Here is a 71,842-nt window from a genome sequence, read left to right as displayed (position 1 = left end):
CAAATAGAGAGAGTGAGAGAAAGAGAGAGAGAACGAGAGAGAGATGAGATCGACCTGGAAACGATTCTTCGCCTGCTACTTCTCTTCCCTTCTCTTTCCCAGATATGTCGCAAGTTTGCCTTCTAACCGCAGTGCTCACAAGTTTTGATTGTGAATCGCGATAAATTTAGTTCTTTACATCAAATATTCCTTTGGTTCGTTCTAAAATAATAGAAAAACGAACCGTCAAATCAAACAGAAATTCACGTGTTTTTGTTCTTAAAGAATGGAAAAATAGTTCTAAATGTTGTTCAGATATTTACCAAACGTAGCCTTAAAAGAAAAACAGAAGAAGAAAAGGAGAGCATTCTACGTGGTATGAAATTGACACCAATATCAATAAGGATCTTGGCAGACGGTTTATCTTCATTTTTCTTAAAATGAAAATCATTTTTTGTACAATTTTACCTTTACTATGAACCATTATACCAATGCGGTATCAGCCAAGGATCAAGAGGGGAGCAGTAACGGAATGCCAGAATCGCCATCGAATCCGTTTAGAGTATCATTCGCCAGGAATATCCGCTCGATCACATCGATCCGTATCGCCGCACACATCCTTAGGCATGCACAATTTACCTTTACTATGATGTGCGGCAGCCAAGGATCAAGAGGGGAGCAGGAATGCAACGCACCTGCCATCCTTAGGATATCCATCAGTGTAGCACCAACCACTGATATCCGCGCGCATGCCTCCCTGGAGACGAGCTAAATTCATCAGCTGACTAATATGACCGATATGATACCGATATTTGAAACATGCTTCTCCTATTACTCTCATAACAGAACCTCACATAAATCATTAATTCATTACTTACTGCAAATGTACGTAATTTTAAGTAATAAAAAAATATATATATTTTTTTCAGTTTGAAAAAGTGGCTAGAAAAAAGAGTTAAAATCCAAATGGTGTAGTTCGGGGTGGAGAGATCGACGCTGGCACGTGCGACATCCAATGGTCTGAGCTCATTGACCTAGATACTACAAAAGCATTTTTGTATAAATGGGGATAAAGTGGTACCCTAATTTTCCAAATTTTAGTGCAACTCAAGCAAACTGGAAGATTCAGGCTAGTTCCACACAGAGTGTAAGATAAAATCCCCATTGATAAATAAAAGGAATCCCTAAATAAAAATCAAAATATCCCAAGGGAATAAAGAAATCATAATACAAATAAGAAATATTTCTTTAGAATAACTAATACCAATACGAAGAGATCTCTACATAAACCTCTAATTAAGTACCATCAAAATCAAACAACACCAACCCTTTTAAAACCAAACCATAGAACCAACATCCAACCCAGAAATTTAAATCTAAGATAGCATTACCCAACCCATATAGAATCTCCCTTAGCCCCTCATTTTAGATTCACTTAACAATAATCTAATAAAATAACCTGTGCAGCTGCCAAACAAACCCCAACATCTCTCTACTCAGCAGCAACAACAACCTTCTCTTCTTCAACCTTGGTCTCTTCTTCTTCAGCTTTGGTCTCTGTCACGGTGGCTTCGGCTTCTGGTTCTTCAGCAGAGGTAGCCGTAGGCTCCTCTACTGTGTCCTCAGCTGGGGCAGCAGGTGCGGCTTTTGCTTCTTCAACTGCTGCTGCCGGTTCTACTGCGGCAGGCTTCTCTGCTTTTATCTCCTCGGGTGCTGCGGTTTCTGGGGTTTCAACATCCTTTGTCTCGACTGACACTTCCTCTGCGGGTTTCTCCTCTGCTGCTGCCTCTACCTTCTCTACGACGACCTCTTCTTCTTTCGGTGTTTCCTCTACGGTTGGTGCGGGTGTCTCGACCTCTGCGGGAGCGGCAGCAACGGGTTCTTCTACCTCTGCTGGTGCAGCTGCAGTTTCCTCAACAACTGGATCGACCTTAACCTCAGCTGGGGTTGTCAAATCTGCAGCGGGAGAAGCGTGAACCTGGGAAACACGGAGAAACATTGAAAAGTCAAGATTTATGTAGTCAATCACGGCCTTCTGATGTGTGGCTATTCAAACGTTACCATAGTCCCTGAAGCATAGCAACAAGCTAAAGGCATTTTAGCTAAACTCACTGAAATGACAGAAATGCCCTTTAGGTAAAAAGAAAACTATGTAAATGATGATGGGCCTACCAAAAAAGAGTGTTTTGGGCCACTAAACAAAAGCTGAAGGCAGATAAAGTTCAAAAGCATCAAAATGATCCAAGCAAGACCTTACAATTTAAAAAAGGAAGAGGTGGAAATGCGGAATAGGGAAAGAACCCAAAGACAACAGGATGGCCCACGAATTAATCGTCCAGAGTCCATAAGTGATGTGGCCCACCTTACATGATTCTGGGCCTAGTATTCAGGTGGGATCAAACAGATCCATCCCAAGCCTGAACTACGATCGGGATTTGGTTCTCCAAAATTAAGAAGAACAAATTAAGAAGATTCCAATCCAAGAGTACAAAAGTCTCAAGATCCGCATCACTAAGAGCCTTCACCACGGCGGGGTTTGGGGAACATTATCATGCAGTCAGTCTTCCCCTTGCTTTCGCAGAAAGGCTGTTTCCTGACTCGATCTTATAAAGCAACCTTTCCTCCTGTTGCACCAAGACCCGCCCTCTTTTCTATTACAATGCAATGCCGAACAATAAATCAAGTCCGAAGAATCAACTAGCTCTGTATTCAGGTGGGATCAAATAGATCCATCCCAAGCCTGAACTACAATCGGAATTTGGTTCTCCAAAATTAGGAACAAATTAAGAAGAATTCCAATACAAGAATAGAAAAGTCTCAAGATCCGCATCACTATAGAGCCTTCGCCACAAAAGAGTCTGGGGAGGGTTATTATGTAGTCAGTCTTACCCTGCTTTCACAGAGAGACTGTTTCTAACTCGAATTTATGACCAAGCTTATCACAATGAAGCAACCTTTCCCGTTGCACCGCCGGACAGAATCAAATAGCCCTCAAGAATGATAAAAAAATCCCCAAACTAGAATTATTTATTAATTTACATGCATAACCAGTCCTAGTGTCCGCCACATGCACTAAAATTTTTAAACATCTTATGCTGTTTTCTCACAAAACAGAGAATATGGATCTGATCAGTCTTGTCGTTGATACGCTTCAACTCTTTTGAGTTGACATCAACGAGTGATCGATCCTTTGAAGGTTTCTCTGTTTTGGTAGAAAACCTCCATGCTCTGACATCTTTACATGGATCGCCGATCATAAATTGTTTTGCACACAGGGGGATCGATTTAAGTGTTTTCATTGATCGATTTCAACCCTTACGAGTCGTCGAGATCAACGAATCATGCATCTAGTTTTGGAGCACTATTTTGATTTCAGATCAAAATCGAAGAACACATCTAGAGAGAGAGAGAGAGATGAGTGGCTCACCTCGACGGAAGCCATGAGGATGATCGGAACAGAAACAAATTAAAAGACGAGATTGGCGGAGATTGGCGGAGAGAGAGAGAGACTGAGCAATCGAGTGACCTAAAAGCAATGGAAGAAATGGTGGAGAGGTAACGGCTATTTATACAGCCTCTCTAACGCTACTCACAGTCTTTACAGTGTGACCCAGTGACAAGCGGTAAAGAATCTGACGACCGACTAGGCCCCACCACCACCACCACCACCACCACTATCACCTCCTTCTTGTATAATTGCGCTCAGAATATGGCCTAATAATAGTAAAATGAAAAATTTGAATCTCAATATTCTTGAAAGAATGGAATTAAGCAAACCGTGGGCCCTCACTGACATTATGAAAGATCAACGGCTGCTGGTCCATCATCATCACAGGTTGCTTTCGCGACTCCCAATTCAATGTGATGCCACGTGTCATCCATTCAGTGGATGGACTGACCAAGGAAGGTGCTGGCAAAGGTCTCTGCTCAAGTTTTTCTAACCTGGAAAGCTATAACGTTTAATTAAGGAGAGGGGGAGTTACGGACGGTGGTCCCTTCTACCCCACGCCAAGGGCAAGGGCGGTGACGTGGGGGCCCACATTGTGTGGGAACACTGACGTGGCGCCTTCACAATTTCCCCATTTTGGAGAGGGACGCTTTTTAGGAAGAGAGCTTTATGCCTGGATTTGATACCTGGTGGTGTGCAAAATTTCCAAAATTTGGCGTACAGCGAGGCAAGTGGGGCCCAGAGGCCACGAGGTTAGGCTGGAAAGCCACGTCAAGTCGGTGAAACCACGATGACCTGCCTGCTTTGAATCGTATCCCTCAATTATTTTAATGGGATAGCGTCGAGTTTCTGAGCCGTTGTCTTCTCATACATTGATTCCGTTCATGACTAGTCACTAGTGCGAGTTTTTTAAGGTTCTGATCTGGTTTGGCTCATTATCCTGTAATTTCATTTTAGTAATTATTTATTGGAAGAAAGTTTGGCTCGCATAGAATCTCTTCAATCAAGGTGCTCGACCTTTATGCGAAACAGGGGTGAGACTGTGTACATTATGATTCTTCCTAGATTTCGTTGTGATGGGAGCCTTGTGCATTGGGTATGCTCTTTTTTTATTTTATTCTTAAAATCTTGAATATTTGAGTGAGCATTTTTTACAAGGGAACATGATCCTTGGGCATGTGGAGACTAACGAGAGGGTGCACAAAAGCATCATGGCAGCAAGATTTCCACCTTTCATAGGGTACAAGGTGGTTATTTCAGCCCCATTTTGTCTGGGCATGGGTAAGAGTAAGACACTCCTCCACAAAAAAAAATTTCCTATAAGTTTTTAGGGCAAGAGAGTGCTCACTATTCGTGAAGCCCCTATACAAGTGCGGTAGTCAATGCACACAAAGGCATTGGTTTGGATGCGATTTTTGATTTCGTTGAGGGTTGAACAGTCTTTTTGCCCATAAAAATATTGATTTGTGTCTAGGCATAGCAACCACATGACTGGTTACCATGTTTTTATTAATTTCCACCCTTATTAGGAAGAATTGAAAAATCATTTCGCCCGATCTTGTGGACTAAGAGGTTCTCTCTTCACCACGGGTAATAAAAAACTATATCCTTAAAATTTCAAGTTTTCACTATTTTTATTGTTGACCACTTCAATGTTTAAGGGGAAAATTATTCCAACACTCCTTCATTCGAAAGTAGATCGACATGCCCTGTGTCTTCTTACCACGTCGAAGGGTGATCTAGAAATCAAATTATTGAATTTTCAAAAAATGATGTCTAATTAACCATATGTCAAATTTTAAACTGAGATTTAATATATCTTCTCATATGTAGACATTAACCTCTTGGCAGTTCCTCATTTTTTCGGTACCTTATTTTATCACTTAATTTGGATTAAGCTAAAACTTGATAGGTAAATACAAAACCTTAGTATTATCAAAAATAAAAAAGAATTGAAAACCTTGGGATCTAATTATAATATTTTCATTTTTCATCGAAAAAAAAATTATAATATTTTCAAATCCACCTAAATTACCACAAGACAGGCTGGACCACAGTTACTTATATTGCTAGATAGGAAACTTTATTATATATATATATTTTTTGTATTGTAATAAGGGAGTACACAAGTGTCCACTTGATTCTTGTGCTAGGAGGGAGAGTTGGAGCCGTGGTGGGAGCTGTACAGGTGCAGCATGAAAACAGATCTTTATCCGCTACTGTAACTGGAGCGCTACTATACGTATCGTGCGGTGCAGCAACGGTCATGTGTATACAGTGGGGTCCATTGTGCCACATGGCTGCTGTTGCGTTGCACAATGTGCATAACAACACTCTAGTTACAGCAGCAGATAAAAATTCCACAAAAACCACCTCAAATATAGGGGAGGTGGTCATTTCACATGTGAGGCCCAGATGGGACCCACCTATAAAATGACTATCTTACCCCTATTTTTGCTGTCGTTTAGCGATACTGCACCTGTACAGCTCCCGCCATGGCTGCACAAAATCTTTTTCCGACAATGTGAATCCCCACAAGAGGCAAAAACAATAGGCATGGAATCAAATAAAAGGAGGCTACTGATCATAGAGTTTATATTTGATTTTGTCGCTTTACAAAGACCAGTAGTGGACCAAATCATGAATAAAGATTCAAAAAGTGAATGTAGATTGTACGTAGTTGGTGAGATTTTTGAGATTATTATTGTGACTCCTATTCATTCCCTCATTAATCCAACCTGAAATAGGGTTTCAAAAAAAAATTATTTTGAGTAGCAAAGGGCTTGAGTGGTGGGCATGTAAGGGGAGAGAAGATTTTATTCAGCTATTGATGGGCAATGTTGCTTTAGTCTCTAGCTTTTTATTTATTTATGTGTTTAATAATTAATATTGTCAGAAATCATAAACCTAAAAATAATAACAGAACTAAGGAGTTAATTACTTGTACCTAAAGTTAAAAAGACACTAGGGATTTTTCATCTAGCATAACAATTGTTGTACAGCTAGATAATTTTGAACTATTTCAACCACCCCGCCTAAACATTAAAGTTATGGATCAAGTCTCATAGGGGTATAGGATATAACAAAAAAAAAATTCATCTCATGGAAGAGGGAGAACAATTACCTTGAATATCACAAGCGTAGTGCTTTCTAAAAAACTTGGCCCTTCCTCAATCTAGCAGCGCAAGGGATTCCTCGTCATGAACACTACAACAATAGGCTTCTTAGCTGCCTCTACTACCGTGTGTCCCAGACACAACAAGGTAGTCCCAGACACAACAAGGTGGTAAAGACCGCCTTACCTCCGCTCGAGCAGGGGTAGGGCGGTCTTTTCACCATCTTGCTGTGACTGGGGCCCGCATGGCAGTAGGAGCAGCTCGGCAGTAGAGGACCCCGACACCTACAACAACACTTGTACAAGCAAAGAAGAAGACTTCCTCAAGCCAATCACTCTCACAGTTCAAAACCTTGATCTCACTACTTAGAGAGAGGTCAAAATATTACTGCAACTAGGGATTTAAAATCCCTAAAATAGTGAAGAGATCGAATGAGAGAGATAATATAAGAAAGGGAGGTCGATGGAGATGCTGGGGGTAAAATGTCTTGTATTCCATCGCTTGGTTTGTAGGTTGATTCCAAAGGGCCATTAAGAGGCCGCAGAATGCCTGGATTCCCTATAAATAGAGGACACCCTCATTTTGGAGAGAGCCTCTCCACCTTGGGAAGTGTGCCTTTGAAAGTTTTCCTCCCCATTTGTGCGTCCAAAAGCCCTTTTTGAGTTCACTTAGAAGCTCTGCCTGATTCTCTCCTCAAAACACGTGACACCACTACTCTGCCCGTAGTGAGTAGCAAAATTCATCCCTTTACAACCGTTGCTCTGCCTGGAGTCTAAGTAACCCGAATCCCTTTGATATACTCGTCACTCTGTCTGATAAGCAGGAGGCAAGCCGATTGTTCATCTCCACCCAAGCTGGGAGGCATCTCGCATTCCGTATTTTAACTCATAAAATAGTATGTTTATTCTCCTTTCCTTAAGTTTGATGCATCATAATTTAGCCTTACATGTTGGTAAAGGACATGTTATTGAGGGAGAATGTTCGAAATCTAGCATATAGTAGAAAGACTGATTTACCCGGACGAGATGAGATGCTAAAACCTTCCCATTCTAAGACCAGAATTTTCCAAACATGCTCCGTCGACATTAGCTTTGACAAAACCATTGCATGGATGGAACCAAACAATGTATTAAACATTCCTTTGAGAAACTGAGTTAAAAGTAGTTGAGATGAACTCTAATGCAAAAACCTTTGAGAGATGTAAGATAGAATAAACATATCTTCTTTAATGTCTAATAATCAATCCAATTTTGCCAAAAAATGTTGGACATCAAAGCCAATCTCAGGTTTTTAACAGAAGCTTGCATGGGATGAAGCAAAATGGAGACAATTCAATTTGTAAAATTTCCTGTACCAACTGACGGATAGAATCTAGCTCTATTCTAGATATCCTGTGCCGATTGACAATTCTAAAAAAGTTTATTCAAATTTTGGAAGGGATAATCATAATGCGGACATTGGCTTTGAATATTGAATAGATACTGCATCTTTTGACCTTATTCATGTTGATATTTGGGGAGGTTATTTCACCACTTCCAACTCAGATGCCCATTTTTCTAACCATTGTTGATGACCACACACGCTGCACATGGATATTCTTAATGAAATATAAGTCTGAAACATACCATTTCTTGACATATTTTTGTCGTTCCCTTGTCAAAACCCATTTCAATTGTTAGGTTTGTCAAATTCAGAATCCATTGTCTTTCTCACAAAATGCAACAATACTTCCATGATAATGACATCTTTCACCAACGAACATGTATTGGCTCACCCCCAATAGAATGGCATTACTGAACGGAAACATCGTCACCTCTTTAAGGTGGCACACGCTATTTGTTTTCAATCCAATTTACCCATTTCTTTTTTCTTTTTTTTGGGAGGGGGGTGGGGATGCATACTCACTCTGCCTACCTTATAAATAGGATATTGTTGGTCAAAACAACGGTCCAGGGATCAAACCATAGCTCCCTAGGGAGACCAAGATATTTATCTTTAGGGTTTTCCACGCCCTGGGTTAGCCCATGGTGTCCTATGGGTGCCCCATTTTAATTTTAGGGTTTCCCATGGTCGCCCATGGGAACCCTGGTGCATCCCTATTAGAGTTTCTCCTTCTCTATTGCATTTCATAAAATTAATTATCACAATAGGGACGGAGAAATTCGTCTCTAGTCCATCACATGGCAAGAGGGATCCATCCCATACTCGAATGCGCAGCGGAAATTAATCGATTCGAGTTTCTTTTGCATCCCATAAATATTAATAATCAATGAACAGAATGAATTAATAAAGAACTGCTAACCTGGTGAGCCTCAAGTGTTGCTCCTCCAATAGACAGTGGTTCTTCCTCCAATGAGCGCTCCAAGCAAACAGATCTGAACCTCCAATGGTGCTACCAAGGTTCTACACGTCAATCCCAAATGCCCTCAAACTCCTCAGCACAGATCTAGGGTTTTACAAACCCTAACTCTCAAACACAGGTGAGAGAAGCAAGAAGAAGAAGAGAGATCACAAGAGGGAGAGAGAGAAACCAAAAACATAGGAGAGAGAGTGTCTGCTCCAAAAACGTGGAGAGCTCCTTTCTTCTGCGTTTTATGGCCCCCTATTTATAATAATAGGGTTTAATTAAATCCTAGATAGATTTAATAGAGCCCTAGTGAGAGTCGACTCTCTCTCTCTCGATCAGCGATTCTGTTTAAACTCAAAGTGCTACACAGGTGAAGAAGCAGAATCTAATAAGGAAAGTATTAATTAGATTCTTTATTTAATTATTAATGAATAATTACAATTAGCACCAAATCCATTAATTAAATAAAGTGCCAATTAAATTAGCAAATTCTAAATAACTCCCTATATAATAACAATTTATCATATACAACCCCCCCCCCCCACTAATCAACACCATCATTATAGAATCTAGGGCATGTACACATGTACTTCCAAACCCCAATCCATAGTACATGTCCATATAAGAGCGTCTGTGCATCCGATCGGGTCCCGCAAAACTCGATAAAACACTTTATTTGAAATAACTATAAATAATGTATCATTATATGTAAAATAAATTTTGCAAAACCATTTCCAAAACGGTACTGGATCCAGATTCTGATCCGACCATGCACAGACAGTCTCTATCTTGGTGTTCCCCAATCGGGCAGTGGTGACCGTGTTGGATAACTTCTTCACTCACAAAGTGTTCACGCATTCCCAGGACACCGGCTTTGACTCGCTTGAGTCTCAGTCATTGATGAACCAAAGAATACGATCACACTTTGCAGTGACAGGGTTCCCTCAGGTACAGGGTGTCGGTGACACATGTCTATCCCTTCCTACATCCTGGGCAGTAATACATGAGGGAATCGACAAAGTAGATTCTTCGCCAATGCACACATCAAACATGTGAGCACTCGCATTCGTACCCTGACATCACATGTCTAGGCATATCCAATGCAACGACCATATGATAAGGGTGCCCAGCCCAAACCCTAGTCGTGACTACCATTTTAAGTATAACTTACGGACATATAATGCTCAAAAAGTTTATATCGCATGTGACAATATTAAACTAAAATGTATAAATGTTCAATACAAAGGTGAACCGGATTGAACCGGACCGAACCGGGTTTGATGGACACACACTTGTCCAGCAGATATCCCTACACATGTTCTCAATGGTGAATCTCCTCATGAAAATAATGAAATGCTTTTTTCGGCTCTACCTTCCTTCAAGCATTTACATACCTTTGGTTGTTTATGTTTTGCCCATAATCATGACCCCGTGACAAATTTGCTCCATGTGCTCATTGTTGCATTTTCGTTGGGTATCCTTACAAGGAATATGGATATATATATCGCATTTTATTAGGAGCTGAGGGATGTATCTTTTTATCAAGATTCTTTTCCCTACAAATCCATGCCTCATTCCAATTCCCCTACCCCATCCTCACCTCATTCAGTGATGCACCTCCCAATTCATGATCTTTCTTCGAACAACTATTCTTTTTCTCCCACCCTTCCCTGTAACCCTTTAGCCCACACTCCTTCACCAGAACCGTTACCACTTTCTTCCTCCAACTCCCCTCCCACTACAAAATTTCCCTCTCCCCTCCCTCTCATTCCTCCTTCCTACCCTCTACCACGTCGTTTTGATCAACGTCGGTCAAAACCTACTCATTTGAATAACTATGTTTGCTCCACCATGACTAATAATTCTCTTGCAGCTTTACCATCCTAATCAGCACTCTTCAGGTAACCCTTGTCACATTTATGATTTTCTTTCCTATATAGTTTTTCTATTAAACATTTTGCTTTCCTTTCGGTCATCTCATGCCATGATGAGCCATCTACCTATACTGAGGTAGCAAAGCACAATCATTGGCGGGAAGCTGTGGTAGCAGAACTCCTTGCATTAGAACAAAACAATATTGGACTCTTCAACCGCTTTTTTCTGTAAACAACCAATTGGTTGTAAATGGGTATTCAAAGTCAAACACAAGGCTGGTGGCACAATTGAAAGTTTCAAAACTTGACTTGTTGTCAAAGGTTACACTCAGATGGAAGGTCTGAATTATATTGATACCCACGCTCTGGTTGCCAAGTTGGTTACAGTTCCATGTCTTCTTGTTGTTGCCTCCATATACGGTTGGTCTCTTTATCTCATGGATTTTAATAATGCCATATCCCGGTGACTTCCATGAAGAATTTACATGAACTTACCTCCATGATATGTAGGTAAAGGGGAGAATATTATGTGTCGTCGTCTGCACAAATCCTTATATGACCTTAAGCAGGCCTCGCACGTACAACTCGTTTCACACTTCATCTACTACTCTTAAATATGCTGGCTATCGACAATCTTATGCTGACCATTTGCTATTTACATGATGATTTGATGCTGATTTCATTGTTGTTTTAGTATATGTGGAATTAATGATGCACTCATCACAACTCTCAATAGTTTCTTAGGAACACAGTTTTACACCAAGGATCTGGGCCCTCTTAAATATTTTCTTGGCATTGAAGTTTCTCTTTCTCCAAAGGGTACCTTCCTTAGTCAACGAACATACACCCTTGATATCCTAGGTGACTCTCTAAACTCGCTCTATTTCCAATGGAGCAGAACCTCCGCCTCAATATTGAAGATGGTGCACTACTTTGTAATCCTTCTTCATATCGGTGCTTAATTGGCAAACTCCTATATTTAACATTTTCTCAGTCATATATTTCTTATGTCATTCATACTTTAAGGCGGTTCATGCAACATCCTGGAGAACATCACCATCAAGTTGCAATGCAAGTTCTTCGCTACTTCAAGTCCTCTCTGGAAAAAGGAATACTCTTATCTACTCTAAGTGATCTTCAACTTACCGCCTACTCAAATTTTGATTAGGCTACTTTCCCAATGACCCGACGGTCTATCACTGGATATTTCACCATGTTAGGTACTTCTCCAATATCTTGGAAATCAAAGAAGTAGTCAATTGTTTCCCGATCTTCTATATAAGTTGAATATCGATCTATGTCCTCTGCTACATGTGAACTCATTTGGTTGAAAGCCCTTCTATTGGACCTTGGTGTTTTTTTCATCCACAACCAATGAAATGTTTCTGTGATAACCAAGCCTCTAATCTGGTATTTCATGAGCATACAAAGCACATTGAACTCGACTGTCACCTTATTCGTGAACGGATTCAATCTGGCACTCTTCAGACATATTATGTTGCTACTATTGAACAACTGACAAACATTTTTAACAAACAACTTGTTGAGATGAGTTTCAATATTTATCATCCAAGCTGGGCATTTCGGATCTCCATGCTCCAACTTGAGAGGGAATATTATGAGATATACACAATATATCCTAGATTGGCCGCATCATGCATCAACTATATATGGAATTACCCAATTGGGCCATCTCATGCCAACTCTACAATCATCCTCTCTAGTAGCTCAAATTTATCAATGTTAAAATTTTGTCAATATCTCCTGAAGGCTTTGCTTCAATCAATGAATTACCGATATATGTTTTGTACATATATACGTTATATTATTGAATGAATATACAAAAGAAAAAGGTAATTTTTCAATATTAGGTGGCCACCAGTGACATATCAAATCAGAAATCCATGCAAATTCAACTACCTAGTGCTCAAAAATTTATAAAGCAAGAAAAATAATCCACTTATTACCAAAAAAAAAAAAAAAGGAAAAAGAATCCACATGAAGATTCACATTGCTCTTCAACTAAAGGCTATAGATTAAAATAATAATAATAATAATACTAATAAATAAAGGCTATAGGAATTTATTTGTTTTAATGATTTGAAAAGGACTTCAATTGTTAATTATAGGACAACGCCAAAAGAAGCTTCTTTCTTTCAAAACAATTTCAAACGAAAAAAACAAGCTATTTATCTTCTTTTTTTTCCTTTTGTAATTTAACCAAATTAATTGATGGTTGAATGCTTCTCATCACATCGACAATGGTATTTTATAAAGATTCACTTCCCCCCACCCCCCAAAAAAACATATGGATAAGAGAAAAGTATTCCGACATTTTATCTCATCATCTTTTCCTTTTCCATCTTTTAGATTTCCATTAAACTTCTAAAATTAGGATGGGCCTTTCTTCATATCCTTTAGTACCAAAGTAAAGAGGTGGGGTTGTACTTTTCTTCTTTCTTTTAACGAAATTATTGAATAGTCTCATCCCTTCAGATGAAATGGACAAAACACACACACACACACACACACATATATGTTGTTATAGTGGTTTTAAAATTGTTTGAAGAAATCAAATCTTTGTGGGATTATTTGAATGATAAAAAATGTTCCACTTGATAGATTATTTGATTGAGATTATCCACTTGATTTAAAGACTCGACAAGTTTGAGGCTCTTGGTTGCATAATATAGCATAAAATATTGGATTTTGAGTAATAGGCTTTGAATTTAATTTTCTTGCGGCATGTGTGCGATACAGCCTAAACATTGATTATCTCATTTGACACTCATTTGGCGATGTCTTCCAAAAAAAAGGACCCTAAGTAATAGCGAATGCCACGCTATAACTTAATCCTCAACCCTTAAAGCTGAAGCACAAAGTAAGAAAAGAAGGAGCAAGATTGTACTCGTCTAAAACTTGTGGGTACCCATTTAAATTCTAAGAAGGATAATATATATATATATATATATATATATATGTATATGTGGATTTATGACTTTAGTCTTGCAAAAGCAGCTTTGATGTCTGACCAACCCTTGGTAAGAAACCGCCCTTCTCTTTGAACCCGATTAAATGTATAGCTTTTTTGCCTAGGTTGTTGGCTTTGGTGGATTTCAAAGACCCCACACCTTAATTATCTTTTAGAATATTTCAACTTTCAGGGCCAAATCTTCCATTATTTAAAAAAAAAAAAAGAGTTACGGGTCAAATCGTTCGCCTCATATCGTACCAGTCTCTTTCTTTTCTTTTCATTTTTTGGGGTATGATGCGATCGTGGTTGTCCCTTTCGACCCATTTGTGTTGTTTGGTCTTGAGTCAAGTGGTTTAAGTGGGTCATCTCTCATCTCATCTGGCTGAACTCATTTGAACTCACTTGTGCCTTTTCCTCACTAGTGTATTGCTATTGCATTCGAAGTGTTGAGATCGGACCAGCTGTGTCTGCTTATCTGGTTTAAGACACACTCAATGATCTTTCAGTGGATTCAATACCTATACAAATATAATCTTTTTATCAACAAAAATTTCTTGCTATGGCTAAGTTTATAGCAGGATCTGGTCATATCCTATAATCAAGAGGTGATTTAGGCTTCATTTTCAGAGATCATTTGAGAGGACAGGTTAAGGTCATCTCGGTTCCTCACTGTCTAAACTCAGCAACTCAATGAGAGGCGATGATCATCTGATTTGCTCTATCTTAGGCGTTGGCTTTATTAGGTTTTCTACATTTTTCAAGTAGAGTCTACTAGCAAGGAGGTTATTGCTTTACATCAAGATTATGATCGGATACCACCTTTGGAGATAGCCGCAATGGTAAACGACATTAGGTTTTAGTGGGATTCGTTTTTTTACATTTCATTTTCTTGTATTCGAAGGATTCTGAATAGTATTGTAGATGCCTTGGTAAGGAAGAACCTCTCTATCATGTGTTTGACAAATTGATCACATTCCATTTCTTGGTTTATCCTTTGCGAGTTTGAGGCTAATGGTTGTACACATACTTATCACCATCAATAAATTTGTTTTTCACAATTAAAAAAAAAAATATAGATACAAATCATGTCTAAAAAATAAACTGGAGAGTCCAGTTAATTTTGTAGTCCATGCAAACTCGAAATGGGGTTTTAGGTAGGGTGAGTCCAAGCTTCAATTTCCTGGTGAAAATCCAAGCGGCACATTCAACCCAGTTAGGGATTTTTTTTTATTTTTTTATTTAAGCCTCCTTGATATTGGTTGTTATTGGTGGCATCTATAATGAAGAACACCTGATCGAATGCAGCACTCATAGGTTAGACTAGGGGAGGGGGAGGGGGAGGTGGCTCATGGCTGCCTAACGGCATGTGTGGTAGGAGGCTCGAACTCTAGACCTTGTTGGGACCTATTTTTTCTTCTTTGACCATTTATTGGTAACAATGTCAAATAAAAGTGTCACTTTAGAATTGGAACAGAAAATTGGAATCGAAACCTGCCGTTTAAAATCGAATGGAATTGAATAGAAACTATTTGGTTCGATTTTGGTTTAAGAGATTGAATTTTATTCAATTTGGTTTGGTTTCGATTTTAGGCTTAAAACCATCAGTTTGATACTGAATAAAGTGCAATTTATAAACACTGAACCCACATCAAACCTAAACTATACTAAACTTTAGAACCTAAAATACGAATTCAATAATCTAAGTTTTCACTTTGACTATCGACTTTCCTCACTTCTCTTCAGCAGTTTTTGCACTTCTTGAGGAAGACTTAAATCTTTTAGTACTTGTTAATCATATTTAGAAATTTTTTAAAGATAGAACCGAATTTTCCTTAAGCCATGGTGAATGGGAATCCATTCATCTTAATTGGAACTTCAGATGAGTACAGGAGGGTATTTTGGAAAACATACTAAAATCCTATAAGAGTTTGTGAGTCTAGAAATGATGTGGTGAGTCTTGATTGCATGGTGAAGCAAATCTTTCCCCTTGGAGATATTTGATATTTAGAATATCTAATGATGGATTTGCAAGGTTTTGTAATTGTGTAACGGACTTAATTGGTCTATACGTAGAAATGGGTTGAAAGGTAGTTGATTTGATACTATAAGACTGTATCTTCATGAGCTTATAATTTTTTTTATTATTGCAATAGGTGGTTCCTCTTAAACTGAATTTGAACCAAGTACTGAAAACTGAATGAAAACCAAATACATAAAATAGAATATGAACCAAACCGAATTGGTTCTATTTCAATTTGTACATATTGTATCCTTAATTGAATCATAACATAGTGAAGAACTGGAATCGAACTGATTGACACCCTTAAACTATCAAGAAAAAATGTCAAAGTGGAGGATGATAAAACATTAAATGTGATTTTTTTTTTCTTGGGAATTTGGTACACACTACCGGTACAGTACATGCCTTCTCACACTTTCCCTACTCCGTGACCATGTGGGTTTCACTATCTACCAGTCGAGAGGCACTCCCTCTTGTGCACCCATACCAATACATGCAGGAAGCGCATAGATCTCCCCCCCCCTCCCCACCTTTTCTTTTGTAATATTAATAAGGGAGAAAGTTCTCTGTCTGAGAGTGTGGCCTATGCCAGCACTCCCATGAGTCTATCTCTCTCCTCCCCATTTGAAAAGACACCTCTGCCCACTTATTTTGAGGAGGAGAGAGATAGACACATGGGAGTGTTGGCATAGGCTACGTACACTCCCAGATAGAAAACTTCTTCCCTATTAATAATTATATTTTCATATGTAGTAATTTCCTCAACATAAATACGGTTGACCTAATTTAACCTTGATGTTAGGATGGTGCAATAGAGAAATATCAAGGGTATGATTTGATTGCAGTCTATTTTGAAAGATGGTACGTTTAACCAATTTGCTAAGTTGGTTAAGTATAGTTTAAATTTTAAAAAAAAGAAATTTGTTAAAGACAACTTCAGTCTCCACCTAATTTCAAGGAGTACCAAATGTTTTTTAAAAAATTTGAGTTGTCATTTATAAAACAAAAAAATGAGAAAGTTTTTCTTCACTCCATGGTGAAGGTTCACAAATCCCTATAAGGTCCTATAATATAAATCCCAAAATACCCTTGTAATAGCCTCTCACGCCCATCCTTCAGAACGCAGCAAATGGACTCCCATCCATCATGACTAAAAGAAAATGCGATACATTTTTTTTTAATTTTTTTTTTGAGTTATCATTTATGAACTAGATTAATTATAACTTAATTCAACTCAACTAAATTTTTTTTTCCAACTGTACTTAACTCTACTTTGCCAACCAACTCTCTTTAAGGCCAGCCACATAACACATTCATTATCAATTCAAAGCCATCGGTATCCTTTTTCATCAATTTTTTTTGCAAGTCAATTTTGGCTTGCGCATCCTTTGTTAGCAGTTCCTTCTCAATTCAATTCAAAGGCCTCGTAGGAATTGTCCATACCACCTTTAAATAAATGCATGAAACACATTAGTCGCACTCAGACTCTAAACACTAAAAACTTCCAAACCACCCCCCCCCCAAAAAAAAAAAAAAAAAAACACTAAAAGCAGAGCTGCCAATGACACTCCATCAGAGAAGCCCTCGTTATTTTCACTCAAACTCAACTGTACTATTTTTTTTTAAAGGGGCAATGTTCATTCCCAGGGTCGGGGCGGTTATTTCGATCATTCAAGGGGTTGGATAGGTCATTTGGTCCACCCCATGTGTCTGGGTGCATCCTGCGCCCCAGTGGAGAAAGCATTCTCCCTTCTTTTAATTTATTCCGTATGGTTCAGAGAACCCATCAATAATTTATGTGATCCGTCCACGACTCAACTCAATTAATCAATTCTATAATTACTGGGCCAATTTCAATTCTTATCCCTCTAATTTAATTAGTAGTAAGCCCAATATATATGTCTAGAAATATACTTGGGCCACGCTTTCACAAGCCCAATGGACCATGGAACGAATCACCTACTCACCCCCCATATATTCTACTATGGATCTAATGGTTGGACCTTTGTTTTCATGTCACCATTTTCTTTTCCTTCTATTGCAACTAAGGTTCATTTATTTCCATGCAAAATTTTCCTTGTTTATTTCAGGATTTTTCGTGTAAATAATATTTTACATATTTTTTTATTTTATATTAAAATAAACTGTAAAAAACTTATTTTACAAGTACATTTTCTTTTCCGCTTTGTTACATTGAAACAAATATTCCAATGTTTGTTTGTAGGAGGTAATAATGTAAAATATTCCTTTGCAAAAAAAATTTCCAATGTTTATTTGTAAAAGGTAAAACATAATGTAAAATAATATTGTAAGATTTTTCAATGCTTGTTCACCATTTATTTGATATAATAAATTTATTTAAATAAATACATAAAATGTCTTTATAACTAAATTTGAATTATGTAGTCTTTACCATATGGTCATAAGAACCATGAATGGAAATGGTTTGGACCTACAAATACATTTGTCATCTGTGATCCATTTAAGGCAACAAAGGGTGCCCTTAAGAATTTTGAGTTGTACTTCATCAGTGCAACCCTAGACAGGAGTGTTGTATTGTTGTCAAGAAAATCCTCAAGTATTTGAGGAGAACTAATTAAGGATTACTTTCTGATATATATGGTTCTGATCAGTCGGTCGTGGGTTACACAGACTTGAACTTTCAAACTGACAAAGATGATAGAAAATACACGTCAGGTATGACATTTAATATAGGTGGTGGGATCATCATATGGAAGAGTGCCAAACAAAAAATCAACAGCTGACTCAACAAGTGAGGCTGAATATCTAGCAACCGGTGAAGTAGACAAAGAAGGAATTTTGTTGAGAAAGTTCTTGATCAAACTAGGAGTAGTCCTTGAGGTCATCAAGCACCCCGTTAAGTTTTACTGTGATAACATGGGAGCTATAGTGCAAGTGAAGGGACCCATAACACATCAAAAAAACAAGCCTATGGAGAATAAACATCGTCTCATTAAAGGGATTATAAAGCGTTCTAATGTATAAGTTGTATTATACATCTCATAGTGAAAGTAGTGTTCTTCATAATTTTCATCTTGAGTCTTTGTTGAATTGAATTTTAAGTTGTACTTCACCTCTTTGGTTGTGCTTCAATTGAGCTGGTGAATTTAGATAATCTTGGATGTATATGTTTATTTTCTAGCAAATGGGGTAAATTTTTGTTGTTTAAAAGAAGCTTCTTTTGAATTGAAACATGAATCCTTGTATGGATTGTTGGGCCTATATTACTGATATATGACTTCTTGCTAGAATCCCTTCGAATTGATATGAATCTTCATGTTTAACACTAATATTCATCTTAGAGTTTGTTTTAGTAAAGTTACTTATGCTGGTTGTGGTAGGTTAGTAGTGGTATTTAGCTTTCTTTGTTCTTCAAAGATCGCTTAATGCTCAATTGCCTAATTATTGTTTGTGTTTGTTGACAGTGATGAATATTAAGAGCATTACTTTAACTATTTAATATCGAAGTCCATTCACTCTTTAAATTTGTAAATTTCTATCTAGGAGAAAGTTTTCCTCCACGGCCATACACCCACGGTGAATGGAAAATCCCTTTTAAGGTTTGGTTGTCTTGAGATAGGTATTCTTGGGTATGGTGGGTAAGGCATTATCGACCAAGTCTGGATCCTCTCCCCTTGTGGGTAGAGGAGTTACCATCCTCCTTGCCTCTTCATGTCTCCAATGATTAACTGTTGCGTGTGGAAATCTCCGACTCTTGGTTCGCCCACGGATGAACCTGCAAGGACCAAGTGATGAGCACAAGAGGGCCGGTGTGGCTTCGGCCTAGGACTCTCCGATGCTCAAGTTAGATCACCAGTGCAACAGCGTAACAGCTAGTAAAAAGCGAGATGAGGAATGGTGCTCCATACCTGGGTATTTATAGAGTGATGATGAGATGAGGCGGTTGGGAGAGTCTTAGAATGGTAGGAGTCCTTCTTTCGGAAGGTTCTCTCGCGTAGAGCAGAGTGGAGAGCTATTTTTGGGGTCGGGCTCTTATTAAGGTAAGAGTCCGTGTAGAGTGTGATTTCGTATTACGCGGGGATCGTGGCTCGATCCTTATCCCGTGATTCTCGGGATGAGCTGACGTGGCCAGGAGATCCCCGGTGGGGTGCTATGGCAGCTTCAGTGGAGGAGGGCTCGGTCTCGGAGGTCGGCCCAGGGGGTCAGCAAGGGAGGTCGGCCCGAGAGGTTGGTCTCGGTCGTAAGCTCGGCCAGAAGTCTATGGCTGACCTGTATGAGCTCGGCCTCAGCCACCGGTGAGCTCACGCGAGTCTGGCTCTGTCAGGTGACTTATCGAAAATGGGGTCGACCTGGTTTCCTGCTCGGCCCAACTCGGTTCTCGGATTGAGGTCGGGTCGGCCATGTGGCAGCCTCTGATAGGTGGGGTGTTTTATGCCTCATCACAGGCCCCCCACTCATCAGGGGTCGGCTCGACACTGATGAGTGAAGTTTCCTGGTCTGCTTGTCTGGAAAATTTTTGCTGTCAAGCCGAGCTTATTTTTTATCGCTGATTTGACGTTGCCCGGTCTGACGGTTGGGTGTCAGTGCCACGTCAGTAGAGTCATTATGGTAGGCTCGAGAATTTGAAATGTCCTTTAATCTGGGTCGTCGAATTATGCTGAGCTCTGCTCGGCCGTTGGATTAGTTCAACCCAAGAATTATAAATAGGCGACTCCTAACTATTCATTCTTCACTGCTCTAAGTTATTGACTCCTCGGCAAGCTCGGATTGTTCAGCTCTGTAGCGCTAGGTGTTTATCGGTTCGTGATCAGCTCGGCCTTTGCTTCATCCGCGCTCAGCTCACCCTCAGCTCTTCTTCAACCAGTAAGTCTTCTCCGCCCAGTATGGCAGTTGGTAGTAGTCTCATGGGCGAGCTATTTGCCGGGGCGACAGAGGGCGCTAGTCCAAGCCGAGAGCTCCCCGCTCGTTCTCCCACCATAGACTTGTTGGGCTCGACTTCGGATGAGCCCGATGTAGTAGAGCCTCGTCAGACCGAGGTGGCCGAACCTCCGTTGCTCCTGGAGTTCTACCACGCGGCCCAGCCAATTGCCACGGACCGAGCCGAGAACTCTGGGTCATCCTCATCCGATGAGGAGTCAAGTGAGGGAGATTCATCCGAAGTGGGGGTTGGCTCGGTCAGCTCGTCCGCTGACGCCCCTGAGCTTGAAGAAGGGAGTGTCGGCACCATTTCGAGCATGATCACTGATGCTGACCTCGACTATCTAAGGACGACCTATGCCATCCCCGAGGACATCCAGCTTCGAGGTCCTAACCCAGGGGAGATGGCCTGCTACATCAGGCCCGGCGAGGTGGCTTTGTACGAGCTTCCCTTCAAGTATGCGTTCAGGCTCCCCGTCCTTGGCCTGGTGGACCAGATCTTGGACCACTTCCATCTGTCCCCGGGTCAGCTGGTGTCGAACTCCTGGCTGGCCGTGTACGGCTTCTACGCCCTATTTTGTGAGATGGGCCGAGGTGCAAGCGTGGCGCTCTTTTCTCGGCTCTTCTTCTTGAAGAAGTCTCCAGAAAAGGGGTGGTATTATTTCAACTGCCGATTTGGGAAGAGTGCGTCCCTGGGCGGCCACAAGTTTTTGGTCGGCACGCCGAGCTTCAATAAGCAGTGGAAGCCCCGCTTCTTCTTTGCTTCGATCCCAAACAGCCCTCTCCGAGCCGAGTGGAAGGAGATCCATTTGAATTATGTCAACAGGGTACTACCCCTGACCGAGAACGAGACGACCTCGCTTGACTTGATCCTCCAGCATCCACCCCTCGATGTCCTCTAGCTTCAGGACGAGGGGTTTCTTCAGAGGTGGCAAATGACCCCTGGTAGGAGCCCAAGTCGAGCCCGTCTCTGTTGTCCGAGCTGACCCCTTTACTTAGTCTTCTTTTCTTTTTCGACTTATTTTTTATGTTCTCGGTTTCTCTTGCAGTGGTTGGCCACATTCCCCCTATGGATATAGCCCGGCTAAGGGCCGAGACCCTTACGGACCGAAGGAAGAAAAATGTAAAGAAGAAGTCCCGGGGCGAGTCCTCCAAGGCCCCCAAGGGCAAGGCCATGATGCCGGGCCCACTAGATGCTGTGGTCGGCCTTGAGGTCGACAAGAGTACGGGCCCAACGGGGTCTCCGAGGAAAGGGAAAGGCCGAAAAGGCGAGAGGAGCCCGCCGAAAGACACCAAGCGTCAGAAGCTCTCGGTCAATCTGACGAGTGGTGGCCTTCCGCCCGTGGCTTCACCCCCCAACATCTCCCGATATGTCTTGGGGAGGGCCTCGCCAGCAATGTTCCTGTGAGGCCGACTTGGCGCCTCTTCCCCTGGGACTCGGCATTGATGTCAACCGCACATGCCAAGGAATGGCTGGACGTAGCTCGGCTGCCGGCTGACAGGGAGAAGCTTAAGGCGCTGTCTGACCCTGAGCTCCTCTCCACACTGTTTCAAGATTTCAACATGGTGAGTTTCCTGGTCGGCTCTTGTGATTAGGTCCGACTTGTGTAGTCTGTCCTGACTTTTGTTCTCATGCTTTTTTGCAGGGCTTCGCCAAGGCAGTGGAGACCATGCTTCTCTTGAGCGGCTCCGCGAGAACCACTCTTGGGCGTCCAAGAAGGCCTACCAGATGCCTTGGGGGGGGGGGGGGGGGGGGGGGGGGGAGGGGGGGGGGGGGGGGGGATGGGGGGGGGGGGGGGGGGGGGGGGGGGGGAGAGCTCTTAGGCCGAGGTGGTCAGGCAGAAAGAGAAGGTCCGGGCTCTACAGGCTCAGCTTGCCGAGGTGAGGGAGAAGGCCAAGGAGGACCTTGCCACGGCTCGGGACGAGGCGATCAGCAACTATCTCCAATCGAAGGAGTACGCTAATGTGTGCCACGAGATCAGGAAGCCTCCCTTCGCCGAAGGCTTTGAGGCAGGCCGAGCTGATCTCTTGGCCGAGATCAAGGCGGTTTATCCCGAGCTCAATCTCTCACGTTTTGATGATGATGCGACTACCTTTGCCGGGGAGTTGGGAGATGAGGAGGGAGCCGAGGTCACCCAGGCTCTGCCCCTCGAGGAACCTCCACAGGCCGACGTCTTCCCTCTTGACGCTGAACCCCAAGACCCACTTGCCGAGCCTACCACCGTGGATACCGCCGAGGTCGCCTCCAAGTCCAACGACGAGGAGATTGAGATGTAAATTTTTGTTGTTTTTTTTTTTGTTGCCGAACTACCCCTCTTGTAACCATGCCGAGCAGTCAGCTTATAATGAATGAAAAAATCTATTTTTGTCAGAATTTGTCCAAGTGTTTTAGCTCAGCACTCTTATCCTTCTCTTCTTTGCGTACGTTGTTCCATTTGTGGTTGTGGCCGAACTGCCGAGTTGTTCCGCTAGCCGAGCTTAGGGACTTGTCTATATTGTACCCATGCTTCGCGTGGTCGACGGCTTGGCCATGCCATGTCCGAGGTCAATGTGATTTTCGCTTTGGTTAGTTAATTCGCCACTCCTATCGGTCCGGTTGGACCGGCTATCATATAAGCTGACGCGTGGCCGAGCAGCCTTCCCAACCGAGCGTAATGCCTTAGCTTAGTTTCAATCTTTGTTAGGGTCAGCCAAAGGGGGAGTTTGCTCTTGAGAGGTCGGTCAGGTCTATGAGGACCGGTCTTACGACCTTGCTGTCGACCTATGAGGGTCGGTCAGGTCTATGAGGACCGATCTTACGACCTTGCTGTCGACCTATGAGGGTCGGTCTTTGAGGTCGGCCAGGTCTATGAGGACCGGTCTTACGACTTGGTTGCCGACCTATGAGGGTCGGTCTTCGAGGTTGGCCAGGTCTATGAGGACCGATCTTACGACTTGGTTACCGACCTATGAAGGTCGGTCTTCGAGGTCAGCCAGGTCTATGAGGACCGGTCTTACGACTTGGTTGCCGACCTATGAGGATCGGTCTTCGAGGTCGGCCAGGTCTATGAGGACCGATTTTACGACTTGGTTGTCGACCTATGATGGTCGGTCTTCGAGGTCAGCCAGGTCTATGAGGACCGGTCTTATGACTTTGATTTAGGAGCTTGCAAATACGTTAAGTGGTGGAGAAAGACTTTATTTAATTGAATCAAACGTCGGGGCTGAAGCCGAATACAAGCATGCTCAGTTATTGAAAAAACTTCTTCAAATTTTCCGAGTTCCAAGGTCTCGGTACGTTCTTGCCCCCAGAGTCTGCAAGCGATATGTCCCGGGGCGAATTTGCTTAGAGACTATGTACGGGCCTTCCCAGTTTGGTGTTAACTTTCCTTGCTGCCTTGGCTGGGACGCACTGAGCTTTCTGAGGATAAGGTCCCCTTGACGGAAGTGCCGCTCTTTTACTCTTGAGTCATAGTACTTTGTCGTCCTCTGTTGGTACGTCGTGTTCCGGAGTAGGGCATTTTCTCGAACCTCGTCGAGGAAGTCAAGGTTAGCTCTCAGTCCATCTTCATAGGTCTTTTCATCGAAGTTGAGCACTCAGTACGACGATGCCAGAATTTTGACTGGGGCAAGGGCTTCGGTCCCATAAGCGAGGCGAAAAGAACTCTCCCCGGTTGGTGTTCTTACTGTCGTCCTATATGCCCATAGGACACTTGGGAGCTCTTCCACCCATCTTCCTTTGGCCTCATCTAACCTTCTCTTAATGCCGGCGAGCAATGTTCGGTTGGACACTTCTACTTGTCCATTTGCTTGCGGATGAGCTACTGAGACGGGTCGGAAGTCAATGTAGAAGTATTCGTAGAACTCTCGGAAGGCCAGGTTGTTGAATTACGTGTCATTAATCTGGGATGAGCACTTTCGGTAGCCCGAACTGATAGATGACCTTATCTCGGAAGAATTTCTCCATGTTCTTCTCGGTGATGGTTGCAAGGGGCTCGGCCTCGACCCACTTGGTGAAGTAATCGATTGCCACTACCACGTACTTCTTGTTTCCCGATGTCGGGGTGAAATCTCCGAGGATATCCATTCCCCACATAATGAAAGGGATTGGGCTTAGCATTAAGGTCAGCTTTGTTGCTGGTTGGCTTGGGTTGGTGCAAACAGTTGACACTTCTCGCACGTCTTCACATACCTCATAGCCTCTTCTTGCATTCTTGGCCAATAGAATCCTTGCCGAAGTATCTTGTATGTAAGAGCTCGGCCACCCATGTGACTCCCGCATATTCCCTCATGCACCTCGGCCAAGGCATACTCAGCTCCCTTCGGTCCAAGTCATCGGAGAAGAGGGGCCGAGATTGCCCTTTTGTGGAGCACTCCGTCGATCATGGTGTACTTGGTAGCTCGGATCTTGACCTTTCTTGCTTCGTCTCGGTTCTCCGGGAGCAGGTCATTCTCCAAGTAGTTGACAATGGGGTCCAACCAGGTCGGCCTGTCCTCTTCAATGTGCTTTACGCTTTCTTCTTGTAAGGAGGGCTTCTCCAAGATTCTATGTATACTGATCGGCTCAGGTATTGGAGGTCGGTCTCGGCCAACCTTGACAAGGAGTCAGTCGCGGTATTCTCTTTTCTCGATATTTATGTCATCTCAAAATGCTCGAGTTCGGAAGTCAGATCTCGTGCTTGGCTCAGGTAAGCTATCATCCTTTCGCTTTTTGCCTCATAGTCTCCATTGACCTGGTTGACCACGAGTTGGGAGTCTCCTCGCACCTTCAATCGCTTTACGCCCATTGCTTTGCTGACTCAAAGTCCAGCTAGGAGGGCTTCATACTCGGCCTCGTTGTTCGAGGCGGGAAACTTGAACCTCAGGGCATATTGGATCAGAAACCCTTCGGGGCTTACCAGTATCAGGCCGGCCCCGCTTCCTCCGGAGTTGCTTGAGCCGTCAACATTCATGGTCCAAGTCGGGTCGGTCGTAGCCCCGACCTCTTCTACTGTCTTTTCTTCCCCGACTTCAAGGTCGGGCCCTGTGCATTCGGCGATGAAGTCGACAAGGGCTTGTCCTTTTATCACCATCCTCGGATGATAGCTTACATCGTATTCACTCAGCTCAACCGCCCAGGTGATCAGTCATCCCAAAATGTCGGGTTTGTGTAGTATCTTCTTGAGTGGCTGGTCGATCAGTACCACGACCGGATGAGCTTGGAAGTACGGCCTTAGTTTCCTTGCGGTCGTAACAAGAGCGAATGCTACTTTCTCAAACCCAGAGTACCTTGTCTCGGCGTCGATAAGAACGTGGCTGATGTAGTATATGGGTCTTTGAGTTTGACTTTCTTCCCTAATCAACACCGCGCTGACCGCTACAGGGGTAGCGGCTAAGTAAACTTGAAGCTCCTCTTTTGGCTCGGGTCGGCTAAGAAGAGGCAGGTTCTCCAAATATTTCTTCAGCTCTTTGAAAGCTTCCTGGCATTCGTCCGACCAGATAAAGTCCTTTGGGTTTCGGATATTCTTGAGGGCCTTAAAGATTGGTAGGCACTTGTCGCCCGATCTCGACATGAATCGTGCCAACGCCGCCACTCGTCCGTTTAGCCTCTGTACTTCTCGGATCGTCCTTGGAGGGCTCATCTCTTGGATGGCCCTGATTTTTGCCGGATTGGCTTCGATGCCTCTGACAGAGACCATGAAGCTGAGGAACTTTCCCGAGGTCACGCCGAATGCACACTTGGCGGGGTTCAGCTTCATTTGGTTCTTCCTCAATACGCCAAAGGCTTCTTCCAGGTCGGCCAAGTGGTGTTCAGCCTTCAAACTTTTCACCAACATGTCGTCCACGTAGACTTCCATGTTTCTTCCGATCTACCCGTGGAATATATAGTTCACGAGGCGCTGGTATGTCGCTCCGACGTTTTTCAATCCGAACGGCATGACCTTGTAGCAAAAATTTTCTTGGTCAGTTCGGAATGCCGTGTATGACTCGTCCTCCTCATGCATCATGATTTGGTTGTAGTCAGAATACGCGTCCATGAAACTCAGCATCTCGTGACCTGCCGTGGCGTCGATCAAGAGGTCGATTCGAGGTAGCGGGTACTCATCTTTTGGACAAGCCTTGTTGAGGTCGGTGTAGTCGACACACATTCTCCACTTCCCGTTCGGTTTAGGGACCATAACGACGTTAGCCAACCAGGTCGGGAATTTTTCTTCTCGGATGAACCCTGATTGGCGAAGCTTCTCCACCTCTTCTTTGATCGCAGTTTGTCGATCAAGTGCGTAGTTCCTTCTCTTCTGCCGAATTGGTTTTCGACCTGGATCTACGTGGAGCCGGTGTTCAGTTATATGCCTGGGTATGCCCGTCATGTCGACAGCCGACCAGGCAAAGACATCGGCGTTCGCCTTTAAGAAAGCTCCGAGCTGATTCCTTTGATCTTCACTCAGTAATGATCCGAGCTGGACCACCTTTGCTGGGTCATCTTCCCTGAGATGAAATGGGGTCAGGTCTTTCACGGGTCGTCCTCTCCTCTCGATAAGCTCATCTCGCTGATCCTTGGGTAGGTGTTCGACGCACATTGCCATTCCTCGGACATTACCTTTGTTTTACTTGACAAAAGTAGCATAGCACTCCTGCGCCTTCTTCTGGTCGCCTCGGACCTCGCCGACATCGTTCTCGGTGGGGAACTTCATCTTCAAGTGTGTCGGGGAGATGATGGCTTGGAGAGCGGTCAATGAAGGACGGCCGAGTATGGCGTTGAAAGCCACTATCGACCGTACTACTATGAATTTAACTTGGATAGTCGCCTGGCATGGAGCTTGTCCAATCGTGACCAGCAGGTCGATTGAGCCCTTGATGGTCGCGGCAGCTCCCGAGAACCCGTGAAGTGAGGTACCTTTCGGCTTGAGCGCTTCGTCGCCGAAGCTAAATTGTCGGTACGCTTCTAGTGACATAAGGTCCACGGATGCGCCGGTATCAACCAATACACGGTGGACGGGTCTCTTCGCAATTTCTACCTATACCACTAAAGCATCATCATGAGGTAAACTTATACCTTCGAGGTCGGCTTCGGTGAAGGAGATCGTCGCCGCTGGCTTGAGCTTGTTGGTGGGCATCTCGGCAACTTCGATGAACCGTGCGTTTGCCTTAGCCTTTCGAGTAGTCTCTTGTCCGGACCCTCCGAGGATAGTGTATATGGGGGCTCCCTTGTCACCGCTCAGCCCGGACCCGTCCTCTTCTTCTCTGCTCGAACTTTATCTTCATCTCGTTCAACTCGCCTATTTTTGGGCCTTGGCTCGGCTCTTCTTTGATCCCGCTCTTCAGGCCACTGACCCCCACGCTCTTCTCGGCCTCCTTTGACATATCGCTTCAAATGGCCCGCTTTTATCAGCTCTTCGATTTCTTTTTTCAGCTGATAACAATCCTCGGTGTCATGACCGGTGTCCTTGTGGAATTGACAATATTTGTTGGGATTCCGAGATGACCCCGTGCATTGGTCGGGGTCGACGGTTGGGGTCGACGGATGTACCCCCCATCCTGTATTTGCATCAAAATCTCCTTGCGCAAGGTATTCAGTGGGGTGTAATCGGGGCTCCGAGCTCGATCCGACCTATCGGCTCAGCGATCCGTCCTGGGCCGTTTGTCTTCCCTACCTTCGTCTGTTGTCGGTCTTTTCTTGTCAAGTCGGCCTTCGTTTCCCTTCCAGGCCTGGAGGACCTCGGCCATATTTACAAATTCATTGCATCTCTCCAAGAGCTCAGCCAGGTTTCTGGTCGGCTTCCAGGCCAAGTCCTTGATGAGGTCCATGTCGGCCAGTCCGTTGCTTATAGCCGTATGGGCCGTGGCCTCATCTAAATCCTTGATGTCTAATGACTCCTTGTTGAAGCGGGAGACGAAAGCTCGGATCGATTCGTTGGGCCTTTGCTTCACGCTGAGGAGGTTGATCGTTGTCTTCTTGTGTTTCATACTACTCTGAAAGCGCATGACGAAGGCTCAACAGAGTTGAGCGAAGCTTGTTATAGAGTTCGGCGGCAACCAGGAGAACCATGAGGTCGCCGCGCCCTTCAGGGATGCAGGGAAGGCTCGACAAGAAACGATCTCGGTTCCTCCGTACATGGTCATCATCGCATTAAAGTAGTTGATGTGATCCATCGGGTCGGTCGTCCCGTCATATCAGTCGAACGGGGGAGGTTTGAACCCCGTCGGTAGCTGCGCGGTCATGATCTCAGGAGGATATGGGTGACACCCGACCAACGAATAGGCGTCTGGGGTTGCTTGTTTGTTCAACCCCTCCACTTGCTCCGCCAAGTCTCGTAGCCGCCTCTCCAGCTCGGTTTCAGGTGCTCGGCCAACCTACTCCTCGGCACGAAGTCGGTAGGGTCGGTCGTCCCGTTGTGGTCAGCCATTTTGGTTAGCTCGGTCCGCACCATCCTTCCTTGTTCTTCTTTCCTCCTGGAAGTTGGACCCACGGGGGCTCCCCTGTTGTTCTTCTCGGGGAGGCGAGCTTTGACGTCGGGGGGTACGACGAGATCCTTCTCCCTGTCTCGCAGCGCACCTTTCATTCGGCTCTTTCCCTTGTTCTCGGACTCTCCTCGGCTATTTGTCCTCTCCGAGCCGTCCAGAAAATACCGACCTCCTCGCTACCGAGCCTGTTGGTTCGATTTCTTGCCCAGTTCTCGGGCTTCGGCGATGCTCTTGCTCATCCCGCCGAGAGCCTCTACTAGGGCGCGGAGGTGGAGTCTTCTGACAAGACGGGTATGAGGACGAGGCTCGGCTAGGCTCGGCCCTACGTCGGCCACCATTTTGCTGTAAGTTTCTCTCTGCACGGACCGGGGCTGGAGGGGGCGCGACCAGTGGTTGGCCCATCAGCCTGCCTCGGGCCATCTGGTTCATGAAGGTGCGCAGCATCTCGTTGGTATGGAGCATCTGCAACTGCAAGTCCATAACTTGTCGATTATTTACCGGGGCTTCGGGGTCCAAACTCTCCGACAAGGGCGGCGGCGCTGGTAGGCCCATCCCGTCCAAGCTTGGTTCGGCCTGTACCCGGCCAGCCGTGGCCCTGGTTAGCACATCTCCCCCATTCCCACCCTCCAGTGGGGGAATGGGACTGATCATGGTGCCCGTGATGGGCTGCGCACCCCCTGCCCGAGGGGGTCTTCTGTTTATCCCCTGCCGAGAGGCTTCGGGGGGCGGTGATTGCCTTGTCTGCCCAACGGGTTGTGGCTCATCCGTGCGGGAAGTCGAGCCATGCTGCCCTGATCTCGTGTGCACCATTATTGTTGCTCTTGAAGTTGGTAGAAACGACGATGCTTGTTGATGTCGTTCCCACAGACGGCGCCAAATCTGTTACGTGTGGAAATTTCTGACTCTTGGTTCGTCCACGGGTGAACTTGCAAGGACCAAGTGATGAGCACAATAGGGCCGGTGTGGCTCCGGCCTAGGACCCTCCGATGCTCAAGTTAGATCACTAGTGCAACAACGTAACAGCTAGTAAAAAGCGAGATGAGGAATGGTGCTCCATACCTGGGTATTTATAGAGTGAGGATGAGATGAGGCGGTTGGGAGAGTCCTAGAATGGTAGGAGTCCTTCTTTCGGAAGGTTCTCTCGCGTAGAGCGGAGTGGAGAGCTATTTTCGGGGTCGGGCTCTTATTAAGGTAAGAGTCCGTGTAGAGTGTGATCCCGTATTACGCGGGGATCGTGGCTCGATCCTTATCCCGTGATTCTCGGGATGCCCTGACGTGGCCCGGAGATCCCCGGTGGGGTGCTATTGCAGCTTCAGTGGAGGAGGGCTCGGCCTCGGAGGTCGGCCCAGGGGGTCGGCAAGGGAGGTCGGCCCGAGAGGTTGGTCTCTGTCGTAAGCTCTGCCAGGAGTCTATGGCTGACCTGTATGAGTTCGGCCTCAGCCACCGGCTAGCTCGCGCGAGTCTGGCTCTGTCAGGTGACTTATCGGAGATGGAGTCGGCCCAATTTCCTGCTCGGCCCAACTCGATTCTTGGACTGAGGTCAGGTCGGCCATGTGACAGCCTCTGATAGGTGGGGTGTTTTATGCCTCATCATTAACTAAAGGAAACAAAGAAGATAATTGGACATGTTTAGTGCTTACGAAAATAAAAAAATTTGATTTGAAAAAAATACCCAATGGTTTTTTTCTTCTCCATTTCGTGTGGTTAGCCATTGGACACATGTCACCTAAAGAGGTAAGGAGATAAATCCTCCATTCACATCCCCATGTGGGGGAAGGAGTTGCCCTCCCCCTTACCTCTTTAGGCGACACATGCCCAATGGCTAACTGAAGGAAACAAAGTTAGGTATTTTTTTCAATCAATTTCTTTTTAATTTCTTCCCGCGAACACCAAACGTATCCAACCATCTTCTCTGTTTCCTTCAATTAGCCATTGGGCATGTGTCGATGCATTCTAGTTTAAATAATGAAAATTAAACAGTCCAATCTCCATAATCTAAACCTCTCAACTCATGACTATAGCATTCTTTAAGGTTGTGTTTGGTATGCATTTTTTAAACATATTCCAGGTTGATTATGCAGTCTCGGACAATAAAATCAACTATTTTTATCATTCAATAATGCAAAATTGACCTAAAATGCATTCCAAGAATTAATACCAAACAGAGCTTAAAAGTCTCAATCTTTCAAAACCTTCCAGCCTTGCTCTCTTGAACATCTATAATGCCCAACGCTAAAGTCTTTTGTTTTGTCTCACACTATCTTTTTATTTTTTTGGTAAACGTCTCACACTATCTCACATTAACAATACTTACATACAACCGTCAATTAACAGAATAGAGAACAACTTAATGCCTTTTTTTTTATAGACATCCCAAGTTCACAACTGAAACTTAACGAAATGGACGTTTTGACATGATAATTAAGTGGCATTTACCTGGTTTTCAAGGAGTTAAACGGTTCAAGAGCTATTGAATGAACACACTGAGCATAAATGCAAAACAGGGAATTTAAATGAAAATATCATAAATTAAATTGCAAAACAGAGAGACCTAAGGGAAATACATATTGGTTCCGTTTGTTTCGGCATAAAAATTTTCTTCAAAAAATTTGACATGTTGAAAAGTGTTCCCATGTTTGTTTTTTTTTTTTTTTGTATGGAAAAAAATATTGAAAAATTTCTCAACATATAAAATCTACCAAGAAAAATTTTCAAATAAAATTTTATGCCGAAACAAACAGAACTATGGGGAGAAGTTTTTCTAGTTTGGCAAGCTTTAGAGATCTTTAGACCGGCATCTATCATGTGGTAAATTGGATAAAATTGAATAATTTTATCTACATGGGGTCTACATGGGGCCCACATGAATAAGATTATAGGAGAGCATCAGTGTAAGACTCACTTATTATTTTATGAGAAAAATGACTCTGTCCGGGAGTGTAGCTTCTGTGTTTAGACACATGATGATGTAAAATGATTTTTCTCCCCTCATGAAAGACACAAATCTCATCCTGTTGATGCTTTCTCTTACATTTCTATTGGCCCTGCGCAAGCACTAGTGCTGGGGCCACACTCTCGGACAGAAAACTCTTCCTCAGCTCCTCTTATTTTATTATGTAATAGAGGTATATCAGAATTTATACTGGGGCGGTGCATGCTTCCTTTCCCCAAATTAAAATACGATACCTGGGGAGCGCACAAGAAAAATACATGACGCAGTGGTATGAACGCAAATATCTGACTTGAAGATTCGGGCAAAACCGCTAAAACTGAAGAAGACGAAAACGGAAGGAAAGGGGGAACAAGCGTCATGCAAAAGCAATGGGCGTTGAAAGTGGTTTCGCTCGAAATATAAATTCCTTTGACGCACGGGTTCTCAGAGTCTCCTGTTTCTACCTGACATTTCCACTCGGCTGTCTTCTTTTCTTCTGAAACATAGAATCTCTCCCTCTTCTGGGCTATGGCTGGAATGAAAATCGTCTTCGGGCTTCTAACCTTCGTCACTGTCGGAATGATAATCGGTAAAATTTTATCTATCATTTCCTGAATTTTCGGCCCAATTAGCGTTATTGTCCGTGGTTGTTTAATCCTGTATTGTTCCTCCAAAACCCCCTCTCCTCTTTCCCCGGTATGGGCTGATTGAAGATCTCTGTTTGTAGTTATTATTCGGTAAATTGCGACTTTTGGTTGCTCTGATTAAACTTATCTTGATATTTCCGTTGTTGGGTTTTAATCCAATTTGTTGCCTTAGCTGAAACTCAGTGGTTTTAGAGATTTCAGTTAGAATTTGCGAAGTCTATCAATTTTTTGACTGTGTTTTTTTTTTTTTTGAAGAATATAGAACACGACCTTACAACTAGTTGAAATCTGTAACCCACTTCCAGGATGTTTATATAGTGAAGTTTGGTTTCCTTTAATGTGGCAAAAGAAGTGATGTTAAATGTATGTTAAAATGATCAATGGTATTTTTTATTATTATTATTTTTTTATTTTTTGATCTATCCTACTCAAGGGCCCACAGGCCAACTACAAGCTAAGGGGGAAGGCTAAGACAAGCCCACAATCTACAACTAAGGGGGGGGGGGGGAGGGGAGGGGTGCCTTTTTGGCACAATATGCAATCCAGGAGAGTCTATCCGATCAATGGTATTTCAGTCTGAAAGAAAGGTGGAAATAGCTCTAGTGAATTTTTTTTAAAGATTACAAGGCTTATGCTGAATAATCTGTGGTTGTTTTATTATAGATCTGGCCACTTCATGATATTCAACAAGGGTTGAATTCACCTCCATTAGTAACAAGATTCTTTCTTGGATCTTCATTTTAACATTATTGTTGGCAGCTTGTAGTCTAGCACCACGTTGCTCATGATGTCAATTTATCTACTGTATAATTGAAAATCCCTGGCGATGTAGTATTGATCATTTAGTTAACTTGTGGAGTAGGATACCTGAGTATTGAAAGTAGTTAAGTTAGAGACATTTTGGATAATGTTGAATAATCTCACACACCAATTGTGATGCCGAGAGAATGTGCTTATATATTTGCACTAAGCTGTTACAAAAGGATTTTAATTAAGAGTTTGAGATACAGTATACTGGATATACAACAGAATAGATTAGGCGGCTGTAACTGAAGGCTACTGGTATGGAGGGCCGGTTAGGAGAGGGGAAGAAATCTGAGAAGAAACCTTGCAGGAAGGGGAATCACACAACTACACACTCACAATTGAGCAACCAAACATTATTCTTTATTCAATCTGTGTTCTCACACTGGTTACAATGCAAGTATTTAAAGGGGAAAAACAAGGGCAAAACCAATGACTCAAGGATTCCTAGTTAGACTCTAAAACTGAAATAACTTGCTACTTTGCAATTCAAACTCTTAACTCCTACATATTCAATACAAAACAAATAAATGACTTAAATAAATAAATTACTTCCAACCCTTCGTGGACCAAAAACCCGGGTTGGACCGGTTTCATCTAGGTTTGGGTCTCGAAAGCCTATCATGTTGGTTCAACCAGTCAAGTGATATTGCATCACCTGGTAGTTCGTTCCTTTACACAGAACCAATGGGAGTGAAATTCAAAATATACAGCATTTTCCTTAGAAAATTAACTAACAGAGAAGAGATTCTTTGTAATAGAAGGCACATGAATTTTGCAAATGAGTCCCTCTTTGGTGCTGATAAAATAGAAGAACCAACATGATTGATAGTCAAACCTGTGCCATCACCCACTTGAAGTTGATCATTACCTTTGAGATTATGCAAATCAGCCATGATATGATTGGTGACTCCAAATCTGGATACTAAGATAAATCAGAAGTGGAGGAAGCAGCAGTAAACGCAGCAGCAGCAGGAGTGGGGGGGGGGCAGGTGCCTCATATGGAGAGTAACACTGTGCAGCGTTATGACCACCCTTATTGCAGATTTGAGTTTGGCAAATGATCCGTGTAGTAGGAGCATGGAGCACCACGACCATGACCTCTAGATTTGATAAATTTTATGCTATTTGTAGGAGAAGAATTCATGGCTTTAAAAGGTTTCGAATAGCCATGACCTCTCAATGATTTAGTGGAAATTTGCAGAAGGAAATGCAGGAGCAGAGGAGGTTGCAAGCTATTCCAACCTAGTTCATGGTGTAAAAGATGGCCATATAAGTCATCCAAGGTAACAGGATCAGCACGGTTTGTAATCGAGGTAATGAGAGCCCCATATTTGGTGCCAAGACCATTGAGAACATAACTGATCATCTCATCATCACCAATTGGTTGTCCTGTAGTAGCAAGTGAATCAGCATAAGATTTAGGTTTTTGAGGATATTCAGAAATGGAGAGACCACCCTTCTTGAGGGCAGACAAATGGAGACGAGTTTGAATGGCACAAGCTTTGGATTGGGAGCATAGATCAAGAACTCGTCTCGAGTACAGGTTTCGACCTGGCCATATAGTGAGTTGGGTCGAGATCTCGATGAGTTTGGGTATTTTTTTTTTTCAACTCGATGGTTGGTTTCGGTGGGTTTTAGACCTAGTTTGGTCATGAAAGTTGCCATACAGCCTATTTTAGGCCATTTAAACACAATGACACTATCTGATTTTGAAAAATAAAAGTCCAAATAGGAGTTTCAGTTAGTGGGAAACCAGGACATACACTTACTTATGCCAAAAACCAGGACAAACACTTATTTATGCCTCACATCATTTAAGTAAATGTTTTTGTATTTGTAAATAAGCAAATACCCCCTATTTGAATCCAATAAAAATAGTTAAGAAATTAAATTCCTAATGGATACAAAATCAACCCCCTAGTTCAAGAACAAAAACTAGATTTTCAGCGGTAGGTGCAATTTTCAACTTTCTAATGTTGGGGTTTTTCTTAGATCTAAAAATTCCATAAATCTTAATATGGTAAAACATTGCTAAAAACCAAAAGTGCGGTAAAATATTCATTTGTTTTGATGCCCAATTTTTTTTCTTTCATTCAGAGTGATTTTGACAGCATTCAGGCACACCAAATTAAGTTTGACGGGTACATTACTCCTTCAATATAATTCAGATTTAAGCAATCTTGGACTTGTTGGAAAGCTTTCAAAAACAAAGCTTTCCAACAAATCCAAGATTGCTTAAATCTGATTTATATTGAATGAGTTATGTCCCAGTCAAACTTAATTTGGTGTGCGCGAATGCTGTCAAAATCACTTTGATTGAAAATATTTTTTTGGGCATCAAAACAAATGAATATTTTACCACATTTTTGGTTTTTAGCAATGTTTTACCATATTAAGATTTATGAAATTTTTAAATTGGAGAAAAACCCCAATATTAAAAAGTTGAAAATTGCATCTACCGTCGAAAATCCAGTTTTTGTTCTTGGACGGGGGGTTGACTTTTTATTCTTTTGGAATTTGATTTTTTAACTATTTTTATTGGATTCAAATAGGGGGTATTCGCCTATTTATGAATAATATCTTAAGTAAATGAAATACAAATACAAAAACATTTACTTAATGATATTAGGCATAAATAAGAATCTGTCCTGGTTTCTGGCATAAATAAGTGTCTGTATACCAAGGTTTGCAGAAATAGGTGTCTGTATACCAAGATTTCCCACTGAGATGACCAAAACCACAAGATCTCGCCAGATTCTGGTACTAATATGCTTGATTTAAGGTTGAGATCTGGGTCCAGTCGAGATCTCGGGTTGAGTAGCCGAGATGGGGTAATATTGGGTATCGCCTGAGATCTCGTCTCGAGCTCTCAAAATAGCAAGATATTCGTTGAGATCTGGCAAGATCTCGCGAATTCTTGTTCTATGATTGGGAGGAAAAAAATCTTCTCCAATGTAGTGCAAACTTGGTTTCAAACCAACAACCTGAGCAAGAATAGGTTCAGTTAATGAAGAAACCAACCAATTCAACAAGAACTGGTCTTGTTTGTACCATTTTATATAAGCAGAATTTGGAGAGGAGGGTGAAGAGGGGGATTGCAGAAGATGTCTGGGAAGTGGTAGAGGAGGAGGAAGGGGAAGAAGCCAGGATGAGTTTTTTTTTTTTGGAGGGGGGTGGGGAGGGGAGGGGGCAGAGAAAATCCCATCAATGTATCCTTCCAGATCATAAGTACCATAGTACTAAATCTCGTCTCGGAAGGCCATTTTGGCCAGACCGAAATTTCGCCACATTGTATTTTTTCTATGAGTTTTGCTTGGCCATTTTAGGGTGCAAAATGCCGAAATGGTGCATTTTTTTTACCGAAAATTTTGAAATATCTAAAACGAGATGACCAGAATTTTCGAAATACTGTATTTTTTCATTTCTACCTACCATCTCATATCGGACCCTCCGACATATCTGAAATTTCGGCGAGATTTTGAACTATATAAGTACGAAGTAAGGGAAGGAATTTGGATTTTTAGGGAGGGTAATTCTCTCTTGTGAGTTTCAGGGAGATGAAATGTTGAGGATTCGTTGTGTTAGGGAAAGAGAAAGAGGAAGAAGAATCATGTGATGACTTGGTTCAAAAGCAAGAATGAAGTAAGTTGAGCTAGTGATAGAAAAGGTGGAGAGCTTAGTTGTTGGATTGACTCCGATACGAAGTTTAGTTAGAGACGTTTTGGATAATGTTGAATAGTCTCCCTCACCAATTGTGATGTGGAGAGGACATATTTATATTTTTTCTCTCAGGTTTAAGCCCTTATTTGTTTGCTCCTACCATGGTTAATTTAACCAAGAACATTCTAAATGAAGTTCCCTAGTGTATGCTTTTTGCTGATATTGTTTTGGCAGATGAGAGTAATGCAGGGATTAACGCTAAGTTGGAGTTATGAAGATCAATCTTGGAATCAAGAGGTTTTAAGATAAGAAGAACGAAGATGGAGTATATGGTGTGTAACTTTAACTATACTAAGATATTTAACACAAAGGTGAAAGTTGAGAGAAGAGAGAGAAATCGTAAAATTATCATTTTAGCTATTTGGGGCCAACCATAAATAAAGGAGGTGACATAGAGGATGTTGCACATAATTAAAGTGGGACGGATGAAATGGAGAGGTGTGACCGGAGTATTAAGTGATCGACGTATCCCTTTAAAGCTTAAAGGAAAATTCTATAGGATTGTCGTATGCCTGGCTATGATGTATGGGGCGGAATGTTGGGCAGTTAAGAAGTGTCCTATAGATAAACTAAATGAAGCAGAAATGAGGATGTTGATATGGATGTGCGGCAAAACTAGGAAGGATAAAGTAGGGAATGACATTATTAGAGCTGATTTGGGAGTTGCCCCTATACATGATAAGCTCCGTGAAAGTCGTTTGAGGTGGCATGGCCATGTCCAACGGAGGCCTTGGGATGCACCAGTCTGGAGGAGTGATTTGATCCAAATTGAATGATCTAAAAGAGCTAGGGGCAGGCCTAAAAGGACCTTAGGATAAGTAGTGATTTGATCCAGATTGAATGATCTAAAAGAGCTAGGGGCAGGCCTAAAATGACCTTAGGATAAGTAGTGAGGAAAGACATGCATAGTTTAGGCCTTACCTCAAGTATGACCTTGAATAGAGCCAATTGGAGGGCAAGGATTCATGTAGCCGACCCCCATTAGGTGGGATTTCGCTGAGTTGTTGAGGTTGTCGTTGTGCTCTTTTCTTTTTACTGTTTACTTTATTTTTAATATTTTATCTCTACTAGGATCCTTGTAGCCTTCCCCATTTAGTTGGGATAAGGCTAAGTAGTTGTTGTAGGTTGGGATCGAGTGTACAACTGGATATACAACAGAATAGATTAGGTGGCTGTAACTGAACGATGCTGATGTGGCAATGCAGGTGAGGATGCCTTAACAAAGGTGAATTTATTGTGCATCCATAAACAATCTCCATTGTAAAGAATCAGAGCACTCTGGTTGCCCAGAATGTTTTAAGATAATTAACAAAAGCTTTATTGATGAGAAAAAGTAATAATACACCCCACAACAGAATTTTGGAAGAAGCTTGATTGACCACAATATACAAAGGAAGGCTTTCCTTAAAGAAAATAAAAGATCTAACTACCCCTTCCTTGGTTGCTCAGAATTTAAAGCTATTTTGATATTTGTCTCTGTTTTGAGGTAGACCCCAATGTGCCTTGGCACTTGCATTATTCTTGCCTGCATTGCCAATGGAGATGTCTTATGGAAACTTTCTAGCCTTTTAAACGCAGGCGTGTGCAATGGAATTGAAAACCTTTTTGAAGATGAAGATATGTCCATGTACTAGATTTAGTTGTTAATTATACTAGCTTAGTAGTGGAATGGCAAAGCTAATATAATTAAGGGAACCAAAAGAGCTAGAGGCAGGTCTAAAATAACCATAGGAGAGGTAGTGAAGAAAGACATGCTTAGCTTAGGCCTTGCTCCTTGTATGACTTCAAATAGAGCTGATTGGAGAGCGAAGATCCACGTGACCAACCCATTTAGTTGGGCTATGATGGGGGGACGCTGTCGTTGTAATACACGCCTTTTCTCGAGGTCAGGAGTGGAATGTTTGAGCAGTTAAGATGCGGTTTGTAGCTAAGTTGGGTCAATGCCCTAGAGTTTGTGTCATTGTTGTGTTCTCCCGTTACTTCTATATTATTATTTTTTTGTTTTTCTGGGATCCATTTAGTTGGGATAAGGCTTAGTTGTTGTTGATGTGGTGGAATGGCAAAACAGGATTCCAGTAGCCAAACCTAACTAGAGTTTCTACTGCTTAAAGTTGTCACCTCTAGCAGCAGGAATGGCTTCGGTCCATAATTCTCAGGGATGAAGGTGCAAGGGTGATGTGAGGCACTGATCCAGGAGAATCTGCGAGTAAAATAATCTATTTGCAGTTGATTGAAATTTAATAAGTAATTTCTTAAGTTCAAAACTATATGGACTGATCCATGACAATCTTACAGTGAAATAAGCTTTTTGCAGTTGACTGTGATCCAGTTAGTTTAATTTCAAAAGTTCAATACCATATGGCATGGATGGCTTTGCGGTAAATCTGCTGTTTGTTCTGTCCATCACGTTCTTCAACCTTGTCAGCAATTTGTTGCAGATGTCAACGTCCATCAATATTGGTAGCTCCGGGTTAGATGGCCTGCAGAAACCCATTTAAGGACTTAGTTATGGATTGAAGTTCAAATAATAATGGAATTGCTTATTACAAATAAAAATAATAAAATAAACTAATTTCTAGCCGCTTGTGAAGAATCTGTTTGTAACTTCTCATTTTTAATCTTGCATTTTCCTTTCAAAAATATAGGAACAGCCACTTTGGTAGCTCACATTCTAAATTTCATCGTTCTGTGAATGGACCAGCATATGCTCATTATCAGTTATTACTATGTGCCCTCTTTGGACTTCCATCAATGATTTGCATAATGTCTCGTGAAACCGATCCCTAAAGTGCCTATAAATATCTGTTTCTGCTCCCCTTCCATTACAAAATTCCAACAACAAACTCAAGCCTCTTAACTTTGGTAAGAGTTGGTCATTTATACAGTTTAAAGGAAAGGTTGCTTCTATAAATGGTACATTCTAGATCGTAAAATTGGTTTGATATACATGAACTGTGTTTTAAATAAGGGAAAATCTTGTTTGTAACCGAAGTTGGTGAAAAAGAAGTTGAACCTTAGTTTTTTGCCCTTTTAGTATATAACACTTCTTTTTTCAATGAGGGTAAAATCCTGTCATTTCGCATCTCAAAAAATGTGCAAGACAACGACAGTTCTTGAGAATGACATAATGGTTTTAACGACTTTTGGGAATAAGATAAGGGCAATCAAAAGAAGGTTTTTGGTTACAACAAGATGCACCGTTCAAATGTTTAGCAACTGTCGTTTTTCATTGTCTTCATTAGTGCTGTCAAGAAGTGAATACAACCAGCTGCAACATGCTACCAGTAGCAAATGTCTATGTAACATTATGAAGTATTAATAATAACTCAGTGAATTGATATTTGGGATATGTAGGTGCTTTGTTTCAATTAGCATTTATACGACGATTGGAAGAGTCATCTGGTAAGTTTTCCCTATGATTATAAATTTTCATTCTGTTCCTTGTAAAAATTTAGATATTCTTTCTTAGGGTTGTCTTGTGTTTAGTACTGAGTGTGTAAATTTGTAATATTATTTGTTTATGCATCAATGCTACTGATTGAGACCTGATTCTATTTTTAGTTTCTTGATTCCTTAGGAACCGAAGTTTATGTGGATTTTTAAAATTTCTCTAAAACCTAATTTGACTTGTTTATATTGTCTTTTGCACATTGGTTTAAGTTAGTCATGGTTTGGCGCAATGAGTCAAGATCAAAGTCTCATATTAATTATTTGTTGATAGTTAAATGCTTCTACCTTTGAAGCACGTTGGGAATTGAATAATCAGATTAACCAGTTGCGAGTTGCAACTAGAAAGATACAGAGAGAGAACACAGAAAGAAACAGCGACAGTATTCGGGATTTGTCAAAAATTACTTCGTAATAATTTCTTTTGACTCTGTAAGTTAACTTTGCATGCATGTGTCTGAACACCTTTTTTCTCTAATTATACTATGGCATTAAATGACTAATTAAGATAAACTGAGGGACATCTCCATAACCCTGCTGACTTGAACTACTAAGTGAATTGTATCGGTTGACATAATTAACCTACTGGTTTAAACTACTGAGGACTGCATGATCAACCAAGTACTATACATAGACAAAAGAGGTTTCCAGTGTGACTCTCAATGACTTGAAATAAATAAATTCAAAGAAACCACCTAACAATATCCCCATGTTGGACTGTTTTGGCATGTGAAAACAGCTGAAAATTAAACCATGACCCAAATTGTCTTTTCTTGCTTTTCCCACATCACAAAGAGTGATCAAACAAATCTAATCCTGATTCTGTATATATGGGCACAGTTCAGCTTTTTGATTGACTTGCTGGCTGCTGGAGTTGTAGGGGGTGGATAATTTTGACTACAGGGTGGAAGTGAAAGAAAATTATATGGTTGGTCTACAGTCTGCTATACTTGTAAATGCATTTTACGTGTTTCTTCTAAGAATTAAATTCTGACATTGCTGATAAAAGGGGTGGCAAGCTGATGGGGAGAACTTGTAATCTCGGTGCTGTTTGGAGATATGAGATGAGTGTGGATCATCTTATCAAGGGAGGGGTTATTGGCTATGTTCTGAATAACATTAGAAGACATCAGCTGTGGAGGAATCAGAGTGAGTTATGGAGTCGTTGGATGTTCTATAGATAATTGTAGCATTGGAGCTAGGGGAAGTTGAGACTTCAACATGGTGCTAAGAACCAGGAAAAAGACGGGCTCTGGGCTTCTATTGTTACAGTCATAGTACAAAAACTCGTTTTGTCTTGGTCGAGAGTTCGAGAATTTCGAGTATCTCGGTCGAGTCGAAACAAAATGCAACATCGAATTGAAAAAATGCAATATTTCTAAAATTTCGGTCATCTCGTGTCGGAAATCTCGGTCATTTTGGCATTTCACACCCACAGAAAAATACCATATTTCGACGAAATTTCGGTCAGACTGAAACACCGAAACGAAACGAGATTTTAAACCTTGGTTACAGTAGGCTTGAAAAAATTAAATGAATTTTTGACCAAATCGATACTCCCCTCTAGAAGGCTTGGAGGATTTCTTTTATTTTTATTTTTTATTCTGGTCATTTGGGAGGAGAAAAAGTGAAAATTTTCAAGAGGTGCTGAGATTACAGTCTCAAATCATAAGCCAACTATGCTAACAGAGTAACAGAGATTGTGATATGAATAAATACAGAAATTTCAGATTTGAGAATATTTTGCTATAGAGGGCTGAGTTCACTTCGAAGGTGAAGGATTACTGATGATCAATGGAGAGAGAAATTGGCCAGCAGCATGGAATTCCATTTCAAAGCTGCTGAAATTAAAGTGGAACATCAGATGCATTTGATAATACTGGTACAAGAAAGCCAAGGTAGAGGTGGAATTAATAAGGATGACAGATGGCATAAAAGAAAGGGGACCTTGAATCCATGATCTTTGATGGTCTCCAAAGCCTTCCTTTTCAAACACATGGTGCAGAAATCCCAATTCACCATGTTCTTTGCTTTTCGAAAGCCACCTAATTTTTTAAGATTCTACTATCTATATGGGATCTAGTGTGTTTGGATCCAAATCGCATCCAAGAATTGTGTTTCCAAAAAATCCTGCAACATATCTGATATTATGATATGGTCTAAAGATCGAATCCAATGGGCCATAGCAATTCTATTTTTATAGTTAGTACTTATTTAATATTCATTGTCTAGTTGTGGTAAATGGAATCAAGTAACAGGTTTAGAACTGTTGGTCCCAGATGGCCATTGAGGGGGAGGGGAATCAGTGGTGCACTAAAACTTTAAATCTAACTTGTTCATTATTCAACTCACTCGGTGGTGTCACCTGCACACAGGCACATATACACATTCATATACCACACACAACCTGCAGCAAACACGTATATGGCTATCATCAGCCACTCACCACAAAACCCATCCTCCTTATACACAAACCATCCTGCAGAGCACACATCCACAATATCCATAAGCAATACAGACCTCAACACTAGAGGATATGTGGTTCTGCAATGTGCCTACATCCAAGGTGCAAATGACTGCTTGGGCTACGACACAAATCTGGCCTACACACAATGCACGGTACAACGTCTAGCAGTACCGCAAGGAGCTACAACCCCTGATATACATATCTACAACTGTGAGGGTGTTACAACACCTGGTTTTAGACAGCCACAATTGTCAAGGAGCTAACCCCTGGTTTACACAGCTACAATTGTGAAGGTGTTACAACATCCCACTGTCCAGCACCCACTGGACACACAGTTTACAATTAGATGGACTATTACAATGTCCCAAATTACAGCCCAAACTAACCTTTGCATTTCAGCATACATTTTGCCTACGTACCAGTAGTCAAAATTGGTGGAAGTGAGCCACGCAGGAGGGAATCGACGTTGATTGAAGGTAAACCATCATTGTATGTATTCCACGTTCTCTTCCTTTTCTTCTCAAACTGTCACACCTCGGCCCGGTTTATAAGGGTCAAGCATGACTGGATGTGTCTCACATCCAGATAACCCACCAGGATCGCAAGTGCAATACTCTATTCGCAATCATATCCACAAATACAGAATTAAATGCAGCGGAAGCAATTAAGATACATAAATAAGGCAGCATTAAAGAAAAACTAAATCTGAACAGTATTATATATATATATATATATTTAAGAGATCAGTGTTACAATAATTCATTCAGAAGCAAAAGAGTTAAACAAAAGACTTATTAACATAAACTATATAAAAGTGTATAACAAAGAGAAGGGGGGAAGCCTGAATCTAGTAGTGTCTCAGGAGAACGTGCAGTCATCGCACGAGCACGAAGCATCGTGCACCACCGGTAAAGGAACATCAACTCCAGGAGCCAAAGGAGAATCTTGCGTAGAGGAGACTCCTACAGGAGCAGCAACAAGATCATCTGAAAAATATAAGGATCCACGGGGGTGAGCTCTCCACTGAGCCCAGTAAGAGAGTGCATGCATACAAACACAATAATTCATGATGCATGTCCTAGTCTATCATGCTCCTAACACAGATGCTAAGTCTCATGGGGTATAAATACTACTATGGTAGATGCTAACCTCGGTCCCGGAATTCACACATCGGTCACTCGAGTGAAACCATTCTACCACGGTGAGGACCCGCCAGATCGGCATGTCACCAGGCAGCGGACCCGACAGACCCCCAAAGACCAACCCTTTCTGTTTATTCCTACAGCGGAGTACACACGCTAACATGGGACAATAGATGGCTCCCCGACATTTACCCTTCGGCTGAACCACGGGTTATCCAACACCTCTTCCCCTGTTGGCAAGGGACGTAGTATTGGGTGATGATCAACAATCTAGCCCAGTGCAATCTATTCATGATGATACAGGTATGGATAGCTGAATTATAAAAGTACAGTACTTCACCATCAATAATTTCACAGTAATAATAATATCAATGCAATGCAAGATGCCAATGCAGCCCACTTCACATGGAGTCTAATGCAAAGAAAATAAAGCTAATAAACTACATGATCAGTATAGTATTGATGATGCATGATATGGTACACTTAACAAGTAGCAATTAAGATAACAAACACGTAGAAATTAACGCAAATTCCCTTACCTGAGATAGTAGACTAGTTTAGGCAGACAAAATCCAAAGCACCAGGTAATTCAAACAAGGACAAGGTTTAGCAGTCCTAATTAGGCACAAAACATCATACATTAGATATAGGAAGAGTCCTAGGTTCAAGTACTAGCATTAGGGTTGAATAATTCCAGCAACCCAGACAAGAACAAACAAGAACAGGCAAAAACTGTCCTAAAATAACAGAATATATCAATTATTAGGGTCAGGAAATAAGCCAGGGTCAAACCAAAGTACTAGGGGGCATTTTGGTCCAAAAAGCTTGAACCGGATTCAGGGCTAAGGTGAACCGGTCGACCGGTTCAAACCTTGGTTCTACATCCGATTCAAGGGGCAGATTTGGGGGTTTTAATGGTAGACCTTGGATCCTTACATGCATAGGTCCAATTTGGTGTTTTAACCCTATTTTAAGATGGGTCAACCTATTTAATTGTTTAATTTCAAAATTTAACTTAAATTTGGGGGATTTGAATAATTAATCTCAAATTAATCAAAATAGGGTTCTAAATCAGCCAAAGTCAGCTAGGAATTGGGGTCATTATGGGCTGCCTTCATGTTTCAGCCATGGCTGAAACATTACTTGGTTCCAGACAGGGTTAAATATGCTGAATTTGATTAACTAACCTTGGTTTTCTATTCTTTAATGGCTGAATAGGTTTTAAGACATAATTAGGACTGAAATTAGAGAAGAGCAAGATGGGAATGAGAGGAATTAGAGCCTACCTGAGTACAGCAGTGAATTCAGTATGTAGGCAGCCTTGAGATGTATAGCAAAGGGTCCAATTGAACACCAAGCCTTTCAATTTCAGATGTAGAATCAAAGTCCCATGTAAAGCCCTCTCCTTTCCTTCTTCTTTCTTCTCCTTTCTTCTTTCTTTCTTGTTCTCCAAGGCTGGAACGATTCTCTCTTTTGCTCTCTTTGCTTAGTGAATAGTGAATAGTGAATAGTGTAGATTAGCTTTGCATTTATAGTTAGTGGAATAACTAGGGGCTGTTTGGTTTGCTAAAAGCAAAATCTGTTTTTAACACTTAATTCTAAAATCTGTTTTTAAGTAGAATTAGTTCTAAATTCTGATTTTTTTTAATGGAATTTCATACCTATTAGCTTAATTCTAATTGTATAATGATGTCATATGACATCAGGGGCAATCCGGGTACGGGTAACTACTAGAAACAGGGTTCCCCACTGGGGACGTAGGTCCCACAGAGATATATTACTATTCTGCCCCCTATAATTCATTTTAAGTAAAATTACTATATATAAATATACAAGAAGGGTTGTCACCTACAAGCCGGTCTAGGATAGAGTAAGATTTCGCAGGCCATCAATAAAGCATGCCAGACACAGGAAAAATTGACGAGTTACAGCCCATAGCATTGAGGCTAGCATGGGCACAAAACCAGAACCTGAGATCAGACAGGTTCCAAGAGTTCATTTTTTATTTTTTTTTCCCGGGTTTCACACAAACCTTTGAGATGTTGCTTGAAGAACTTCACCAAAGCTTCATATGAAGTCTTGAAGCCATTAATGGAGCTTGAAGCTTGGGGAACTAGGGTTCAACCTCTTGGGAGCTTTCTCTTCAAAAATCTTCCTTAATCTTGAGCTTTCTTCAAACCCTTGAATGTGTTCTTGAATGCACTTCACCAAATCTTTATTTGAAAGCTTGAATCACAAATGGAGCATATAAGATTTGGAGATTCTTGGGTTACACATCAATGGAGCTTCCTCTCCTCATAAATCACTCCTCTCAAGCTCAAGGATACCTCCCATAATTTCTTTCTTGAAACCCCAGGTCATATATATAACCCCTAATGAAAAGAGCCACTTAAATGCCCCAAATTCACATTTCTGGGCAGAGATGGTCCATTCTGGCCAGCCTATTCCATGATCTGGCAGCTTGACCACTGCTCACTAAAACGGCCATATCTCTCTCATCTTAACTCCGATTGACTTGATTCTGTTTGCACATGAAAGCTGACTCAAAGGGCTTCAACTTTCATGTTTTAACCATCAACCCAAAATCAGTGCACAGATACCAAAACAGAGCTTGAATCCGCCTGATGTGCAGACCCTGCTTCTTCAGCATACGTGCCATGCTTGATGATCAACCCATAATTTCCCACTCCGGTATCAGATTGATCTAATTCAAATTTTATTGGGAAGCTAACTTAAAGATCTTCATTTCCCATATTTTGAGCTCCTATAGATTCCAACTAAAGGACAACCCAAAAAATCCGTGAAGTTACTGTATCTGCAGAAATAGTATACTCAACGGTGTGTACAACAAATGTTCTCCAACCCATGACTTCCTCTTCGGACTGAGGTTTTCTGAATACGTGAGCCACGTTAAAGCTGATTCGAAATGCTACAAGTATCATGATTAATACTTCATGTATTCACCCTCCAAAGAACCAGTGTGAAGAAATGATGCAATCTATTCACTGCCCTCACCATGAACTTTGTAGTCTTCAGCTTTTCACACTTCCCTTACAATTGTGTTCTTCTTCACATTGGCAATGCCACCTCATGTACTCTAGGACTTGCACCTGCCTCCTCATCATGATAAACACATTTGTCAACTACCAACTCATAATGATGCCAACTGTACCAGCCGTACTGCCTACTGTCAGCCAACTCTCCAGCTATGCCAATTAAGCCATCTCACTGACACTGTCACTGTCACTGACATTGCTGCCACATGCCATAGCATAGCAAGTCTCTGCAATTGTTTTGACGCTCTGTCAACTGCCCTCTCATTTGCTCAACCATTGCTGCACCAGCAACAATACATCTACACAGCTGCTGACCACTGCACTGACAACTGTACATTATGCCCATGAATCCATGATGACAAGCTCAACCATGTCAGCCTATCTGTCCACTATGCTCTGCTCTGGCCACCACAAGACTCATGTCTTGCCATAAGCTGACTGCCTTTGCACACTACAGCTCAAATCAGCTTTGAAGATTGCTCACTGTGCCAAACCAACTACTCAGCTGCAAGAGCCACCTGCCATTTCCTCTGCCAACTGTCCAGCCATGTCGGCTATGTCAACTCATAAGCTAGCTGCTCACTGTAGCCTTCAATAGACAACTGCCAATTGTCACTACTGAACGTAGACAACCAATACTTCCATAGGCTTCCAGCTGTACTAACTCATTGCGCATCTTGCATCTCAGCTCAATTGAGTGAGTGTGGTGACCCAACTGCGCTGTTGATTTTATTGCGTGAGGGTGGCACTCTACGTTGTTGACACCAGGTAGCTGAGATTTTCATGATTTTCTGGGCTTGCCTCTTTCCTCTTACTCTCATTTTTCGTTTTTCCATCTATCACTTTTCTTATCTCATTTCTTCTTTTTTATTCTTTATTCCTCTGTTTTCCCTACTTTGTTTTGTAAGGATCCATGTAGCCAACCACATTTAGTTGGGATAAGGCTGAGTTGTTGTTGTTGTTGTAGGGTGGCACTCTAGGCAGACATATGAGATTCTCTATGGCATTTTCATCAAGTCAATGGTTCATTTGTGGGGCTATTATTGCTGCTTCCACCCCATATCCTTCCTGGATAGCCAGGCTCTGGTTGTCCACCTTTCCCCTCCCCCCCCCCCCCCCGAAAAGCTCAACTTTGAGAGTAGCTCCACAATGAATCCAAGGTCATCAGGGGTTAGAGGTGTTTCTAGAAGTTATTTTGGATTCAGCCTTGTTTCCCTACTTTTAGGGCTGACTTTTGTTGGTGATTCCATTTGTGCAAAGGTTCTGCCATATAGTGATCAGACTTGTCTGGGGATTGTGATTGGTCGGCTCACCTTGGTTAGCACTTCACGGAAGACACTAGAGGTTTTCTCACTATTTTGGGGAAGGCTAGTCTTTACTTTTTATTATCCTTGATGAACTTCTTGTTCAAAGTGGTGCCTTGGTATGCCGATTTTACATCAGATGAGTTAGCCAAGGAGAGAATTTATATTCCAGAGATGAACGCAGAGCCTTATCCTCATCACCTTGTGGTATCATGTGATTCCTAGAAGCAATTTGAAGCACATTTCAGGTTGGGCTGCTGGGTTACTAGAGTGGCATGATTTTATGGAGGATGATTTATTTATGATGTTTCTCTTCAAAGTTTTCGGTACCATTGTTGGTTCTCAAAAATAGCTTTTAAATTCCTTCAGCAGCTCTATGCCTTGGTTCACATTTCACATTTTTGAGGAAGTTATGATTGGAAAGTCTTATTTCAATTCTGAGAGAGTTTACATTTCCTTGATGATGTATTATTCAATTTTTAATTCTTTTTTTTTTTTTTCTTCCAGTTGACTGCCTTGCACCAGTGTATAATTCAATTGTTATGCTGATATGCTTAACATCTACCATTTTCTTTTTAACAGTTACTCATAGTGAAGGATTAAGGTCTTATGGTAACTATGGTTTATTAGCATTTGTTACTTCTAGAAATTATCCTGGTGTCCTCTTGTTAAATGTTGTAGGATCATTTTATTGTTCTTATTGTTTTGATGTTGATTGAATTCTTGAGAACTGCGTCTTTTATGTCTAGGCACCAAGTTTCCTTCCCTTAGGAGAATGCATGAAAGTCAAAATAATGGATATCTTCGATTGCCAAGAGGTTGTCTGTTTTTATTGGTTTATGTTTAGACCATAGATATGTAAGTAAAATGCATGTTGGCAGCATATTATTCTTATTTGGTCCAACCTTGTGGCTTCAGGTATTCCTCATTGGGTTGATGATAAAGAGGCTGTTGTCTTACGTCTTGGTATGGTATGTTCAAGATCTTGGACTTCTTGGTCTACATGATTATTTGTTTCTTGCATCTGGAATTTGGTTAATTTTGGTTCTCATGTAATCTTCAATATCTTCTTCGAATATGTTTAGAAGTTTGTGACAGTTGTGTACAAATTTTTTACTTCAAGAAGATGTGGCATTAGTTTCCACTTTCTCTGTCTCCATTTGGCCATATGAACTTTGTTAAATGCTTCAATGGGATGCACATGTATAACACCCATGAACAATGTAGTCTAGAATTTTGTTTTTTTTTTAAAATATGTATAGACCTTTAAGAAGTTTATCCGCAGTTTATTCATCGGAGAAGTAATAAATACTGCATTTGTTTGCAGTGGTTCCTTTTGGCATTTCTATTTACTTCTGTGGGTTCACTTTGAGGGTTGAATACCGGATTTCCGCTTCATTTTATATTTATTTTTTGTTGATGCAGGTCAAACCTGAAGTACTTAGCTGGTCACCACGAATAATACTCTTCCGTAATTTTTTGAGTATGGAGGTATTACCGATGGATTTGCTCTTGTTCATTTGTTAATATGGTTGCTTTGTTTTGGATGGACTTTTATTCCCTTCTAACACTTGAATGGAATGGCAACATCCTTGATTAGAAGGATTTCTTGGTAGAGAAACATTTTCTGCTGTGTATGTATCTATAATGTGTGGGTTATTATTCATCCACATTTGTGTATATATATTCATACAACTTCTTCTATGGTCATTTTAGGCCTGCCCCTAGCTCTTTGAGCTCCTTTGACCGGAATCATATCACTCCTCCTTACTGGGGCGTCCCTAGGCCTCCGCAGAACATGACTATACCATCTCCTATGGTCATTTTTACCATCTTTCATTTATCTTTTTCCTTTTTCATTTCTCATCTCTTTCCCCATCCCTCTTCTCCCATCTTTTCTGTCCCTTTTTAGTTAGAACTCTGTTTTCCCTTCTTTGTTTTGTTTGGATCGATGTAGCCGACCTCATCAAGTTGGGATGAGGATGAGTTTGTTGTTGTTGTTGTTGTTGTATGTGTGAAAGACAGGTGGAAGTTTGCTTTTCTGGGAAATCGGGAAAAAAGTTTGAGGTAGGGGATTTGAGTAAATATAGGGGAATTATAGTAATAGGAATAGTAGCAGTAATAGTTAATGGTAACAATAACAGTATGGGAAAACAATCAGATAGGTATGGATGATTTGAGGTCATCAACGCCATTTGCTAGTCCTGGGGGTCTACTACTGGTTTCCATTTAAGATATATTGCTCTTATCTTATATATATATATATATATATTTTCTGAGATCATATATGTTATAATAATTTGTATGGATACTCCAGTTTCGGTTAAAGAAACTTGCTGTATAATGTGTAGTTGCACGTGGTTGTTTTCTGTAATTGTCCCAGAATGGTAAAAGCATTTGCTTGACTTCTGCAAGTACTAGGATCATATAGGGATATCCTTGTGAAGAGAGAGTGGAGTTAGAAAATGAGTACTTTGTGATGCTTGCAGGAATGCGATTATCTCAGAGCAGTTGCCCGTCCTCGCCTTCAAATTTCCACTGTGGTGGACACAAAAACCGGGAAGGCATGTATGCTAGCTCATCTTGCTTGTTCCTAAAAAAGTAGTATTTATTTATTAGTGAATTTGTTTTTGATAAGTGAGTTTCTTATTTCCTTGTTAACAATCGATATCCTTGTCAACACTTAATTTGAATTTATCCGTATTGTTCCCCCCCCCCCCAACCTTCCTTTACTAACGGCTTTTTCAATGTCCAAGATCTCACTTCTAGGAACATGACTTTCTAATGGGTACTACTACTAACCTTTCATCATTCTGTTTTCACTTTTCATTGTTTATCAAAAGCAAGGGGGGGGGGGGGGAGAGTGTATTGTTGATGACATAGGAAGCACGTTGAGGTGAAAACTGATCCACTGCAAGGCAGATTACATGAAAAGTGAATGTATTAGAGAATCACCCTTCCAGTCCTCAAAATCCTCTTAGTTAAGGACGCCGAACTCTTTAAGGATGATGAATCTAGATCAAACATAATACAAAATCTAGTTATGGGTCTTTGGTATATTCTGTTTTGTGCTCCTTCCACTACACCCTTGTAAACGGGCAAATGTGGAATCTTCTATAGAAAAATGCGCTCTCACATAAATGCATCCCTGGCTATGATGTTGGCAATGATGACTGCAGTAGTGGTGGTGATGATGGACTTCTGTTAGATACCATTGAATTGTAGGCTTATTAATTAAAAAGTAACATTAGAAAAGTAATATTGAAATTAAAGTACAAAAAGTGATAAAGTTCATAATTTTTGTATAATCAGTGAGTATTTAGTATTCAAAACTGTTGAGGGCAAAGAAAAATTCAGTGTGAAAATAACATTGGAAGAAAGGTATCCTCCACTGATAGTGAAAGAAAGTTTCGTTCACAATAAGTTGTTGCTGCCATGCGGAGGGTTGATTTTGTCACTCTGACGTTTGAACACATATGTTATCCTTTGCGTTGGCCACTTGTCAAATTTAGTGGCTGGTCTGCTCCTTATGGTCTACCATCTGTTATTGAACTCTTTCCCTTGTACTTTCACTGGTCCAAAAATTTTTCAGGGAAAGATTAATTCTTCAACCATTTTCCAATCCTTTATTTTGACTAAATGCAAAATTTGATTTTGATAAAATGCAAGATCTAAAGGGTGACGTGGACAGCATACCACAAAGTTTTAGAGCCAACCCGGCTACCAAGTGTAGATATAGCTCCTAGTGTTTATCATACAATGATTTGGGAAAACTGCAGGAGCCCGTTTTCTGAGAAATTTATACAGTGCATAATATAAAGATGTACATTTATCTACATTTATATTTCTCGCAGTCTATAATGGAGTTCTTTTTTATTGTTTTGTATTTGAGTTGTGTAAGTACAACGTATCACACAAAACAAAAACCTTAAGCAACACCACTAGATATCTGTGATTTAGTCTGAACATTTTATGCGTAGAATGAACCTTCATGCTAGCCGTTGAGATTTTGTGTTGAGCTTGGTAAGTATGTTGGTGCTTGTTCTAGCATCTCCTTTGTCTCGTATAAAATTCCATCATTTCCCTGGATCTTCGTGGTCCTATAATTTCAGGAGACATGGACTTCCATAACTTCTATGAATATTCCAGGGGAACTGAAGCTTATAGTAAAACCAAAGATTTAAATGTCAAGGCTTTGAGTGTTACCACAATCTGGATTATTTAGCTGTTATTGACCTCTCTCATGTTGTGTTTGGATCCATGTAGCCGACCCCATTAAGTTGGGATAAGGCTGAGTGTGTTGTTGTTGTTGACCTCTCTCATCTAGCCTCTTCTTCTTCCACTCAATAGTGTTTTGCCTCTACATATAACGAGATACTTTTCACAGTGCTTTTCATAATCATCACTTTGGATTTCTTTTTACCATTTCATTCTAAAGGGATGTGTACCCTGAATGTGCTACATCTGTATGTAGCAAGAAAAATGTCCCTCACTTGTTGCATTTCCCCTATGCATTTGATTGGGGTGTATTGTGCTTTCCTTTTTTGTTGTCTTGGGTTAATGTCGAATGAGGTGAGTGATCGCTTACGAGGCTGGAAGCTTGTGTCTCTAGGCCCTAGGAGCAGAAAGCAATGATCTCTAATTCCTGCAGCTCTATTTTGGAGCCTACGGCTAGCAAGAAATGGTAGTACGGTGGGTTATTATATCATTCCAGCTTACTTTGCCACTTCAGATGTCTAGATATTAGTTAACTGTTGGACATCATATGTACAGAATTCAGAGCCATGGCGCGTAGATGTACTCATATACTTGCTAACTAACATAGCTTTTTCATACAAAGGGAGTTGCTATTGGGGTCCTTGCCATGTGTAATACATAGGTCTATGAATTTCCCATCTTTTGGTGTTACATATTCCGATCTTTTCAATCGAAGCTTCTTAATTATCTGAGAAACCCCCTCCACCACCCCCCCTCCCAAAAAAAAAAAAAAAAAAAAAAAATCAAGAATAAATGTGTGGAGCTAACAAAATTTGAGGTGATAGTGGAAGATAGTATGTCAAATAGTAGGTTTGGAATATGAACTCTTTTCAGGTCAATTAATTCTTTGCCTTGTTAAGTTTGATTTTATTTTTTCTGACCATTATGTTCTTCATTCTCATCTCAGGGAATTAAAAGTGATGTTAGAACAAGTTCTGGTATGTTTTTGAGTCCGGAAGAGCGAAAGTATCCAATTATACAGGTCAGTGTCAGGTTCAGATTATGCTTCTTGCAATGACTAGGATAGCAATTTACTTCACTCCAAGAAGGGGCTTCTAATCATATAGATCTTTAGTTGATATCAAGTTTATAGCTATGATTAAAAACCTTGATCCTGATATACCTTCTGCCAGCCCTGCAACTATGTTAGCTGGTACAGGACTGTGTTTTCTTTTCCCCTTTTTCCTGGTAATGAGCAATAATACAACTTGATTTGGCTTTTTATATGGAAGTGTTGTATTAAATGTAGATCCTGTTTTAAGATGCTTGGGTACAGACATTGCTGTCAACAATCAACTAATTCTCATCTGCATGTGCGTACTGCCAGTCTAAAGAATCAATTAGAGTGCTTCATAATCTCATTTCGCTATTTGATAGGAATTTAATTTACATTCTCCAAAGCATGTTGCATGAGGAAAATCTTCACTGCCCCCTCCCTGCTTGAGTTTCATTTCACCACATGTAGAAATAGCTTCTCAATGATTTCACATGCCATGGTTGCCTCCAGTGGATTTGCTTTGCTGTAGAAAAATTTTCTTGTTCTGTTGCTATACTACATGTTGCCATCTAGAAAGGTAAAATATGATAGTGATTTATTTTGGAGCATCTAATTTTGTGATACTTGCTTTAAAAAAAACTTGTATAATCTATAATCTCCTACAGGTTATGAGGCTTTTTTTCTACATCAGCAGCAAATTGTTTCCTCCTCAAGTGAAATTAATAGTAGGCTCTACTGGTTCATGTGCTTTGATTTTATCTGGGGGATGTGGATTAATATAATTATTTTTCATTATCTCCCCCGATATCTTGGTTGCCTGAAACTTTTGAGATGGTGCTACACCTGGTTGCCTGCTAATTAGTTTTTGATTTGTTAACTATTCATACTTCTGCTTCCAAGTTGAACAAAATAGCTCCATAGGTTATAAGAAGTTTGAATAGCATCCTACAGTGTCACTCATGTAATTGCCTTATTTATTTATTATTAATGGGGAAGAATTTCTGTCCTGGAGAGTGGCTCCTGCTCCTGCACCAGCACAGCGGCCAATGGGAGCGCATGCAGAAGCATCAACAGGGGTGGTATTTTTTCTTTTCATGGGGGCCGGCATCATCATTTCGTAGGGGCCTGTGTCTTGGCGCAGGAAGCCAAACTCCCGGACTGGCTCCTTTTTCCTTTTTTCATTGACAACGATGATTGTAGAACTTCTATTGAGTGGTTCTTTTTTGTATTTTCTGTGCATTAAGGCAATTGAGAGACGTATTGCTGTTTATTCACAAATACCAGAAGAGAACGGAGAGCTCATCCAAGTTTTAAGGTGGAGCTTCTAACATATTTTCTTTCAGAATACTTCCTATGAACACAATGACTAATTTGCTCTATTATCAAGGCTAACATCTGAAGAAGCACAGGTATGAAAAGAGTCAGTATTACAGGCCACATCATGATTATTTTTCTGACACCGTAAGTTGCTTTCTCTAACTGTTTGACTATTTGTAATACTTACTTTCCATCTGTAACTTTTGGTCATTTTAATCCTTTTTATTCTGTCCTTGGAATTATGCTCTAAATACCTGCAAATCTTTTCAATCCAGTTTAACTTGAAGCGTGGAGGTCAACGAGTTGCAACCATGCTCATGTATTTGTCAGATAATGTCGAGGGAGGAGAAACATACTTTCCAATGGTCAGTATATTTTTGAATTTCATGCTTAGTTACCCATTCTTTTTTGGGGGTGGGGAGGAGAACTCTGTTTGGGTAATTTGATTGGCAACATATTGCTTGGTGTTGTAAAATATTCTATTGATGACTAATCGCTTCTTCAACAGAAAATGAAGTTCCATTTCTGTGGTCCTTGGAAGATAAAAGTTAGATTAAATGCATAGATTCAAAGCAATAATGGGTGGGTGGGTGGGTAGAGAGGATGACTGTGATTCGTAGGTTCAGATTACACACCCTTTTTAACAGGATCTTTAGAAAACCTTAAAACAGAAGTTAGGTCAACAATAGGGTCAAAGTCAACCTTACCTGATGAAGTTCATATTCTAGCCAATGTTCATAAACTATTAGAACAAGTAAACCCCAAAGCAAGGTACTAAAACTCGGGTCTCGGTACCAACTCGACTCTTGGAAAAACCGAGACGAGTCGAGATCTCGCCGAGTTGGTGTATTTTTTTTTTTTCAACTCGAAGCCTCAACTTTGGGTCAACCCGAGATCTGGACCCGAGATCCGAGATCTCGCCGAGATATGTCGAGTTTTGTCCAATTAGGTAAGGTATTTAAGTGGTAGATGGGTTAAAATAATGGGTCGAAACCAAGATCCAACCGAGATCCGAGATCTCGCCGAGATATTGCACTTTTGAGACTCGTAGGCAGTCTCGTCTCGGATTTTCCAAAAACCGAGAAACTCGGCGAGATCTCGGCTTTCTCGAACTATGCCCCAAAGTACTGCGATGTTCTATCGGTCAGATTTATATCAACAGCCAAAACAGTATAATATCAAACCCGAAACTTAGATTTTGGGGGAACTCTTGTATCAGCAGATCAGCAGACCTGATGAGTCTGATATCCTGGTTGAAGGTCACTAGGGATGGGCTCTTTATTGCCCTAAAGTGAATAGAGAATCTGCTTGTCAGATTTCTCCCAATAGCATAACTTGACCTCAGCCAAAAGGGCCCAAAACAGGGCTGCCACCTGCTCCTTGGTGGTGGTCATTGGCAGTGTTTTAATCCCTAGTGTGAACAGATTTTAAACAACAATAAAACTGATGATGAACCCTTCCAAACCTTAGTTAGAATAATCAACAAACAATGGATGAAATAACACTTGGGAGAAGAAAACAATAAATAGAGAAGAGGATATGACCGTTGATTTCCCACCAATTGATCTAGATCAGAATCCCTCCAATCCCAAGAGTTTCTCACTCTCAACTGAGTCTCACTGCAGCTCCTTTGACAGCAGCAACAAGGAAATAGCCATTCTTCATTGAATAATTTGTTGGATGCCTAGAATAGGCTACAAGCTTTAATATAAATATAAAAAGAGAAAGAGTCCCTATCTATTAAGGAAACCCACCATGCTTGGTAATGTCTTTAAGTTAAACAAAACAACTAAAGCTAAGCCCACGACTTGGGATAAAAAACAGGCTCACCAACGGGCCTTAAAGGTCCATGCCAGCAGGACTTAAAGAAGCCCAGGGCTTCTTTAAGTTGTTGGCCACTAAGGCCTCTTTGGTTATCTTCTTTCTTTGGGAGTAAGTTATAAACTCGCCTGCATCAAATAAACTCTAGAAAGTTTCTGAGATTGTGAGCATCTACATCTTCAAATCACAACCTTCTAATGAACTTAAATGTTAAAATAAATAAATAAAAAAAGTTTTGTCTAGCACCTTTTTCAAGCTAATACTGTATATTTATAGTTGATTAGAGTTTAGTCCAACTTTTGTCAAAAAGAAAAAAAAAAGTCTAGTCTTAACTTTTGTATTTATATTCCCATATACAACATCAGAATCATGTGTTAACATACAGGTTGGCATTGTAAGATGACTTGTTCTAACAACAAACATAAAAAATATCTAGAAATATTAAAAAATGTTATTTGTTAAATGATATAGCCATTTTTTATTCGTCATCACAATCATCTCTGTAGCCTAGGGTAAGAGTACAATACACGGTGTATTGGTGTCCCCCGATTGTTTCTGTGAAGCTTAATGTTGATGGCGCCTGCAGAGGAAACCCCGGGTTAGGAGGGGGTGGGGGTGTTGTAAGAAACACGAGGGGAGATGTGTTGGCAGCCTTCTCCAACTTCTATGGTAACTGCACGAACTCGATTGCTGAGTTGAGAGCTCTAAGGGATGGCTTAGCCCTTTGCCAGGCCCTAGGCTTCAGAGATGTGGTGGTAAACTCGGACTCTGCTAATATTGTTAGAATGATCAATCAGAACAGGTGTAATTTGTGGCAGGGTTGGTATTGGTTCCAGGAGATCATGTTTTTGATTTCTGAAGGCCGGGATTCAGTGGTCTTTGCTTTCCGTGAAAGTAATAGCGCAGCTGATTGGTTAGCTAACCTAGCTTGTGATTCGGGTTCATCTATCACTTTCCACTAGGACGATATTCCCTCTGGTAAGCTTCAGGTGATCCTTAGGGAGGACAAGGCAAGCTTGCCGATGCTTAGGAGCTAGGTTTTTTGGCTTAATCTTGTAAGGGCTTGAGTGGAGGCAAGGCCGTGAGTGTTCTTTTTCAGGGGCTGGGGTAAGGCAGAATGTCCCTCCCATGTATTTTTTTATTCTTTTTGGGAATTAATAAAATTCTAGGGGCTGCCCCGGGTCCCAGATTATATTCGGGATTAAAAAAAAAAATAAAAAGAGTACAAAACCCGGTAAGCCATGGAGCAGATATGGACTTTGAATACCATGAATCCATGTAATGACCAATTCAGAAGTCCCTTTCTGATGGACATTCTATATTGGTCCTCACCCTTTTACTTGGTTAAAGCGGAAGGGATGGGGGAAGTTTGTAGGTGTATGTGGTACATGTTTTAGTCTAGAAGGATAATAAGTAATGGTTTTTGAAATGATGGGCCTAGAAAGACCATTAAATGCGAAGAGACTATAACATTGCTGGCATCCTCAAGCTAATCTGGAAAATCTTCTCTAAACACAACTCTATTTGGGTTAATTGGGTCCATGGAACAAGATCTCGGTCGAAACTGACCGAGATTTCCGAGATATCTCGGTTTCGTGGAAAGCCAAGACGAAACCTGCATGTATTTTAAAAAGTTCACAGTTTCGACCAATTTCGGCTGGTTTTGGTCGAGATGATGGTAATTTCGCAAGTTTCGAAACTTATGCCCATCGAAATGTGGGGAAACCTAGCTCGAACCAGTACAGACACTTATTTATGCCAGAAACCAGGACATACACTTATTTATACCTAATATCATTTAAGTAAATGTTTTTGTTTACTTAAGATATTACTCATAAATAAGCAAATACCCCCTATGTGAATCCAATAAAAATAGTTAAAAAATAAAATTCCAAAGGGATAAAAAGTCAACCCCCCAGTTCAAGAACAAAAACTGGATTTTCGGCGGTGGGTGCAATTTTCAACTTTCTAATGCTGGGGTTTTTTATTTTATTTTTATGCATCACTAAATAGGTAAAAACAACTCAAATCCTCGCATCAAGCTGATACATATTTATATATGGCATAATATGGTGTTCTATGCTTCAAAACAGTATTTTATATGCATTATAAGCACATCCATGCATTTCTTGACCATTTTCATTTGTATCTTTAGTTTATCTTGCATCTCTCCGATACTATACAATATGTCTCTTAAATCACCCTTCCGATATGATACCCAATACCGATACTTAAATTCTTGCCTATAAGAGCACCCCTATAGGTTTGGGTCTGAAGCCTCAAGAGGAATGATCTGAGGAATAGGAGGGGGACTAGGAAAGATAGGACTTAAATCAGAAATAGAGCCACTAAAATAGGGTGTATTCTCGAAAAAAGTAACATCAACACGAACAAACTGAGTAACATGATCAAAACACCAGTAGCCTTTTGGTATGGGAGTAATCAAGAAAGACACTTGGTAGCCCAAGGAGATGGTTTATCGAGGCCAAGACGAGGATTGTGGACAAAACATTGACAGCCAAAAATATGAGGAGGTAAACTAAACAATGGAAGGTTGGATTATGAAGGACAGAAGACAGCATCAGGTTAATCAAAAAACAGGTGGTCAACGCAACATCACCCCAATAAATCTTTGGAACATTAGAGACCTAGCAATGTCTAACAGATTATGGTTTTTTATTTTTGAAACATCATTTTGTTGAAGTGTGTAAGAACAACTGGTTTGGTGAATAATGCCATTGTCAAAACAAAAAGGTGAAATCTCATGTTGGGTAATCTCAAGAGCATTGTCAATACGCAAAATTTTTAAACACCAAACTGAACTTTTATTTTCATTATAAAATTGTTTGAAGACACAAATTCAGAATGATCTTTTAAAAGGTACAACCATGTCATGCAAGAGTGATCGTCTATAAAAGAAACAAAATAATAAAAACTGAACTTCTTTACCCTACATGGGCCCTAAATATCAGAATGAAGTAAAACAAATAAAGAGCGACTACTAGACTCTTTACGTGACGGAAACACTATACGGTGATGCTTGCCAAGCTCACAAGCTTCACACTCTAGACGGGAAATAGACTTGCAACTAGGGATTGTGGAAACGCCAGTAGAAGTAGCATATGCTGCCGTAGATGAAGAGGCAACGTCAAAGTAGTATAGACCATCCCTCTTATGACCTCCACCAATCGTCATCTTTGTCTTGAGATCCTAAAAAACACAATGAAAAAGATAAAATGTATAAGAACAGCTGGTTTGGTGAATAATGCCATTGTCAGAACAAAAAGGTGAAATCTAATGTTTGGTAATCTCAAGAGCATTGTTAATACGCAAAATTTTTAAGCACCAAATTGAACTTTTATTTCATTATAAAATTGTTTGAAGACACAAATCAGAATGATCTTTTAAAAGGTACAACCATGTCATGCGAGAGTGATCGTCTATAAAAGAAACAAAATAATAAAAACTGAACTGACTCTTGACCCTACATGGGCCCTAAATATCAGAATAAAGTAAAACAAATAAAGAGCGACTACTAGACTCTTTACGTGACGTAAAAACTATACGGTGATGCTTGCCAAGCTCACAAGCTTCACACTCTAGACGGGAAATAGACTTGCAACTAGGGATTGTATGCTGTAGCTTGGAAAGAGAAAGGTGCTCCAGCAGGTAGTGCCAATGTAAAGGGGAAACGCCAGTAGAAGTAGCATATGCCGCCATAGATGAAGAGGCAATGTCAAAGTAGTATAAGCCATCCCTCTCATGACCTCCACCAATCGTCATCTTTGTCTTGAGATCCTAAAAAACACAATGAAAAAGATAAAATGTAATGGAGCAGTTAAGATGTTTTGTCAATTGACTAACAGATGAAAGATTAAGAGGCGATTTGGGAACAGAAAGGATAGTAGATAATGAAAGCATAGAAGACAAAGGAACAACAACATGACTGGTAACATTAGTAAGGGATCCATCAACAATAATAACTTGTGATGGAGAATCAGACTGCTGGAATGAAGAGAACAAATTTGGCTTACCAATCATATGTGAGGATGTGCTTGTGTCAATGACCCAAGGAGTGTGGGATGAGGAAGTGAGACATGTAGGTATATAGGTATATATGAATGTGCTAATGTAGCCGTGGATGTGGATGAAGATGTTTCAAGTTGTTGATCTCGTTTGAGGAGTTAATTGATCATATCAGTATGAGATGAGACGCCACCTCTAGCTGAAGGACTCTGATTAGTGTCCTTAGGTGGCACCACGTTAGTATTCCCATCAAAGACAGTAGTATTAGCAAATTGTTGTGCCCACTGGGGCTTGCCATACTTCATCCAACATTTGTCAATAGTGTGATTAGAACGACCTCAATGAGTGAGCCAACGAACAATTGGATCAGAAGGTTGATTACTACAACCATTCATGCCATGTCCACGACCTCACCAGGAACACCATTAGCACGACCACAGCCATCACTATTAACAACACAAGTAAAATTATCCTTAGAGGTAGTGAATCGGATTTAACCAGAGGGTGACACAGTCCGCTGAATTCTGCAATAAGCTTCATTCAGAGAGGGAATTTCCTCACCAACTAATATTTGACTCTTGACAGGCTGAAGATTAGAGTCCAATCCAGACAGGAACTTAGCAACAAGAAACTCAGCACGTTGAGATTTGAGAACATATGTCAGATGGGGTAGGGGGGGAGGCTGAGAGATATTGAGTTCGTCCCACATGCCTTTAAGTGTACTGTAGTAGTCACCAACAAACTTTCCATTTTGCTTGTAGGAGAAGAGTTTTCCATACAAGTCAAAAGTCATATATCCTTGACATTTTTTTATCTTGAGAAAAACTTTTTTTGAGTTCATCCCAGACTCCCTTTGTTGTCTTATGAAATATGACATTGGCAGCCATACTATTCCACGGCCAACAAAGTAAGGTGCCATTATCAGATTGCCAATCCTTGTAAGCAATGGGAGCCAGTGCAGTAATAGTCAAATAATCCATCTTCCAGTTGGTTGTTGTAATAATATAAAAGAAGAAGAGAAGAGAAGGAATGGAGGGAGGAAGAAGAAGCAGAGCTGCTGTAACGGTTGAGACTCCCCATCGATTTCATTATATAATAGGGTAAATCCCAAAAACATAAAATAATAATAAAATACATAAATACCCTTCCATAGAGAAGTCGTGATTAGTAAATCACGACTTCCTATGCTCCCTTCACATCGTGATTCCTAACACTCCCCCTCAAGCTGGGAACATCTATGCTCCAGCTTGTTACAAATATACTCAACCCTTACAGTTCCCAAAGACTTGGTAAACAAATCAGCAAGTTGGTCTCCTGCTCGAACATGACGCGGAGAAGTGATCCCTTGTTGCAGTTCTCACGGACAAAATGACAGTCAATCTCAATGTGTTTCATTCTTTCATGAAACATAGGATTAGTAGAAATGTGACTAGCAGCTTGGTTATCACACCACAAAATCATAGGAGAATTGTCAACAAACCCAAGTTCAGTCATCAACTGTTTTATCCACATCAGTTCACAAGTACCATGAGCCATAGCACGCTACTCGGACTCTGTACTAGATCGAGCTACAACAGTCTGTTTCTTACTTTTCCATGACACCAGGTTCCCTCCAACAAACACACAATATCCTAAAGTAGACCTCCGATCAACAGGAGATCCTGCCCAATTAGCATCAGAAAAACCTTCAATCCTCCCATGACCATGATCAAAATATAAGAGACCACGTCCAGGAGCCTTCTTAATATATCGTAGAACTCGTATAACTGCATCCCAATGTGATGATCGAGGAGCAGACAAAAACTGACTCAGTACACTGACAGGAAAGGAGATGTCAGGTCTAGTCACTGTCAAATAATTAAGTTTCCCTACAAGCCTCCGATACTTCTCAGGATCCTTAAGAACATCACCATCATCTGCCATAAGTTTCAAATTTGGATCCATAGGAGTATCAAACGGTTTAGCACCCAACAACCCTGTCTCTGAAAGTAGGTCAAGAACATACTTTCGCTATGAGACATAGTTGTCACGTCGTCACGGCAATCCAAGTCGGTGGAGGGGTGTCATGTCGATATATCGACATGTCGCCCGCCATGGCAACGGCGATCATATCAACCATATTTTAATTTTTTATTTTCTCTATTTTTAATGTCATTTAGTATGCTATAATATATACCCTATAACATAAAAAATTAACATGAAAGTGTACTACTAATCTACTATGGTTTAATTCATGAAAGTGTAATATCCATTAGTGTATATGAAATCATGGATTATCAAATAATTGATAGCAATTGTCTTGCTGATAATAAAGTTGAAAAATCATGAGAGTTGAGATATGATTCATATGAAAGTGACTACAAAAGTAACAAAACAAACAAAACAATTACAAGAACGTAATTTATATTGAGTGAACAAAGCTAATAAACAACCCATCTAAATAAAATAAAAAAATTACTGATGTGAATATGTGATTGTGTATTAGTCAATAGTGTATTAGTGTTTTATGTTTGATGTTTTTTTAATTTTTTTTATGTGAAGGAAAAAGCATTAAAATAAAAAATGGTTAAAAAAAATTACTGTTAAAAAATTAAGTTTTATAATTTGAAACAACCATGTCACCCGATATGGCCATATGTCGTGGTATTGCGTCCATGGCGGCGCCATGGCAACGACATAGAGGCCATATCGATCGATATTCTTACATCATCCATATCGGTGGTCGATATGCCCACTTCTCTAGTGATATGATGCCATGGCGTCGATATGGCGACGCCATGACAACTATGCTATGAGAGCGAAATTCCTTTCCATGATTGAGCAACTTCAATGCCCAAAAAATATTTCAGCCTTCCCAGATCTTTAGTCTGAAACTGTTGTCCCAAATGTACTTTCAACTTCTCAATACCAGGAGAATCATCTCCTGTGATGACAATATCATCCACATAAACTATCAAAAATATCCTTCCTGCCTTAGACAGCCGGAAAAACACCGAATGATCACTAGCAGATCGTGTCAGCCCAAACTCCAATACAACATCAGTAAATAGGCCAAACCACGCCCGAGGCGACTATTTCAGCCCATACAACGATTTCTTCAGCCTACACACCTTACCAATAGACTCCCCCTGAGCAACAAACCCAGGAGGTTGCTCCATATACACTTCTTCATGGAGATCACCATGTAAGAAGGCATTTTTCACATCCAACTGAAATAAAGGCCAATGATGGATGGCAGCCAAAGAAATCAAGATGCGGACTGAGGTAAGCTTCGCAACAGGAGAAAAAGTATCCAGGTAATCTACACCATATACTTGGGCATAACCCTTAGCAACAAGTCTAGCCTTCAAATGAGCCAAGGAACCATCGGGGTTGACCTTCACCACAAATATCCATCAACAACCAATAGCAGACTTACCAGAGGGTAAGGAAACAAGGTCCCATGTCTGATTCTCCTCCAGTGCAGATAATTCCTCAGTCATAGCAGCTCTCCACCCAGGAACAGACAAGGCTTCTGCAACAGACTTAGGAATAGGATGACGCTCAACAGTAGACAAACAAGCAATACAACCAGGAGACAAACCAGAATATGAAACAAAGTTAGAAATGGAATGGTGGGTACAATTGCGAACACCCTTACGATGAGCAATCGGAACATCTAAATCAGAAACAACAGGAACTGCAGGAGAAGATGAAATACCTAGTGCAGGATCAGGATCTGCTGGCAAAGAAAGCGTGGTAGAAGTCGTCAATCGAGTGGTTTATCTCTCAAAAGGTGTAATACGGGTTGCAGCCTCGTCCGGAGTGCGACGCTGAAACACAACAAGAGGTTCCGTAGACCTAGGAGGCAGAGTAGATGACAAAGGAACCTGCAAACCAGGAGAACTTTCGACAATGTATACGGGCAGGTCATCATCCAAATCAGAAGAAACAGTGGAAGACTCAACATAAGGAGTAGACTCAAAGAAGGTAACATCAGCTGTCACAAAATATTTATTCAAATCAAATGAATAACAACGATAACCCTTTTAAGTTTTAGAATACCCAACAAAAAGACATTTAAGTGCTCTAGAATCCAACTTAGAAAGTCCAGGGCGATGATCCCGAATGAAATAAACACTCCCAAAAACACGAGGTGGTAACACGAACAATGGTGCAGAAGGGAACAACAACGAGTATGGAATGCCACCGCCCAAAACTGAAGAAGGCATGCGGTTAATGAGATAGCATGCAGTCAAAACAGCATCAGCCCAAATAGGTTTGGCCACTTTCATCTCAAACAGAAGAGATCGAGTGACCTTCATTAAATGTATATTTTTCCTCTCTGCCACACCATTTTGTTGAGGTGTGTCAGCACAAGAGGACTGATGAATGATCCCATGCTGCATCATAAAAGTACTGAAGGAGGCAAAAAAATATTCTTTAGTATTATCACTACGAAGGATTTTCAAAGAAGTACTAAATTGATTCTGAATTTCAAGAACAAAGGCACAAAAAATGGAACAACTCAGAACGATTTTTCATTAAATAAATCCAGGTAACTCTGGAGTAATCATCTACAAAAGTGACAAAATAACGAAAACTCAACTTAGACATGACCAGACAAGGACCCCACACATCAGAATGAACCAAAGAAAAGGGTTGGTCAGACCGTTTATTGACTCTAGGGGGATAACTTACACGGTGAAGTTTCCCAAATTGACAAGACTCACACTGTAAATTGGACAATGACCGAAAATGACTATCCAAAATTTTTAGACTCTCCAAGGACGGATGAGCCAAACGACAGTGAATTTGGTGAGGAAGCGCCACACTTGGAACACGCCACAGCCGATGTGTCTTCGAGTAGATACAATCCCCCAGATTCACGGCCTCTACCAATCGTCTTCTTCGGCGTAAGATCCTGAAAAACACAATAACCAGGAAAAAAGGTAATAGAACAATTATAAGTTTTGGTGAACTTTTGAATAGATAATAAATTGAAAGGAAATTTGGGCAAATACGAAACCGAAGATAATGACAAAGAAGGGGTAACATGCACAGTGCCTGTACCCCGGACTTTTGCTAAAGACCCATCAGCTAATACAACATTTGAAGAGGACACACAAAATGAAGGAAAAATACCTGAAACCCCAGTCATATGATCTGAAGCACCTGAATCAATGATCCAGGGATAATAAGTGGATGAAACTATGAAAGACACGCAGTAGCATTACCTATCTGAACAAGTGTAGCAGTGGAGACCTAAGATGACTGGGAATTTTGAGATGACTGGGAATGCTGAAATTGAGTAAAGCGCTCATACTCATCATCAGACATCTTTTCTGTCTTCCCCTCGGACTGTGGAGATGAAGCAACAATAGAATCACTACTGGCTGAATTGGCAAACTGAGCTGGTTTACCATGAAGTTTCCAACAAAAGCGTTGGATGTGACCAGGCTTGCCACAATGATGGCAAGTTCTCACAGCCCCCGAAGTCTCTGAAGTAGCCTGATTTCCAGATACTGGGCCCTTACTAGCCCCACTACCAGTCCCAACGCTGCCCCCACGGTTGGGAGTGAAGGATGCCAATGCAGAAGTATCCACAGGTGTGGTATCATTCGTACTCTCACGTGAGACACAGAGAACACAAGAAAAAGTCTCTGAAAGTGTGGCCACTTTATCGCCACCAAGAATCTGGGAACGGACAGCATCAAATTCTTTACCCAAACCACCTAAAAATCCCATGACTGCGAGTTGCTCTCGCTGATTTTGCATCTGATGTACGTCAGAAGTAATAGGAAGTAAGGAATTCAGCTCCTCATACATCCTCTTGAAGTCTCCAAAATATTGGGTCAAAGAACGACCCTTCCGATCAACCCGATAAAATTCCTGGGACAGCTCATAAATTCGAGAAAGGTTGTTCTGTCCAGAATACAGAACTTTCAGGTAATCCCACAATTCCTTCACAGTATCGATATGGGTCACCAGGTCAACAATGTTGTGATCCATACAATTTAACATCTGCCCTAAAATGCGAGCATCTACTACTGTCCATGACGTATCAGCATCATCCTTGGTCTGTGTCAAATGCTTCTCATGACCACAACCAGTCAAAACCAGCCCAACAATTTTCTTCCATTGTTAAAAATTGTTGGCACCTTCCAGCTTCTTCTCTGCTGACTTGTTGGAAGAAACTTCAGTGAAAACAGATTTGTTATCACCCATTGATCCAACTAATCTGTCCAATTAATGATGCAGAAAAATATGCAGAAGTCGATTCCAAGTCTGCCCAGAAATTGATGTCCAGAAAATATGCGCAGAGTCTGCCCAGAAATTGACCCAAAACTGATCAAACTGACTGCCACAAACCAATCAGCAACACATACCTGAATGTAGAATAAAGCCGCAACCTTCTACTCCATAAATCGATCACCACAAAGAGAGAGAGATCTAGTTCTCAATACTGAAACATGAACTAGTCTCAAAACATTCCACAATACAGCATAGGGTGCTGTACCCCTTCAAACGAGAGTCCTAAAGCAGTCGCAAACCACCAACCAGAGATGAATCAACCAATATAGGTTGAAAACTTGAGAAAAAAGGAGAACACGATACTAGGGAAATATGTCACAGCCCTAAGTACCTTGCTTTGATACCATGTAATAATATAAAAGAAGAAGAGAAGAGAAGGAATGGAGGGAGGAAGAAGAAGCAGAGCTGCTGTAACTCTTGGCAGTCACAACCGTGAGGTTGAGACTCCCCATCGATTTCATTATATAATAGGGTAAATCCCAAAAACATAAAACAATAATAAAAGACATAAATACCCTCCCATAGAGAAGTCGTGATTAGTAAATCACGACTTCCTATGCCCCCTTTACATCGTGATTCCTAACAGTTGTGATACAGACTTCCACAGCCCTTGCCCAGAGAAGTCGAAGGACCTTACTAATGAGGGCAGTAATGCCCTAGAATATCAGGAATATCTGATTGATTGATCTCCAAAACTGGGCAAAATTGATTCTTCCAGAAAGTGCCAAAAAACAGAGTACCTACAGCTAGCCAGGAGATTTTTAAATACTTTGCAGAAGATGCTTGGATCAGGACCACACTTCGGAAGAAGCCTATTCTGATAGAACTTCAATGGCCTAGAATATTGGGCTGATCTGTTAGACATTAGAATTAAATGCACCATCAAAATCTGCCAAAGACCTTAAAAAAATAATTAAAAAAAGAGATTACGGCATGCATCAGTAGTTTATGTAGTACACACTTCAAAGCAGTAGCAAACCCTAGTTCTTCATTATATTATCGACTAGGGTTTCAAAAAAGAAAAAAAGAAAAATACAACATTAGTTGCTGTTGACCACAATGGAGAATACCAAGGAGGACTCTCAAACGAGAAGAAATATGATAACCACTGGATCATAATGCTCTAATACCATGTGGCAATATCAAGGTATTAAGGACCAGCAGTAGCAATAGAGAAGAAGGGAGATGGATAGCAACAAGATATGAGATGATCCTGCCCACGGTTTGAGTTGTGAACAGTCTGCTCAAACCGTGGGGTGAGAGGTATATTTATATTGAAAATATAACACCATACAAGCACATAAACCGACCTACTTAAGTAGCACCATATAATACCCAAAATACCCCGTACAACATAAACCAATATAACCCACAATATATCAAAAACCGAGTGAGTGGTGGGTATAGGCTTTAGTTTGTTAGCTGAAAGGAATTTTTGACTTTTCTGACTCTGTTTTTCTAACTGGAGCCACCATCCACTGGCCATTCTGAAGTACTTGCATGCCACAAAAGTACTCTTCAATATTATTTTAATAAGTCGCCTAGTGTTTGTTTGGCTTTCCTATGTAATAGTTGTCTGCTTCAAGTTAGCTTAAATGCACACTGAAGAGCAGTTACTGTTATCAAATTGTACGCAATAGTTTTTACATGAAGTCTCTCAACAACAAACACACACTAAGGCATGATCCAAATCCAATTACCAGCCTAAATCCATGTTCCTCATCTATGAAAAAAAAAAAAGATCCTTTTTCCCTTGAGCAATTTATCATGCTGTCACCACTCTTTTTAATCAATTAAGAACAATTCCTGTGCCCCTTTGCAGCGGGAAACGGATCTCAAAATGTAATTGTGATTCAATGAAATATGTAAGTACATGTATAAACTAATGGGAGCACATCTTTCAATTTGGAAGGAGCCAATTAGCCAACATTACTATTAAGATGTAATGTTGGTTTCCAAATTTAATCCGGGAGCACATCTTTCAATTTGGTAGGAGCCAATTAGTCAACATTACTATTAAGATGTAATGTTGGTTTCCAAATTTAATCCTCTTATTTGTTTTATATGTGGCAACAGAAACTGCTTTCTGGCAATAAGGTCTACTATAGCCATCTTCAATTGTTTACTCTTTCCTTTTATTGGAATAATTAAGCACCAACTCTTGTTATGTGCCTGTCTGGGGATATGCTTTAGTGATTCTGTCACTGAAAGAAGGCACAATATTGTTATTCATTTTTTATCTGGATGTCTTCTTCTTCAATGACATATCTCACCACAGAATGTATTAATGTATTGGCATTGTTCAAAATGAAGTTAACAAACGTTATCCTGCACAGAATTTTGTGAGTGAATATGCCTGTATGCTTGTGTAAAACTGTGTATAAAGTGTAAACTTCTTGCTTGCTAATTGATACTTCTGCAGCACGTAATAGGATAGTGGCACATTGTACTTTCTATTATGGCCTGGGATCCGTGCAGAAAGAGCACCGTAATTTTTGTTTTCAGATAACATCTAACTTCTTGGAGAGATTCCCTTGGATGCCTAGTATTCAGTTTCCTAGCTCCTTTGTGTCTTTTTTTTTGGAGGGGGGGGGTGGGGGGTTAGGGGTGAGCTTTGTCTTTTTTTTTTTAGAAGGTCCTTTTGGTGGTTTATTCTACGTATGCTTTAAATTGCAAATGATTACAGGCTGGAACTGGGGAATGTACCTGTGGGGCGAGGACAATGAAAGGGTTGTGTGTAAAACCAGCCAAAGGGGATGCAGTGCTGTTCTGGAGCATGGTTTGTTTTCTTGATTCTCCCTTTTTCTATCTAAATTGAATATATGTTGCGTGCTAAAATTCAAGTTAATAATGAGGCTTTTAATGTACAGTTAAATAAATGGTAGAACAAAATCATTAAATGCATAAGCAAACTGATCAAGTAGTTTGAGATCTTCAAACCATTATGAATTGTGCTAGTAGCCTATTCATAGCGGTAAACATTTGTCATATCCTTAGTGGATGTGCTGCTACAAAATAATTTAGAATGTCCAATGATCCCAATCATTAGATGAATGGTGGTTTGCCAGGTTGTATTCTATATATGCACCAAAGTGACAACATTCAGAAGAGTAAGGGTTCTCATTTCTCCTGGTTCTTCATTTATATTTTCGCTTTTATGGTTTTTTATGCTGATGACCTGTCTGACTTAGCGTCTTAGTTGAATTAATCAAATTGACGAGTGCTGCAGTTTTGCCAGTGGTTTCATAGAAATGCACAACAGTTCGAAGATCTGGATCCATGAGTCATACCTGTCAATCTGATATCCATGACGTTATTCAGAAGTTCCCTCATCATGTGGTACCATGTGTACCACTGGAACATAGATTCTTCCTTGATTCAGTGAATTCATGTCCATGCTTGTGAAAAACATACCTCAGAATACCGTTTGCATAATTCTCAATCACATACCTCAGACAGTAGCATGTAGTAAAAAAGGATGTAGCTATGGTGGTATAATCAGGAGTACAGTTTGCAAAAACTGATTTCTGTCATGTTGCATGCCAAACTGAACAAATCCAAACTGTTGTCAAATTTGGAGCCTTAATTCTCAATCACACACTCCCACCTTGTATTTCGATATTTTCTTTTGTATTTCAAATTGTCCCTGGTAAAAAGATTTAGTTGTTGTTCTGATGGAAAGTGAAAGAGTTGGAACATTTTTTAGGGTCCAAGGTTTGATTCTGTTTGAGTTGTGTTTTTCAGGGGTTAGATGGAGAGTCAGACATGAATAGCTTACATGGAGGATGTGAAGTGTTGGGAGGAGAGAAGTGGTCAGCTACAAAATGGATGAGACAGAGAGCCACAACTTAATTATTTCGAAATTGCCTTTCTTCGTACCCCTCCCTCCTCACACTAATCATTAAATATACATGTAGGTCTACCTAACATAGGATTCCTTGATGTGTACATACAGCAATAATGATCAATGTAATAGTGTTTCATTTTTAGCTATTCGTTTTATCATTTTGGTGAGCCAAATAAGACTCCCCCACACGATTTTTTTTTTTTTACAAATTAAAACCTATCCACAATGCAAAAACACAATGTAGCAAAAAAAGAATAATCAAACAGCCACAATAAAAGGATACATGTGATTCGGCAAATTGCTTACGTCTACTATGAGATAAGAGCAGCTTCACAAGCAATATAAGAGTAGATGGGGGTTGACGATTGAATTTGGGTTTGAAATTTGACATTTGGTCTATCCAAGGTTCAGAAACGAAAACCTATACACGATGCAGAAAACACAATGGAAAAGTAAAAATAGTCACACAATTTATATACATGGTTCAAAAAGATGTTTACATCCACAGCATGATGTTAGCAGTTTCACTAGCAATGGAGAAAGGGTTATAAACCCTTTTCCTCTTGTCTCTTTATGTTTATAAAGAATTCCAAGTAACCTCCATCACTATCAATCAATTTAAAGGGAAAACAAAGAAATATAATTTTCTAGATTACCCCTATGAAGTCCTATAGGATTTTACG

General features: G+C 40.9%; 2 protein-coding genes and 1 non-coding gene across 5 annotated transcripts in view; 1 reads left to right on the top strand and 2 right to left on the bottom strand.

The window, feature by feature from the left end:
- Positions 1-1,993, bottom strand: part of LOC122669847 (induced stolen tip protein TUB8-like) — a 9,596-nt gene extending 7,603 nt beyond the window's left edge. Inside the window, exon 1 of the mRNA XM_043866719.1 lies at positions 1,415-1,993. Within this exon, the coding sequence (XP_043722654.1) occupies positions 1,472-1,978 (507 nt within the window). The 5' untranslated portion in view covers positions 1,979-1,993 and the 3' untranslated portion in view covers positions 1,415-1,471. The remainder of the gene's footprint in view (positions 1-1,414) is intronic.
- A 30,369-nt stretch (positions 1,994-32,362) lies between these two features.
- LOC122670046 (prolyl 4-hydroxylase 1) lies at positions 32,363-71,301 on the top strand. Of its 3 annotated transcripts, XM_043866992.1 has the most exons (12): positions 32,363-32,599; positions 40,539-40,586; positions 49,350-49,418; positions 49,519-49,571; positions 50,026-50,091; positions 51,090-51,164; positions 53,765-53,839; positions 55,099-55,169; positions 55,264-55,315; positions 55,447-55,536; positions 69,999-70,091; positions 71,057-71,301. In XM_043866992.1, the coding sequence occupies exons 1-12, from the start codon at positions 32,539-32,541 to the stop codon at positions 71,162-71,164; spliced, it is 861 nt and encodes a 286-aa protein (XP_043722927.1). In that variant the 5' UTR covers positions 32,363-32,538; the 3' UTR covers positions 71,165-71,301. The 3 variants fall into 3 exon arrangements, with proteins under 3 accessions (XP_043722927.1, XP_043722929.1, XP_043722928.1); XM_043866994.1 differs by lacking the exon at positions 49,350-49,418 and having other exon boundaries at positions 32,365-32,595; positions 40,535-40,586; XM_043866993.1 differs by lacking the exon at positions 49,350-49,418 and having other exon boundaries at positions 32,366-32,599.
- Positions 34,710-34,848, bottom strand: LOC122670213. Its single transcript, XR_006334187.1, has one exon. It is a non-coding gene; the product is annotated as a small nucleolar RNA Z247 (small nucleolar RNA).
- Positions 71,302-71,842: the final 541 nt, after the last annotated feature.

Source organism: Telopea speciosissima, chromosome 7, assembly GCF_018873765.1.
Source record: "Telopea speciosissima isolate NSW1024214 ecotype Mountain lineage chromosome 7, Tspe_v1, whole genome shotgun sequence".
Lineage (NCBI taxonomy): Eukaryota > Viridiplantae > Streptophyta > Magnoliopsida > Proteales > Proteaceae > Telopea > Telopea speciosissima.
This window is presented reverse-complemented; position numbering and strand designations above follow the sequence as displayed.

Bases quoted from the DNA above. Each gene is read 5' to 3' on its own strand.
- LOC122670046 (XM_043866992.1), top strand. From the start codon at position 32,539: ATGGCTGGAATGAAAATCGTCTTCGGGCTTCTAACCTTCGTCACTGTC. The intron at 40,587-49,349 runs GTAAGTTTTCCC...TTTTATGTCTAG, and splicing joins ACGATTGGAAGAGTCATCTG to GCACCAAGTTTCCTTCCCTT. The intron at 55,316-55,446 runs GTAAGTTGCTTT...TTTTCAATCCAG, and splicing joins ATGATTATTTTTCTGACACC to TTTAACTTGAAGCGTGGAGG.